General features: G+C 39.5%; 1 pseudogene; it reads left to right on the top strand.

Moving 5' to 3' along the window:
• The first annotated feature begins 45,544 nt into the window (after positions 1-45,544).
• On the top strand, positions 45,545-47,560 carry LOC123942119 (annotated as a pseudogene).
• The last annotated feature ends 24,529 nt before the right edge of the window (positions 47,561-72,089 follow it).

The raw sequence follows: 72,089 nt of genomic DNA, 5'->3' as shown, positions 1-72,089 counted from the left end.
AAACTTATCATCTAGCTGGTCATGTTCAACCTCTTCTTGGGTCTCTCTTACCCCTCAAAGGCTCCTCCCTCGTCCCCAGCCATGGTCTAGGCTTTGTCTTCCTGAAATGTCTGTCCGTGAATAGGCTTTATTATTTATGGCCCAATTGTACCTGTGTGTCAGAACAAGCACCTGACCCACTTTGGGTTGAGTTTGTAAGTGGGTCTGGAAGCTTGAGGAGCACTGCTTCCTACGATCCAACAACATGTAGTCAGTTCTGTGTTCCTTTGCTCTTATGAGTCCGATATAAATGGTATAGTCAGGGCACTAGGGGGCATGGCTGAAAAGGAGATTATAGGCCAACCGCACTGACAACTAACCTAAGAAAAAGCCTTGCCCAGAAGCAGGACTTAAAAAGAAGAAGACATCAGGCAACTCCCATAAAGCTGATCATTTCCTAAGGACCGGTATTTCCTCCTAGAAGTATGGCCAGAGAGAAGGCTCAGGACAGCCTATGGTTCATAACGACTTCCTGGTTCCCTTCCATTACACATGCTTAAGTGACTCTCATTTGAGAAAACATTTTTCTCAGTCATTCTCCTAAAATCCATGGGAATCAGGCTGAACAATTTCATGATGTGGCAGAGGAGAAAAATAGGTCTCTGACTAAAATGTCTGCTCTAGGGGCATCTGGGTGGCTCAGTTGGTTAAGTGTCTACCTTCAGGCCACGTAAGGATCCCAGGGTCCTGGGATGGAGCCTTAAATGGGCTCCCTGCTCAGTGGGAGTGTCCTTCTCCCTCTGGCTTTTGCTCTCCCTGCTTGTGCTCGTACACACTCTCTCTCTCAAATAAATAAAAAAAAATTTTTTTACCATTTTATTTATTTTTTCAGCGTAACAGTATTCATTGTTTTTGCACAACACCCAGTGCTCCATGCAAAACGTGCCCTCCCTAAATTTTTTAAAAAGAGAGAGAGAAAGAGAGACCAATTTTTTTTTATATATATATACAAATATATATATAATGTCTTCTCTAAGGCAGGCATGAGACAAATGTGTCAGTGACAGAATTGAAAAGAGAATGATATGATTCTAACACATCGTACGTACCTTGGCTTGCCCACCAATCCCTTCCACGGTCTCACGGCCAACTCCATGCTGCTGAATAATTTTAAAGAAAACACTGGGCCCTGACAGCCAGAGTAAGATGAGCTTTCACTCTCTCACAGTTTCTAACACCAGGGTTCCAGTTTTGATTGGCTTACATGGATCAGTAATTTCCTCCCTTCTTGACAGGGACTTCACTCCGAAGTCTACTAAATTGTATACGGTAAAGTGAACAATAAAATACAAGTGTGATAAGCTCCAAAGAGAAGATTGAAAATATAACCGATAAGCTGAAAGATCTCAAGATAAGGAACTGAAATACCACAAAGAAATGAGAATTACAAAAGGGCTGTGTTTAGAAGACAAACACAGTTTAAAGCCCAGTGATTCATTTTCCCAGTCCTAAAAGGACAATAGATCAGAAAATATTCAAAGCTGCCAAAGATGAGATGATAGTGAAGCAATTTTGCACTCTTAATTACAGTGAATTCTTTCTTTTTTTGCCTTACATCCCTCTGTGGATGAGTCAATGCTTTTTCTTCCTTTTACATTCAGTAGGAAATTTATGGTTGAGCTAGATAAGAAAAATATGCAATATTTGTCTGTTCTAGTTTGCTACTAGTGTTTGCCATTACTGAAGACAGTGCGTTTATGTCAGGAAATATTCCTGACAAAACTGTGAGGTAACTTTGTGTCGTACCCTCTAACCATCCTATTCAGAGCTTCTCCTAGTGAAATACCCAGATGTTCCCACCCCAGGGAACCAATTCTGTGTGCTCTTCGTGCTTTCCCCTCCCTATCATCCTTGACCTGCTGAGGTGTTAATTCTCCCAAGCTGTCAGAATAGAGCATGGCATTTTGGCCTCCAAACCTAGAATTCCCTCCCCACTCTTCTCCATCTGTTTAATTTCCGCCTTTTCTTAAAGGCACACAAATTGGCTAGGAATCTTTTGACTATAAGTAACTAAAATAAGACTCACCCCAGCTGAGGCCAAAAAGGCATTTTTTTTCTTGAACTCAGATACCCAAGCTACAGGTCACAAGATATCTGGAACCAGGCTCCCAAATGTCAAGACCTGCTAGCTCCATTTTTCCTCTCTGAAACTTTAAAGAGTTCATTGTCATTCTCTTAAATAAGCTTTTGTATAATGTTGGAAACAAGGTCTTCTTCAGCTCAACTTTCCCCAGCTTTGCAAAAGGAGAATAACGGCTCTCTTTCCTCAGGTCAAATTTTTCAAGTAAGAATACTAGGTCATGTAAGGTCACACACCTATTGTTATGCCCATAGGATCAGATCAATATTGCTTACAGCCTTATTTAGGGCTCTGCAGTTGGGGAAGATGAGAAAAATTCCCTAAAAGAATTTCCTAAAAAGATGGAGTTTTTCCCAGAAGAAAAATGTGGTGGGTAGACCAAAAACAAGTGTCCTCTTAGATCTAGGTTTAGTTCTGCCTCTGTTCAAAGTAGTATTTTCACGTATTGGATAAGTCACTTGGCCTTTCTTGGTCCCAGGGGCTTTGTCTATAAAATTAGAAAGTTGAGTTGAATTGTTTTAAGGATGCTTCAAGCTTTAGAATTTTTTAATTCTGTGTTTCTAAAACCATTTAGCATAAAGGCATTCTTGAGCATCTTGTATCACTCTATCCCGTCTCTGAATCTCAGCATTGTTGATATAATTTTTATGGATTATATAAAGAAAAGCATTTATGTTGGACTCTATAATTAGTCTGAGTTAACTATTTGGAATGTTAATTCAAGCTACTGAGTGTATCAAATGTATATGACTCCTGAAAAGAAGATCGAACCACAAGTCAATAAATTACTTGCTCAGAAAATCTACAGAGGCAATAGGGGTAAAATAAAAACAATTAAGATAAAGTTAGTTCCAAAAAGAGGAAGAAGGAGTAAGAAAGAAAAGAATTCCTCCTGCACTCACCAAGTAAGAAGGTAATTTTGAGCCCAGGCATTAAATCTCTCCCCAAATCATCACCATAGTCAAAATGGAATGAGTGGAATGTAGGATGTAGGAAGTTGAGAAAAACTTCACCTCAGCCATGGAAAAAGGAAATCAGACCATCTATGAGGAACAAACTCCAAGGAATTTTAGTTAGACATATTGCATGTAGAAATTCTGAAAGATATTAAGGTACCTTCCTGAGAAAGCAATACCAGATTGAATGAAAGAAAGAAGAGACATCTGAAAATCTTCCCACCCCTCAAAATGTTATAATGAGATTTTGGCTAAAACCAAGTGAAAAAGAAGGGAGAGATGCCAATTCTTTTGAAACCCACTTCAACAATTGGAGTCAACAATATTGAGTAGTACTACCTGAGTATCCGGAAAGGAGACTGAGACAAAATTGAAAACTCGATGCAATGTGCCAGTCCCTATGGCACTAGCATCACTAACACAGAGGAAGGAACAACAGAAAGAACAACAAAGAAGAAAAAATAAGTCCCTTTTTTCAAATTTCTTTTCTGTCACATAAAATGAAGGATATTTTGAAAAGTTGTGGCCCAGAATTCTATACGCAAATCTATATCCAAATAGAAATGTGGATTGTATAAAGAAAACAGAGAGACATTATCAAATATGTAAAGGTGAAAAAGTTATAATAGGAAATTGAAAAATTTCAAAAAAAGGGAAGAAATAGAATTTAAAAGAGTTGTGAAGCAAACCATGAAGTTCCAAATAACTGTTGTAAATATGTTAAGCAAGTGCAAATATCACAAGTAATTTTTTAAACACTTAAGATATAAACAATGTTAATTTAACAATATTAATTTAACTATGTTAATAATAATAATAATAATGACAACAACAACAATAATAATAATAAAATAGGCAAAAATCTTAAGATTTTTAAGCCAACCAAAATCAAGACGTGAGAATGGAAACAGAGGGATAAAGTCAAACTCATCAAATAATATACATAAAATTGGTGAATTTTTTTTTAAAGATTTTATTTATTTATTTGACAGACAGAGATCACAGGTAGGCAGAGAGAGAGAAAGGGAAGCAGGCTCCCCGTTGAGCAGAGAGCCTGATGCGGGGCTCGATCCCAGGACCCTGGGACCCATGACCTGAGCTGAAGGCAGAGGCTTCCCAGGTGCCCCATAGGCATGAGCCACCCAGGTGCCTCATAAAATTGGTGAATTTAATTACACATAAATTAAATCAATTATTAGAGCTAAATGCATATACACACACATACACATATATGCAGAGAATATTATGGACAACTTTATGCAAAACATTCAAATATTCAGATGTAAAAGACATTTTTTAGAAAAACACAACTTTGCAAATTTGAGAAAAGAAGAAATACAATAATTTGTCATGACTACTAAAGAAATGGAATCTGTAATTATAAAAACTTATGTTATTTCATAACAAAAACTTTTAGTAAGCTAGGGTAAAATGTGAACTTCTCTAATCTGATTAAAAGTATCTAAAAAAAACTCCGGGCGCCTGGGTGGCTCAGTGGGTTAAGCTGCTGCCTTTGGCTCAGGTCATGATCTTGGGGTCCTGGGATCGAGTCCCGCATCGGGCTCTCTGCTCAGAAGGGAGCCTGCTTCCCCCTCTCTCTCTCTCTCTCTGCCTGCCTCTCTATCTACTTGTGATCTCTCTCTGTCAAATAAATAAAAAAAAGTATCTAAACAAAACTCCAATGTCAAATTTAATGGTGAAAATTGAAAACTACTCCTGAGATCAAATAGTAGACAATGTTGCCCACAACCAACACTGCTAGTCAACACTGTACTGTAAAACCAAGCCAAAGCAACCAGACAAAAGTTTTAAGAATTGAAAAATAAAATATAAAATTAACAATATTTACAGACAATGTAATTTTGTAGATAAAAAATCCAGTCACCTACAGATACATTGGGTGAATTAAAAGTAAATTCAGCAAGATTGCTAGATACAAAGTCGATATATGAAACAGTTTTATTTATATATATCAACATAAAAATTTAATAATGATATTTGGAGAACAATAACATTTTATAATAACATCAAATAAAAAATTAAGTAACTAATGATATATTTTGCAACAGTTATGCAAGATCTCTATCAGAAAACCAAAAAACTTTATTAATACAAAATGAAAAAATCTAAATAAATTGTTACATAATGTCCATAGATTGGAAGATTCTAGTAAAGCTATGGTTCTTCTCAAAATTAAACTACAGGGGCGCCTGGGTGCCTCAGTGGGTTAAGCCTCCGCCTTCGGCTCAGGTCATGGTCCTGGTGTCCCGGGATCGAGCCCCGCATTGGGCTCTCTGCATAGCGGGGAGCCTGATTCCTCCTCTCTCTCTGCCTGCCTCTCTGCCTACTTCTGATCTCTGTCTGTCATATGGGTGAAATCTTTAAAAAAAAAAAAAAATTATTTTCAACATTTTGAGGAACCTCCATGCTGTTTTCCAGAGTGGTTGGACCAGCTTGCATTCCCACCAACAGTGGAGGAGGGTTCCCCTTTCTCCACATCCTCGCCAGCATCTGTCATTTCCTGACTTGTTAATTTTAGCCATTCTGACTGGTGTGAGGTGATATCTCATTGTGGTTTTGATTTGTATTTCCCTGATGCCGAGTGACGTGGAGCACTTTTTCATGTGTCTGTTGGCCATCTGGATGTCTTCTTTGCAGAAATGTCTGTTCATGTCCTCTGCCCATTTCTTGATTGGATTGTTTGTTCTTTGGGTATTGAGTTTGCTAAGTTCCTTATAGATTTTGGATACTAGCCCTTTATCTGATATGTCGTTTGCAAATATCTTCTCCCATTCTGTCAGCTGTCTTCTGGTTTTGTTAACTGTTTCCTTTGCTGTGCAAAAGCTTTTGATCTTGATGAAATCCCAATAGTTCATTTTCGTCCTTGCTTCCCTTGCCTTTGCCGTTGTTCCTAGGAAGATGTTGCTGCGGCTGAGGTCGAAGAGGTTGCTGCCTGCGTTCTCCTCAAGGATTTTGATGGATTCACTACAGATTCAGTTCAATACAAATAAAAATCCCAACCAGGCTTTTGTTGTTGTTGTTATTGTTTCTAATTGATAAAATAATTCTAAACAGTACATGGACACTTAAAGATCCAAGAATAGTAAAGGCATGCTCAAAGAACTAGTCTGGAGGACTTAGCATATATCCCATATCCAGGTTTATTATAAAGCTGAGTCATGACACAAGGATAAAATGGAAGCTGAGAAACCGAATAAAGACTACAGAAGCAGACCCACAATTATACGGTCACTTCATTTATGAGAAAAGTGATAGTGCATAAAAGAATGCCCTTTTCAATATAGAAAAAAATAAATGAATCATGATCTTACACCATACTTAAAATCAATTAAATATTAACCCTAGATAAAAGTTAGGTCTAAATGTGAAACTTAAATAAAGCCTTCAGTTTATTATACTGGAGTATAACTTTATGACTTGGAATAGGCAAAGCTTTTTGTAATGACACAAAAAAGCCATAACAATAAAGAAAATGATAATTGTGTATATTAAAATTAAGGACTTCTGTTCATCCAGAGATAGCACAAAAGAATAGAAAAAAAGCCAAGGCTTGGAAGAAAATATTAATGTGCATATATCTGGCAAGGAACTCCTACCTAAAGTATATAAAAATACCTAACAATAACTTTAAAAAATATGACTCAGTAGAAAAATGAGCAAAATTCTTGAACAAGAATCACAAAAGAAAATATTTAAATAGTCATAAATATGTAAAAAATTTAAGTGCTCTGCCTTTTCAATTTCATGAAATACCAATAACCACCATGAGATACTAATACACATCCAATATAATGGTTAAAATTACCAAGTGTTGACAAGTATGTGGAGCAACTGAAAATTTCATTCACTGTTTCAGGGCAGGGAGAACTTCCCAGGTATTATCTCCTAAAGCTGAATATATGCCTACCCTATGGCCCAGCATTCCCACTACCTGGTATGTAAGCAACCAAAATGCATATTATTGACTTCAAAGACATGTACAAAAATATTCATGGCAACATTATTTATAAGCCTCAACTGGAAATAAACCAAATGTTCATTAATAGCAGAAAAGAAAAATAAACAGTGGTCCGGTCATATAATGGAATACAATATACAATATTGTGTATTGTGTACTGTGTACAATAATAAAAATGAGTGAACTGTAAACAACAAGATAGACGACCCCACAAACAATGCTGCACTAAGGAAGCTGACACCAAAAAAGCATAGTGCATGGTTCATTCACATAAAGTTCAACAGTAGTCAAAACTAATGGATAGTAGAGAAGTCAGGATGGTGGTTAATTAGGGGAGAGAACTGGTAGTTCAGGGAGAAGCTACCTGGGAGGTCTCCAGAGGGCTGGGAATAATCTTTCTGCTCTGAAAGGTGGTTACCCAGATGGGTTTGCCTCTTGAAAAATTAATCAAATTGTATACTTACAATTGGTTTATATTGCTACATACATCAATTAAAATTTATTTAAATCAGCTTATATAACATAATAGGATGTCAATTTTTTTTTTTTTTTTTAAGAGAGAGAGTGCTCACAGCTGGGGTGGGCTGGTTGGGTTGCAGACTGAGAGGGAGAAAGAGAAAATCTTAGGCAGGTTCTACACCCAGCACAGAGCCCATTGCAAGGCTTGATCTCAAGACCCTGAGATTATGACCTGAGCCGACATCAAGAGTTGGCTGCTTAACTGACTGAACCACTCAGGTGCCCCTCATATAATTGCAGTTTTAAGGAGAAATGTATAAGATGTGTGTATAAGAAAAAAAGTCAAAATGTGTTTATTCCCGTGTATTAGAAATACTTCAGAATTAAATACCTCAGAATTAATTGCTTTAGAATTAATTTGAGTATTACTATTTTTTCTTTTTTTGTATGTGTTATCCTCAATTTTCAATTTTTGCTCAGTAACCAAGAATCACCTTTCTATTAAAAAACAAAACAAAACAATAAAAAGTATTTTAGACACACAAGAAAGCCTCTTCAGGCATGATCCATCAGATGGCTTGACCGGGAAGGCCGTAGTTAACAGAGAAATCTGGAAAAGAAGACCCTTTTTAAAGAGAATGCTGAGCTGAGCAGGAGTGATTGATGAGCAAACGAAAGATGAATCCATCCAAGACAAGTATAAAGCACTGCGCTTCATGTTAAACTCAGTGAGAAATGATAACATCAGTGGTCCCTTACGGTTTCAGTGTACTTTGCTCTCCATTTTCTGATTTTAGCCTCACAAATTCTGCGAGGTAACTGGGACAAGGGCTATTATCATCATTTTATGAGTAAATACTGAGTGCTAGAAAGATAAAGTAACATGCCAAAATCTAGAACTTGGTGAGTGACTATTTGAGTGAAAATAATAGCAACCTAGAGGGGTGCCTGGGTGGCTCACTGGATTAAAGCCTCTGCCTTCGGATCAGGTCATGATCTCAGGGTCCGGGGATTGAGCCCCACATCCAACTCTCTGCTCGCTGGGTAGTCTGTTTCCCCTTATCTCTTGCCTGCCTCTTTACTTACTTGTGATCTCTGTCCATGAAATAAACAATAAAATCTAAAAAAAAAGAAAGAAAGAAAACAATAGCAACCTAGAAATTCTTGTCTCAATTAGTTTGTCTTTGATGAAAATAGCAATAAATACTTTTAAATATTCAAAGATACCCAAAATGGGTCCCTCAAGTCACCGTCCTCCAAATTACGCAAAAACCAATTCTAGACCAAAAAAAAGCAGTACATGACCATTTAAAAAGCAGTAAATAGTAACTAACACTTTAGGCATTAAAAAGTATGTGAAAAGATATGCATCAGCCTTAAAACCAAATAAACTTATGGGGTGAAACATAAATAAATGTAACAAATACTACCAGACTGAATCTGGAAAATAAAAAAAAAAATCTTTATCAGTCTCATATTTCTAAGTATACTAGAGTCTGAGTCTATAGCCATTAATATAGTTAATATTGACATGTATTTGACATCTTAGGGAGTCAAAATTTGGGTTTTTTTTTTCTTAAACTCTGGAAATTAAAGATATGCTTAAGGTATTTTTTTTAAACTTTCAAATTTGAAACAAGATGTCCCCGTTATTATATCCTCTATAGAATAAAAGATAGAGGGGAACCTGTGTGGCTCAGTGGGTTAAAGGCTCTGCCTTCAGCTCAGGTCATGATCCCAGGATCCTGGGATTGAGCCTCGCATCAGGCTTTCTGCTTAGAAGGGAGGCTGCTCCCCCCCCGCCCCCGGTCTCTCTCTCTGCCTGCCTCTCTGCCTACTTGTGATCTCTGTCTATCAAATAAATAAATAAAATCTTAAAAAAAAAGAATAAAAGATAGAGAGGAAAGCAAATGCAAAAGGCACAAGTAAAACACCAAAAAAAATGACAGGCATAAGAACTAGTGGCTCCTTAAGATCAGTGGAAACAATTTGAATTTAAATGAAAACACAAGAACATAAGATTGGATTAGCAAATAAATTGTAACTGGATGATTCTTACCAAAAACACACACAAAATGATGCTGAAGCTTTTTTAAAAAAAATTTTTTAAATCTATTTGTTTATCTGACAGAGAAAGAGTGTGGGAGAGAGTGAGGGAGGGGTTTGAGATGGGGGCAGAGGGAGATGAAGAGAGAGAGTTTTGAACAGGCTCCATGCCCAGCATGGGGTCTGACTTGGGGCTCAGTCTCACGACCCTGAGATCATGATCTGAGCCAAAATCAAGAATTGGAGACTCAGCCGACTGAGCCCGCCAGGCACACCTAAAAAAATTTTTTTTTCTTAAAGATTTTACTTATTGGGGCGCCTGGGTGGCTCAGTGGGTTAAGACACTGCCTTCGGCTCAGGTCATGATCTCAGGATCCTGGGATCGAGTCCCGCATCGGGCTCTCTGCTCAGCGGAGAGCCTCCTTCCCTTCCTCTCTCTCTGCCTCTCTTGTGATTTCTCTCTGTCAAATAAATAAATAAAATCTTTAAAAAAAAAAAAAAAAAAAAAAAAAAAAAAGATTTTACTTATTTATTTGACAGACAGAGATCACAAGTAGGCAGAGAGGCAGGCAGAGAGAGAGGGGGAAGCAGCTCCCTGCTGAGCAGAGAGCCCGATGCAGGGCTCGATCCCAGGACCCTGAGATCATGACCTGAGCCGAAGGCAGAGGCTTAACCCACTGAGTCACCCAGGCACCCTTAAATTCTTTTTAAAATGGATTTGGATCAGGCAAAAAGAAAGAAAAGGCATGGGAAAAAATATTAATACCAAACAAAGTAGATTTCAAACCAAAGACATTGACTATGATAAAAGAGAATTATTTTATAATGAAGTGTCTCTGTAATGAATATACAGCAATTTAAAAACACAAAATGAGTGAAGAAATATATAAGATCTTTTTGAAAAACAGAGATTGTCAGAAAGGCAATCATAGTGAAAGGTTTAATCAGCGCTCTCAGGTTCTGAAAGGTTCAAGTAAATAATAAGGACATGAAGCTTTAAATAATTTTGATACTAACCCTGAATTAATAGACTTAATAGTATTTGTTCCCTACACCTTCTTTTGAATTCCTTGTGGGTCATTTGCAAAAATTGATTATAAATACAACTTTTGAATTAAAAGTAGGCATTCTGTGACCCACATACTTGTATAGTCAGACAGGGCAATATGTCAACAGCCAGTAACAAATGCTTAATCAAAAATCTCAAACAACTTGAATATTTGTTTCAAACTCTGTCCTAAATAAGTATTAGGTCAATGAGGATATCAAAATTAAAATCCCAGACTCTTTTTAAAATAGTAAAATTGAATTGAAAAGATTAGCTTTCAGAACTTTGGAAATGGGAACAGGAGTCATACCTACTATTTGAAAAATTAAATAACTTTTTCTCTATTTTCTTTATCCCTTCTTTTTTTTAATCTGCCTTTCTGATTATGTTCTCTTAGCTGATGAGATTTAAATTCAACCCTCTAACTGTCCCTAATGAAAACTGAAAAATGAGACTATATTCTCTCCGAGTCTCTGGACCAGCAACATTTTTGCAGCTGGGCTATAAAACAGGTGCTAGAGATGAACCTGCACAGAGTTCGTATCCAATAACTGGAATTACTGTCCCTAGTGACACCAGCCTCTGCTCCTTGCATGGGTCTCTTAGCTGCCTACAAAACTTGAGTGACACCTGCCTTTCTAGAAATGATGTTCTTGGAAGACACTGCTGGGGGGATGACAGGTAGGACAGGAGAAGGGAAGTACTGCCTAGCAAGTTTAATGTCAAGGGTGCCGGATGAACCTGAATAGCAGGTCTGCAGTAGGCCATGGAGTCCTGGGCTGGCCAGGCAGCGATAATGCTTGTAGGGCTGAGAGGAAGATGGCACATCCAGGTGGACAGCTCTGATAACTGAGGAAGTCGGCTGTGGAGTGTGGCCACCCGTTCACAGAAATAACAGTCCTGTAATGAAATTCACTAAGTACAATGATAAGCAAGTTTCATCCGCTCCATTTCAAAAGAGGAGTTAAGAAATCTGAATCTGAGGGACTCTTTTACACTCCATTGAAGGCAATAATCTCAGTATCAGTCAGGGCCAAATCTTCCCCATACAATTTGGAATGAGAAAATGCTCTGCTTCCGGAATATCTAATATCTCCATGCTAGCTTAAAGTCTATCGAGTGCAGGTCACTCGGTCCCATTTCCACAGTGATCACGGCAAGTGGGACCCTGAGTCCAAAAAGCTGCCAGCATCTACTTCTGGTTCTCTTCAACGGACAGCTCGGCATTATTTGCTGGTATGACTGAGAGTCATAGAGTAGAAGAAAGACTAAGCATGTCCCTTAAAATGTGACCTGCCTTGGAAACCCTGGGTCAAAAGTCAAAAACAAAAACAAGGTAATGGCCAAATTCCTTTGGAAACTTAACAAAGACAGGTGGTAAGTACAGTGATTACTACAGTCTCTAAAGTGCCTCCAAATATTAATGCGTGACTGGATATCCGTGCCCCTTCCCTGGGGAGGAAAGGGAAGAGCAGGTGTTTGCAGAACCCCTACTTTCCTGTCCAAATATTTCCAGTTTATTCAAGCCTCGTTGATCACCTGGTACTGATGAAAAACAAAACCTGGCTTCCTGCCAAATGCTCTTACTTCTTAACAAACTCTCCCCACTTACTCATTAAATATATAATTTGTCATAGATAAATAGTGTGACATTGTACCTTGGGCTTTCCTATCCTTTTTGTCCTTGCTTTCTCTAGTTAATATAAATTGTGAATTGTGCTATCCCTCATCTCCCTTGAAGGTAAGTGTTCTGAGTCACCCCATTATTTTTCTGAGCGAACCAGTACCAAAGGCCCACATTTTTTAGGTGATTGTCTAGAGTCAGGAGGTGGAGTTTGACTTGGGAGCCATTTCCCCTCCAAGGAAAGTTAGCTGGCTGGTGTGGGAACTGAATGTAAGGCTCGGAGTCCGTGGATTTATACCGTTGTCTTCCGACTTGTCATTCTTTTCCTTGTTTTCACCATTATAGTTGGAATCCCATAGAATGTGATTAAAGGCTCATTAAGCTGAAAATTATAAAATTTTATTTTAAGGTAAGGTAACTATGGCTGAATCAAAGTTTTAACACATCTTCATATACTCTCATGGTATTGAAAGAAAATATATTTGTGTCATGAAAAAGGATGGAGTTTTCAGAGATGTGCCCACTATCTAGTTCCCACCATATTGACCTCTGTAACTTGTGTGTGAAAAGTGGTGGACTCCTGGAGTGTATTTGCAAAAGCAACTTTATATTTGCCCTCCACTGTTTCTTCAAATTCTATAGCCAATTTTCCTTTCCTTTTCCCTTGGTGACCATGAAACAGGCCCTGTGATTTTTCTGTTTATTTATTTTTAAACAGCTTTATTAAGGTATAATTTACACACCATAAAAAGACCCATTGTGAATGTACAGTTCAATTATATTGTTAATAAATTTTAGTGAGTTGTACATCCATCATGACCATCCAGTTTGAGAACAGTTCTACAACTACTCCCAAATTCCTTCAAGCCCATCTGAAGTGAATCTCTTCTTCCTCCCAGCCCCAGGAACCACTGATCTACTTTCTGTCTCTAAATTTGCTTTTTTTGGACACTTGATGATAATTGAATCATACAATCTATTATCTTTTGTTTCTGGCTTGTTCCACTTACCACAATGCTTGTGAACTTCATCCTTGTTGTAGCATGTGTTCATATTCCATGCTTCTTATTACTAAATAATATTCTATTCTTTGGATATGCCACAGTATGGTTTATCCATTCACCCACCAATGGATATTTAGGTTGTTTCCATTCGGATCTATTATGAATAATGATGTTATGAGTATTCATGTTCAAGTCTTTTTGTGTAATGGATTTGTACCAATTGACCATAAATATAAAGGTTAGTTTGGGGACTCTCAATTATGTTATCATTGATATATATATATATACCTATCCTTAAATCAATACCAAACTCTCATTGTTACTGTAGCTATACATTAAGTTTTGAAATTGAGTAATGTTAAGTCCCTCAGCTGTGTTTGGTGCAAACATTTTTTTATCTAATCTAGACATTTTTTGTATCCATGTAAATTATTAACTGTGCCAGTCAGAGTTCAAGCAGAGAAGCAGAACCAGTAGAAGTGGTATATATTATGAAATTTATTATAAGAAATTGACTTAGGGTATCGAAGGGGTTGACTAAGCATATCTGAAACCCATATGCAGACAGGCAGGAAGGTCAGTCTAGAACTCAAAGGCATGGGAAAATCTGATGTCTGCAGAGAGAACTTTTTTTTCCCTCAGGGAAACCTCAGCCTTGATTTGAAGGTCTTTCAACCCATTGACTCAAACCCACAAAGATTATCCACCATAATCTTTCTCACTGAAAGTCAAATGAGTAAGATGTTAATGGCATCTGTAAACTTACTTCACAACAACACCTCAGTTGGTGTTTTCTTGAGTAGCTGGAGACGACAGATTAGCAGAACTGACACATCAAAAAAAATTATAATCAGGTTGTCAATTTCTACAATAAAAGCCTACTGTGATTTTGAAAGCAATTGTGCTCACTCTATAGATCAATTGGGAGAGCATGTCCATCTCAAAAATTTTGAGTTTACCAAAACATGAAATGTCTCTCCATTTATTTCTGTCTTTATAAATTTATCTTAACAATATTTTGTAGTTTTCCACATGGGACGATTTTTTATTACTAATTCAAGTTTCTTCACTTGTCATAGTTCCATTCAGATCTTTCACTTCTTGCAACAGTTTTGGTAATTTGTGTCTTTCTAAAGACTTGTCCATTTCATCTAAGTTGTTTATTGGCATAAATATTTCATATTTTCCTACAATCATTTGAATTTTAATTTAAATTACATAGCACCAGTACTGATGTCCCCTCTCTCATTCTTGATTCTGGTAATCTTTATCTTCTCTCTCTTATTCTCCCTTGTCATTCTAGCTAAGGATTTGTCAATTTTGTTTATCTTTTTAAGGAACTCAGTTTTTGGTTTCATTCATTTTTTTCCACTATTTTTTTGTTTTGTTTGTTTTCTGTTTCAATAATTTCTACTTCACTCTGTTACTGCTTCCTTTTGCTTGCTTTTAGTTTAGATTGTTCTTTTTCTGTTTTTTAAGATAGAATTTAAAGTTATCAGTTTTCTGCTCAGCACTATTTTAGATTCTTTCCCTACATATTTATAGGTTGTGTTTTTGTTTCATTGAGTTCAAATTATCTTTACTTTTCCTTTTGATTTCTTCTTCGATCCATAAGTTCTCCAGAAGTGTGTTATTTAATTTCCAAAGAAATTGGATTTTACCAGATATCTTTATGTTGCAAATCTCTAATTTAATTCTTTTTGTTGTTGTTGTAATTTATTATCATATAATGTATTATTAGCCCCAGGGGTACAGGTTTGTGAATCTCCAGGTTTACACACTTCACAGCACTCACCATGGACATACCCTCCCCAATGTCCATAACCCAACCACCCTCTCCCTACCCTCCTCCCCCCGGCAACCCTCAGTTTGTTTTGTGAGATTCAGAGTCTCTTATGGTTCGTCTCCCTCCCAATCCCCCTGTTCTGAATCAGCATATAGTCTAACCTTGAGACTGTTGCATGTGCACTTGAAAAGAATTTGTATTCTGAAGTCTTTGGATGGTGTGTCCCATAACTGTCAATTAGATCAAGTCGGTTGATAGTGTTGAATACTTACATATCCCTGTTGATTTTCTGTCTAGTTGTTCTATCTTTTATTGAAAGTGGCACACTAAAATCTCCAACTATTACTATTAAATGGTCTATTCCTCCTTTCAATCCTGTCAATTCTTATATCATGTATTTTGAGGCACTGTTGTGAGATTTTACATGTATTTGTAATTGTTATATCTTCTTGATATATTGATCCTTTTATTATTATGAGACATCCCTTTTTCCTCATGATATTTCTTATCTTAAAGTCTATTTTGTTTGATATTATTATGGCCATTCCAGTCCTCTTATACTCATTGTTTATGATATATCTATCATTTTCCATCTTTTAACCTCCAAACTATGTGTGCCTTTGAATCCATGTGTGTCTCTTGTAAAACAGATAGTCAGATCTTAACTTTTTTGTAACCTGACAATCTCTGCCTTTTGAGTAGGGTGTTTAGTTTACCCATATTTATATAATTGTTGATATCATTGGATCAAGTAGGAAATTTTGCTATTTCCTTTCTATTTGTCTGGGCTCTTTTGTTCCTTTGCCCTTCCTTTGCTGAGTTTTGTATTAAATATTTAAGTATCTTACCTTAAGAGGAAAATCTTCTGGACATAGAGCTAGGTTAAGAGCATTAGACATGAATCCAAAAACATAGTTTCCAAGGGAAAAAAAAAAAGATAAGTTGGACTTCATAGAAATTAAGATTTTTGCTGTGTGAAGTACCTTTTTAAAGGGATGTAAAGACAAATTACAGGGTTGAAGGAAGTATTTGCAAACTATTTATTTAATGAAACTTGCATCTGGAGTAAAAAAAAGGTATCTCAAAACTCAACAGTACAAAAACAATTAGAATATGGAAAAAATCATGAACAGACATTTCACCAAGGAGATACTGATGACAAAGAAGCACACAAAAAGACATTCCAACTCATTATAATGCCATTAAGGGAATGCAAAGTAAAAGCACAACAAGATAGCACTAATCACCAGATAGAATAGCTAAACCAAAAAGCCAAATGCTGGCAACGTTCAGAGAAATTGGATCTCCTATACAAAACTGGTAGGAATATGAAGTGGTACAGTCACTCTAGGAACAGTTTGGCACTTTCTTATAAAACTAAATATTCACATAGCACCCGGGTGGCTCAGTCGGTTAAGCGTCTGCCTTTGGCTCAGGTCATGATCCCGGGGTCCTGGGATCCAGCTCGAGTTAGAGTCCCCACTCTATATGAAGTCTGATTCTTCCTCTCCTTCTGCCCCCTCCCACTAGTTTGCATGCACACGTGCACTCTCTTTCTCTCTCTCATAAATAAATTTAAAAAAAACCCCACTAAATAATCACTTATCATACAGCCAACAACTTTTGGGCATTTATCCCAGAAAAATAGAAACTTCTATTCATACAATAACTTGTATACAATGTTTATTGCACACACAGATCTTTATTTGTAATAGCCCAATGCTGGAAACAACCCAAATATCTTTCAACAGGTGAGTGGTTAAGCAATCCCTAGAACAATCATAGAATGGAAAACGACTCAGTAATAAAAAGGAACAAGCCATTAATATATCCAAAAATTTGGGTGGCTCTTAATGACATTATGCTGAGTAAGGGGGAAAGGCAGTTTTGAAATAACATACTGTATGATGTCATTTATGTAACATCGTCGAAATGATAAAACCACAGAGATGGAGAACAGATTAGTGACTTCCAGGGAACAAGCATGGTATGGGGATTGGGTTTGACTACAAAGGTATAACACACAAGGGTTTCCCCAGATGTTAGAACAGTTCTTTATTCTGATGTACTCTGATTTTGATGGTAGTTACACAGATTTATACTTGAAATCAGATTGCACAGAATGACACACACACACACACACACACACAAGCATATGTAAAACCCTGTGAAAACTGAATACGGTCTATAGTCTAGTTAACAGTATGATGCCAGTGTCAATTTCCTGGTTTCTTATATTGTGCTAGTTGTATACAACGTCACCACTCCGGGCATCTGGCTGAAGGTATAAGAGACACTATGTACTATCTTCACACCTTCCTGGGAGTCTAAAATGTTCAAAATAAAAAGTTAAAAGCAAAACATATGCTCCCATGTATACAAAAAATGTCTAGTCTAATATAGTCATCTATACTTCAATTTTCATCTAATGATAAGTAGCACTTCCTCATGGAGTTTTTCTTCTTCTGGATTGCTCAACTGATCTCATCCTCCCTGAGAGTCAGAGTTGGGGGGTAGGCTGGATTGGAGCTACATAATGAGGAGGAAACCGAGACAGGAAGAGGATAGGCCATTTTTATTTGATTGGTATAGCATTAGGGTGCCCTCAGGTTCTGTATGCCTGGCAGGCATTTGGCAGTAGGTGCTTACCCATCAGTACCTTCAAGTTCTTCAGAGACTCCCCTGTTGGGCATTCAGACCATGACTCCCCTGGTAAAGGCAGGGCCTCTTCATTGGCTGACCAGCCCTGTCTCCTCTCTGTCTCCGCTCCCACTAGTATATTCCATGACTGCAGAATGCTGACCCCTGGCAGGTCACTCCCTGTGAAGGATCTCTCTTAAAGCAGCCCTATGCCAACATTCTCTGTGATTTCCACCTCTGGGAACTGGGACTCCCATACCTTTTATCTGCTGACAACAATGGGTGAAGTTAATGCCCAAAGGCAGTGTCAACTGTGTTCCCACAGGTCACTTATCTTTCTCACAAGTGAATTGGTCTGGGGCGCCTGGGTGGCTCCGCTAGTTAAGTGTCTGACTTCGGCTCAGGTCATGATCCCAGGATCCTGGGAATGGGCTCCTCATGCAGCCCCTCATCAGGCTTCTGGCTCAGCAGGGAGTCGGTTTGTCCCTCTCCTTCTGCCCCTCTCCCTCTTCCTGTTCATTCTCTCCCTCTCTCTGTCGTGTGTGTGTGTGTGTGTGCACACACACGCACACACACCACACTAATCTCAAGCGACAAACTTTTTACACAAACACAGATCTTTGCAGAGCCTGAAGACTGCATGGAACCCTGCAGCTTGAGCAACGCTCTGTAAAATGACACACTAATAAGACAAAAAAGGGGGGTGGTGGAGTTTAACAGCAAATGATCCAGCAGAGCTTGAAAGAACTAACAGGCAGAATCCTAAATTGGATATGTCACATTTTGGCAATAGCAGCCACTTGTGATTAGTGTGAAACAAGGCGCTAACAGGCTAAAGGGCCCACAAGAAGCCAAAATAAGTGGAAAACAAATGAACCTCCAACAAGGATGAAAATGAAGACAACTCAATCATTGCAGGCTTCCTTGTCTCGTCTGCCATTCCACTGCCCTCAGTAGTCAGAGTCGGACTCAGTTGTCGTTCTTCCCTTGCCTTCACACCGGGCCGTCTTTCTGTCCCCTCAAGCCCACCTCTTGCCCCTCTACTGGACTCGTCCTCACGAGCCCGGTCTCTCTGTGCTCTCGCCACCAGCACTTATTTCCCCCCAACAAAGCACCAAACATTCTTCAACTGCCATTCTTACCTCATCTCTCCTGGGGTCAAGAACTTACTGGTTGTGAGGTCACTACCCAACTCTTAGAAACACTTGAACTCAATTTCTCGAGCGACAGCAGATTCTTTCTACAAGAACGTACCTTTGTCTTAAGACACAGACTCGTGGAAAACACAAGACTACAAGCACATTTTCATGCTAGTCTGACATTTCCGAAGTCCCTATCAGGGGGTGATGTAAGATCCTTAGCCCAGGAGGGTGTGGGTCTCAGGTTCTCCCCACTCCAGGTGAGAAGCCGCTCATGCTAATGGCATAGAAGGGCACAGGTGTTGTTCTGACCATCTGAGTCCTCTTTGAAATTTTTAACAGGTAATCTCATCTTTAGGGCTACTTGAAATACAATGTAAACCATGCATGAGTTTACATTTTCTAGGGCCACATTTTTAAAAAGTAAAAAGAAACAGGTAAAATTAATTGTAATGCTGTTTTGTTTAACAAATCATCAGCCATTATTTAACCCAATATAGCCTAAATATTACTATTTCAGCATGTACCCAATATAAAACACTTATTAACAACCTACTTTATATTGGGTTTTTCTTTTTTTTTTTTTTGGTATAAGTGTATTTTAGATGTGCTACATCTCAAACACTCAGATGAGTGACCTATCAAGTGGTTGGTAGCCCCACTTGGCTAATGACTACTGTGCTGGACCGCACAGCCCTTGAGAACGTTCTCAGGCATGGCTGCACACTCTAGAATTGGATGACCACTCCCAAGGGCACCAGTGATTTGGGGACAAATTTCAAGTTGATACTCTTTGATTAAAATTTCCAAACATACTTACGTGTTTGAAAAAAAGTTGTTTTTTATAAGAAATTCTAAATGTTGCCATGAAAACAATTTTGGCTCATTCTTTCAACTTCAGTGCCACTTTTTAAATAAAACTGTTGTTTTCTAAAGAGAACTCAGTCCAAGCCAAATAATACCTAAATATATTTCATTGAAGGGAATTTATTTTAGGAATTATCAAAAGGTCATTGACTTTTTAAAAATTGTTTATTTATTTATTTATTAACCTATAGTAGTCAGGAAAAGGGGCCAAAACAGGGCTAGAAGAACTCCTTGGAAACAGAGAGAATCACAAGGACACCTGCCAAGTTCCCATCATCTTGTACTTGGTATCTGTTTTAACCCTAGTTTGTGTCATCTGGGCCTGAAATGGCTTTTGGCCCCCACCCAAATCTTTCCTCTGCTCTGGCTCCCCATATAAAGCCAGACTTCCTGGGTGTACAGAAATGGAAGATATTTTAGAGTAGGAAGCAAAAGGCCCAGTGGCTACTGACCGCTTTAAATCTGAGTCAGGTGTTATTGTTAAAAAAAATCAAGATTACTATTGCCTTTCCCCTTTTCTCCATTACTAGGGAATGTTATAACATAGATTTTCACTATTTCAAATATTCAGTAGGTAAGCAAGGGAAAGGGGGCACTGTTTATATTTCTTGACATGCTTTTGGTTTTGTGAATAGCTTTTTCTCCCTTTTAAAAGTCAGATGAAGGGAGGAGTCAAGATGGCAGAGAAGTAGCAGGCTGAGATGACATCAGGTAGCAGGAGATCAGCTAGATAGCTTATCAAACCATTCTGAACACCTACAAATCCAAAAGGAGATCAAAGAGAAGAAGAGCAACAATTCTAGAAACAGAAAATTGACCACTTTCTGAAAGGTAGGAGGCAGAGAAGTGAATCCCAACGACGGGAAGATAGACCGCGGAGGGAGGGGCTGGCTCCCAGCAAACAACGGAGCAGTGGAGCACAAAATCAGGACTTTTAAAAGTCTGCTCCACTGAGAAACATCACTCCAGAGGCTAAACCAGGGTGAAGCCCACGTGGGGACAGCATGGCCTCAGGTCCCACAGGGTCACAGAAGGATCGGAGGTGTCTGAGTGTCACAGAGCTTGCAGGTATTAGAGCAGGAAAGCCAGCTACAGAGACAGAGCCAAGCAGTGATCTCTCAACTCGGGGTTACCTTGAACCATAATCCGTGGCACAGGCCGGTGCTCTGTGAGTGGGGTCCCCACAAGATCCGGGGAGACCCCGACCTGGAAGAGCTCAGAGATCTGTGGGGTTTGGAGATTCCAGGTGGAGCTGTGTGCCAGAGACAGAGACACTTGGTCACAGGCTGGGTGATCTCAGAGCCCAGCCGGAGGCCAGGGAGATGGGAGTGACTGATCGCTTTTCTCTGAGGGCGCACTGAGGAGTGGGGCCCTGAGCTTTCGGCTCCTCCAGGCTAGAGATTGGGGGGCCACCATTTTCATTCTCGTCTTCCAGAACTCTACGGAAAGCATTCAGGGAATAAAAGCTCCCAAAAGTGAACCCAAGCAGATTACTTAGCCTGGCCCCTGGTAAGGGCGGTGCAATTCCACCTGGGGCAAAGACACTTGAGAATCACTACAATAGGCCTCTCCCCCAGAAGATCAACAAAAAATCCAGCCAAACCCAAGTTCACTTACCAAGGAGAACAGTGGAATTCCAGAGGAGGAGAAAGCAAAGCATGGAATTCATGGCTTTCTCCCCATGAATCTTTAGTCTTGCAAAATTAATTAATTTAAAATTTTTTTCTTCTGCTAAGTTTTTTAAACTTTTACCCTTTCCTCTTTTAATGCTTTTAAATAGTTTATCTTAATACCTTTCATTTTAAAAAATCTTTTTTGAACCTTCATTATTATAGTCATATTTTATCCTTCATTGTATCTAACTTTATTTTTTGTATACACATAGGGTTTTTTCTTCTAAAAAATTTGGGGTACAACTTCTTCTAATAGATCAAAATACACCCTAAATCTAGCACTGGGCTTAATCTAGTCTCCAGCCCAAGCAAATTCTCTCCACTTTCTTTTTCTTTATTCTCCCAACCAACTTACCTTATCAACTCCTTTGTTAGAAATTAAAAAAAAATTCTTTTCATCTTTATAGTCATATTACATCCCTTCATTGTGTTTACCCTTATATATGTTTTCATTCTTTAAAATTTGGGGAGGTAGTTTCTTCTAAGAGACCAAAATACTTCCAAAATCAAGTGGGTGACCCTGTTCTAGTCACCAGTCTAATATATATAAATTTTTTCTTTTTTATATTTTTTCTTTATTTGTTTTCTTTTTAAAATTTTTTTTCTGAACTTCTTTTTACCCCCTTTCTCCTCCCCATGATTTGGGGTCTCTTCTGATTTGGTTAAAGAACATTTTCCTGGGGTCTTTGCCACCCTTTAAGTATTTCATTTGCTCCTCCATATATTCTTATCTGGACAAAATGACAAGGTGGAAAAACTCACCACAAAAAAAAAGAACAAGAAGCAGTACTGAAGGCTAGGGACCTAATCAACACAGACATTGGTAATATGTCAGACCTAGAGTTCAGAATGATGATTCTCAAGGTTCTAGCCAAGCTTGAAAAAGGCATGGAAGATATTAGAGAAACCATGTCCGGAGAAATAAAAGCACTTTCTGGAGAAATAAAAAAACTAAAATCTAACCAAGTTGAAATCAAAAAACTATTAATGAGGTACAATAAAAAATGGAAGCTCTTACTGCTAGGATAAATGAGACAGAAGAAAAAATTAATGATATAGAAGACAAAATGACAGAGGATAAAGAAGCTAAGCAAACGAGAGACAAACAACTACTGGACCACGAGGGGAGAATTCCAGAGATAAGTGATACCATAAGATGAAACAACATTAGGATAATTGGGATTCCAGGAGAAGAAGAAAGAGAGAAGGGAGCAGAAGGTCTATTGGAGAGAAGTATTGGAGAGAATTTCCCTAATATGGCAAAGGGAAACAAGCATCAAAATCCAGGAGGTGCAATAAGAATAGGTCCACACCCCATCATCTAATAGTAAAGTTTACAAGTATTAGTGACAAAGAGAAAATCCTGAAAGCAGCCCGGGACAAGAAGTCTAACATCCAATGGTAAAAATATTAGATTGACAGCAGACTTATCCACAGAGACCTGGCAGGCCAGAAAGAACTGGCATGATATATTCAGAGCACTAAAAGAGAAAAACATGCAACCAAGAATACTATATCCAGCTAGGTTATCATTGAAAAGAGAAGGAGAGATAAAAACCTTCCACGACAAACAAACACTGAAAGAATTTGCAAACACCAAACCAGCTCTACAGGAAATATTAAAAGGAGTCCTCTAAACAAAGAGAGAGCTTAAAAGTAGGAGATCAGAAAGGAACAGAGACAATATACAGTAACAGTCACCTTACAGGTTATACAATGACACTAAATTCATATCTTCCAATAGTTACCCTGAATGTAAATGGGCTAAATGCCCCAATCAAAAGACACAGGGTATCAGAATGGATAAAAAACAAAATCCATCAAAATGCTGCCTGCAAGAAATTCACTTTAAACCCAAAGACACCTCCAGATTTAAAGTGAGGGGGTGGAAAACAATTTACCATGCTAATGGACATCAGAAGAAAGCTGGGGTGGCAATCCTTATATCAGATCAATTAGATTTTAAGCCAAAGACTATATTAAGAAATGAGGAAGGACACTATATCATACTCAAAGGGTCTGTTCAACAAGAAGATCTAACAATTTTAAATATCTATGCCCATAACATGGGAGCAGCCAACTATATAAACCAATTAATACCAAAATCAAAGAAACACATCGACAATAATACAATAATAGTAGGGGACTTTAACAATCCCCTCACTGAAATGGACAGATCATCCAAGCAAAAGGTCAACAAGGAAATAAAGGCCTTAAATGACACACTGGACCAGATGGACATCACAGATATATTCAGAACATTCCATCTCAAAGCAACAGAATACACATTCTTCTCTAGTGCACATGGAACATTCTCCAGAATAGATCCTGGGTCATAAATCAGGTCCCAACTGGTATCAAAAGATTGGGATCATTCCCTGCATATTTTCAGACCACAAAGCTCTGAAGCTAGAACTCAATCACAAGAGGAAAGCTGGTAAGAACCCAAATACATGGAGACTAAACAGCATCCTTCTAAAGAATGAATGGGTCAACCAGGAAATTAAAGAAGAATTGAAAAAATTCATGGAAACACATGATAATGAAAACACAATGGTTCAAAATCTGTGGGACACAGCAAAGGCAGTCCTGAGAGGAAAATATATAGCAATACAAGCCTTTCTCAAGAAACAAGAAAGGTCTCAAATACACAACCTAACCCTACACCTAAAGGAGCTGGAGAAAGAACAACAAAGAAAGCCTAAGCCCAGCAGGAGAAGAGAAATAATAAAGATCAGAGCAGAAATCAATGAAATAGAAACCAAAAAAAACAATAGAACAAAACAATGAAACTAGGAGCTCTTTCTTGGAAAGAATTAATAAGATTGATAAACCCCTGGTCAGACTTATCAAAAAGAAAAGAGAAAGGACCCAAATAAATAAAATCATGAATGAAAGAGGAGAGATTACAACCAACACCAAAGAAATACAAACAATTATAAGAACATATTATGAGCAACTAACCCTATGCCAACAAATTTGACAATCTGGAAGAAATGGATGCATTCCTAGAGACATATAAATTGCCAGAACTGAACCAGGAAGAAAGAGAAAACCTGAACAGACTCATAACCAGTAAGGAGATTGAAACAGTCATCAAAAATCTCCAAACAAACAAAAGCCCAGGGCCATACGGCTTCCCAGGGGAATTCTACCAAACATTTAAAGAAGAACTAATTCCTATTCATTCCTAGTCTCCTGAAACAGTTCCAAAAAATAGAAATGGAAGGAAAACTTCCAAACTCATTTTATGAGGCCAGCATCACCTTGATCCCAAAACCAGACAAGGATCCCATCAAAAAAGAGAATTACAGACCAATATCCTTGGTGAACACAGATGTGAAAATTCTCACCAAAGTACTAGCCAATAGGATCCAACAGTACATTAAAAGGATTATTCACCATGACCAAGTGGGATTTATTCCAGGGCTGCAAGGTTGGTTCAACATCCACAAATCAATCAATGTGATATAATACATTAATTAAAGAAAGAACAAGAATCATATGATACTCTCAATAGATGCTGAAAAAGCATTTGACAAAGTACAGCATCCCTTCCTGATCAAAACTCTTCAAAGTGTATGGATAGAGGGTACATACCTCAATATTATCAAAGCCATCTATGAAAAACCCACTGCAAATATCATTCTCAATGGAGAAAAACTGAAAGCTTTTCCTCTAAGGTCAGGAACACGGCAGGGATGTCCATTATCACCACTGCTATTCAACATAGTACTAGAAGTCCTAGCCTCAGCAATCCAGACAACAAAAATAAATTAAAGGTATCCAAATTGGCAAAGAAAAGTCAAACTATCACTCTCTGCAGATGATATGATACTATATGTGGAAAACCCAAAAGACTCTACTCCAAATCTGCTAGAACTTGTACAGGAATTCAGTAAAGTGTCAGGATATAAAATCAATGCACAGAAATCAGTTGCACGTCTGTACACCAGCAACAAGACAGAAGAAAGAGAAATTAAGGAGTCAATCCCATTTATAATTGCACCCAAAACCATAAGATACCTAGGAATAAACCTAACCAAAGAGACAAAGAATCTGTACTTGGAAAACTATAAAGTACTCATGAAAGAAATTGAGGAAGACACAAAGAAATGGAAAAATGTTACATGCTCATGGATTGGAAGAAAAAATATTGTGAAAATGTCTATGCTACCTAAAGCCATCTACACATTTAATGCAATCCCTATCAAAATCTCATCCATTTTTTGAAAGAAATGGAACAAACAATCCTAAAATTTATATGGAACCAGAAAAGACCTCGAATAGCCAAAGGACTATTGAAAAAGAAAGCCAAAGTTGGTGGCATCACAATTCCAGACTTCAAGCTCTATTACAAAGCTGTCATCATCAAGACAGTATGGTACTGACACAAAAACCGACACATAGATCAATGGAACAGAATAGAGAGCCCAGAAATAGACCCTCAACTCTATGGTCAACTAATCTTTGACAAAGCAGGAAGGAATGTCCAGTGGAAAAAAGATAGCCTCTTCAACAAATGGTGCTGGGAAAATTGGACAGCCACATGCAGAAAAATGAAATTGGACCATTTCCTTATACCACACATGAAAATAGACTCAAAATGGATGAAGGATCTCAGTGTGCAAAAGGAATCCATCGAAATCCTTGAGGAGAACACAGGCAGCAACCTCTTTGACCTCAGCCGCAGCAACTTCTTCCTAGGAACAACACCAAAGGCAAGGGAAGCAAGGGCAAAAATGAACTATTGGGATTTCATCAAGATCAAAAGCTTTTGCACAGCAAAGGAAACAGTTAACAAAACCAAAAGATAATTGACAGGATGGGAGAAGATATTCGCAAACGACATATCAGATAAAGGGCTAGTATCCAAAATCGATAAAGAGCTTAGCAAACTCAACACCCAAAGAACAAATAATCCAATCAAGAAATGGGCAGAGGACATGAATAGACATTTCTGCAAAGAAGACATCCGGATGGCCAACAGACACATGAAAAAAGTGCTCCACATCACTCGGCATCAGGGAAATACAAATCAAAACCACAATGAGATACCACCTCACACCAGTCAGAATGGCTAAAATTAACAAGTCAGGAAATGACAGATGTTGGTGAGGATGCGGGGAAAGGGGAACCCTCCTCCACTGTTGGTGGGAATGCAAGCTGGTGCAACCACTCTGGAAAACAGCGTGGAGGTTCCTCAAAAAGTTGAAAATAGAGCTACCTTACAACCCAGCAATTGCACTATTGGGTATTTACCCTAAAGATACAAACGTAGTGATCCAAAGGGGCACGTGCACCCAAATGTTTATAGCAGCAATGTCTACAATAGCGAAACTATGGAAAGAACCTAGATGTCCATCAACAGATGAATGGATAAAGAAGATGTGGTATATATATACAACAGAATACTATGCAGCCATCAAAAGAAATGAAATCTTGCCATTTGTGACAACGTGGATGGAACTAGAGGGTATTATGCTTAGCGAAATAAGTCAGTCAGAGAAAGACAACTATCATATGATCTCCCTGATATGAGGAAGTGGAGATGCAATGGGGGTGGGGAGGGTGGGGGGGGTTGGGTTGGTAGGAAAAGAATAAATGAAACAAGATGGGATCGGGAGGGAGACAAACCAAAAGAGACTCTTAATGTCACAAGACAAACTGAGGGTGGCCGGAGGGAGGAGTGTAGGGAGAGGGTGGTGGGGTTATGGACGTTGGGGAGGGTATGTGCTATGGTGAGTGCTGTGAAGTGTGTAAACCTGGCAATTCACAGACCTGTACCCCTGGGGTTAGTAATACATTATATGTTTATAAAAAAATTTTAAAAATTAATAAAAAAATAAAAGTAAGATGAAAGTAGATTCTCCCATACTAATGAAAGAGTAAGACAAAAACTCAGGGTGCCAGACCCATGGCTCTCTTTCCTGTAATCACTTGAAGAGGGTGGATTTCATTAGTACCCCCAGCAACCCTTGATCTATGGATGAGTGAACACAACGGGAAAAAAGACATACTCCCATCTTCTGCTTGTATTAAAACTTTTTATTTCACAAGCTATGATATTTTTATAATACTTGGAGGAGGGCACCTGGGTGGCTCAGTCAGTTAAGTGTCTGCCTTTGGCACAGATCATGACCACAGGGTCCTGGAATCCAGCCCCATGTAGGGCTCCCTGCTCAGTGGGGAGCCTCCTTCTCTCTCCTTCTGCAGCTCTCCTTGCTTGTGCTCTCTCTCTCCCTCTCTCTCTCTCTCTAATGAATAAATGAAATCTTAAAAAATAATAGTAATACTTGGAAGAAATAAAAATACTGATAAGCATAAAGAAGAAAACCACTCATAATCACAACCACCCAGATAGCTATTGTCAACATTTTGATGTATGATACTATTTTAGAAAGAAATAAACTAACACTCTGTTATGTTAAATGCTATAATTTCCTAATATTGAAAATTAAGGTAAAATTTGTATGCAAAGTGCATCAGTTGTTTACCATTGCACTAAAAAGTAATCCTAAGGGGTGCCTGCGTGGCTCAGTCAGTTAAGCGTCTGTCTTCAGCCCAGGTTGTGATCCTGGAGTCTAAGGATCAAGTCCCCATTGGGCTCCCTGCTCACTTGGGAGACTGCTTCTCCCCCTGACCCTCCCCACTGCTTGTCCTCTCTCTCTCTCAAATGAATAAAAAAAAAATCTTTAAAAAATAAAAGAGGTGTGCCTGGGTGGCTCAGTGGGTTAAAGCCTCTGCCTTCGTCTCGGGTCATGATCCCAAGGTCCTGGGATCAAGCCCCACACTGGGCTCTCTGCTCAGTGGGGAGTCTGCTTCCCCCTCTCTCTCTGCCTGCTTGTGATCTCTGTCAAATAAATAAATAAAATCTTTTTTAAAATTTTAAAAATAAAAAAATAAAAAGCGTACCCTCAAATTTTAGCAGCTTAAAAAATTATAATAAACATCCATTATTCTCACACAGTTCCTATGGGTCAAGAATCAGAGAGTTGCTTAGGTGGGTGATTTTGGCTCAGAGTCTCCAGTCTCCCATGAGGTTGCCATGAACATGGCAGGCAAGCTACAGCCATCTGAAGACCGGACCAACCTTTCCCAACTCCCTCTCTGGATGTTGGCGGACTCTGGCTAGGAAGTGGTAATTGAACTGGGGGTTGCTGGTCCTTTTCACACGGATACCTGAGTATCCTCAAAACATGGCAGCTGTCTTCCTTCGAGCAAATGATCCAAAAGAGAAAAAGGACAAAAGCAAGATCAAAATTGAAGCATCTTTTTATAGTGTGTTTTATAACTCAGTCCCAGAAGTGATGTGTATCACTTCCAGTGTATTCTAAGGGTCACACAGACCACCCCAGTTACCATGTGATGAGGTATGAGTGCTAAGATATGGGGATTATCAGGTTGTCTTCTTAGAAAATGACTTCCACAAATAAAATGCACAGATTTTAAGCACACGTTTGGTGAGTTTTGACAAATGGACACATTTATGTAATAGTTACTGATCAAGAAATATTCCTGTCTAGCAAGTTTTCTCATGTCCCTTTCCAACCAAGCCCTACCTATTTCACCAAAAAACAACCACTGTTTTGATTTTTTTTCACCATAGAATTGTTTTGTTCGTTCATATAGCTCATAGAAATGGAATCAAACAGTATGTACTCTTCTGTCTGGCTTCTTTCACTCAGTAGTAGCTCCTGGATTCATCAAGGTTTTTAATGTTAAAAGTAGTTCATGGGTATGAAACCAGGTGGGTATGAGACCACAAATAGCTCATTCCTTTACCTGTTAACCGACATTGGGTTGTCTCCAGTTTGGAGTTAATACAAATATTATGCAAGCCTTTTTGTAGGCATATGCTTTCATTTCTCTTGGGTAAAAACTGAGGAGTTTAATTGCAGGGTCACAAGGTAGATAAATGTTTAATTTTATTTTCAAAATTGCCAAACAATTTTCCAAAGTGATAGTACCATTTTACACTTCATCAACAACTTATGAGAGTTCCAGTTGCTACATATACTCACCAACATTTAACTTTCCGTTTTTAAATTTTAGCAATATGGTTGGTATAGAGTCGTATATCCTTGCGGTTTTAATTTGCATTTAATTTGCATCAATTTACATTGTGGTTTAGATTGTATATCTAATGTTATTGAGCACCTTTCCATGGATTTATTGGCCATTTATATGTCTTTTGTGAAGTATTTGCTCAGCTTTTGCTCATTTTTTAAAGATTGTTTTTTTTAATATTGACTTGTTGGCATTATTTATGACTCCAGATACAAGTATTTTGTCAGATATATGGATTGTAAATAATCCCAGTCTGTGGTGCATTTTTTCATTGTCTTAATGGTGTATTTTTATGATGACATTTTGATAAAACCAATTTATTGATTTTATGTTGTATGGTTAGTGCTTTCTGTGAGTTAACTAAGTAATCTTGACCCCTCCAGAAACTGCAAAGGATTTACCTATGTTTTCTTCTAGAAGCCCATCTCGTTTTTTTGTTTTGGTTTGGTTTTTTGGTGTGTGGTGTGAGGTAGGGGGAAGAGGTACATTTCTTTTTTCACATGGACATCTAGTTCTTCTAACATTATTTGCTGCAAGATTTTTCTTTTCCCTTTCAAATGTGTTGTGCCTTTGTTGAAAATCAATTGACTCGTGCATATTTTTGCCCCTGTTTCTGGTCTCTCTATTTCATTCCACCAATCTATTTATCTAAATTTATACCACAACCACACTCTCTTGATTACTGTAGCATGATAATACCTCATAATGTAACCTGCTTTTAACACAAAACAATAGGTCATGAACATCTTCCCAGGACAAGAATTTTATTATGACACCTTCAGCTTTGTGCTCGCTTCGGCAGCACATATATTATGACACCTTCAGCTTTTATGAATGCATAGTATTCTATTCTGTGGGTGAACTATAATTTATTAAACAAATTACCTATTGTTGGATTTTTTTTTTTTTTAGTATTTATATTTTCAAGAATCACTTAAAATTTCTTCAGTGAACATTTTTAGTCTTGTTCTAAATTATTTCCTAAGAATAAGTTCCTAGAAGTGGACATCCTCGATTTAAGCATGTGTTGATTTTTAGGGATTTTCATATGTATCACCAAACTACTCTATAAGGCTGTGTCCATTTGCAGCTTCCACCAGTAGGGTAGAAGAGAGCCAATGTTATGTATTATCTCAAACTAAACTAAAAAATTGCTGTGTAGTTTTAATTGATAGACAATACTAGTATATCACTAATATTTTATTTTTTAAGAAATTGTATTTATTTATTTGATAGAGAGAGAGAGAGATCACAAGTAGGCAGAGAGGCAAGCAGAGAGAGAGGGGGAAGCAGGCTCTCCACTGAGCAGAGAATCCGATGCAAGGATTCATCCCAGGACCCTGAGATCATGACCTGAGCCAAAGGCAGAGGTTTAATCTAATGAGCCACCCAGGTGCCCCATCACTGATGTTTTAACGTGTATTTGTGATTTATAATATTTATTTATTAGTAAAACTAAAAATACTTAATGCAGATTGACTATACAGGTGACCATAAGAATACAATTTCTTCTTTTTTGAATTGCCTGTTCATACCATTTGATCAACTTATCTGTTGCCTTTACTTCCTTCATAATGCACTAATGGTCAAAGCTAATCATAGCTTAAATGTAGAAGTCCTTTCAGGGAAATTACAGTATAATTAAATATATCACTTTTTCTAGAAATAGTATAAATGAAGTGAAATTGCAGAAGAGGGCCATTAAATGTTAAAATAATTTTATTCATTATAATTATATTATGACCTTGTCCCAACTGCAAGTTCATTTTCTTTATCTTTTGCTTAAAATTAAGACTCACTACTTCAGGGCTTTGGCACCGCACTTAATCTGTCCAGATGGCTTCTAACTTCCTATTTTGCCCTTTGTTTTGACCTAAAAACTTGTCATTTCTGTACTCTTGGCCTGTTCTTCTTAGATGTGAATTTGCCACTCCCTAGTTGTTCCTTTCAAATTCCCCCTAAAAATTATTTTTCACCTACCCAAGTTTTTGACCAATATTGCCTTACTATCAACTTCTTGTTATTGAAAAATAACATGGAGAAAGAAATACTTTAAAAAGAAAAGCCTAAAGAACATCAAAAGGGAGAATTTTTGCATCACTAATTTAACTCTTGTGCATGCCTCTCTTCATTACTTGAATGTCATTGTTTAGAACGGGAAATTTCCCTCTAATCTTAGTACTAGGAATAGTAATGCCTTTGAGCAGTTGGTTTGTTTTTACGTATGGACTTCATGAATCATTGAACTCATCATGGTCTTCTATCCGAGTTGGCTGCTAGAAATCTCATAGTCAGATTTGCAGTCCATCTGTAGCAGGTGGATTGCATCTCAAGATGCACTTTCTATTTATTGATTCCACTCTTATTTTTTATCATCTCATTTTTCCATTCTTCTTTTATTTTTCCTACTCTTATTGTCCATTTACCCTGGCATTTTTTACTTAAAAAACTAAAGTCGTATAGTATATATTTTGAACACTAATCTAAAACTCTTTTTTTAGAATAGGATGGATTATATATAAATAAACAGATAATCTCCTATTTACTAAGAGAGAGAGAAAAAGAAAATTTGTCTAGTCTAATGTCATAATTCATATCTCACCTTTCATGGGCTAAAAGCTTTTAAAAGCAGTACCTCTTGCACCCCAATCTTATCCCTATTTGCAAATAGAGAGGTGAATATCAGGAAGTTAAGCGAACCACCCACGATCACAGATGGAGTCATTAACAAATGTCCATAATGAGCCTTTGCTTCCTCACCTAGCACATTGTTTACGGGTCCTAGAGTCCACGTGCTCTTGGGTCATGACTATTTGGAGTATTAATTGCTTGGAAAAAATTCAGAGAACACCAGTCCATAGCTTTTAGATTTGTGAGTTTTAGATCTATGGGTAACTGGCCAAAGGTTATTACAAAGTTAATTGAGCATTTTGTTTTGTTTTGTTTTGTTTTGGGGGGGGAGATTTGTTTGTTTGGGGGGTTTCTCTGGAACAACTATGGTGGAACAAAAACCATTTTGTCTTGATTTTCCCAAAATCTATAACTCAGAATTAGGAAAATTACTGTAATTTTGTTGGTCCCCACTGCTCAAAGAAAAGTGCAAAGTACGGATATTCCAAACAAAAATTCTATAATATTAACGAAAGCATTAACCTGGTGTGTTAAAACATAGAGAGATGCTTAGGACATTCAAAGTTAGGCTAAAGATTATTTTAGTTAGTTGTCGGGGAGACAGAAGGGCATACTGGAGGGTTAGGATTCGAGAAAAGAGTAGGACTTGAATTATTTTAGTCAGGTGGGAGTCTTCTAGGAGACAGGGAACATACAGCAGCAGGGATGAAGAAGGTATTTCAGAGACAAAGTAAGGACATCATTTGGCCAAAGTGGAAGGACCATTCTGTTAATTGTATGAAATGTATTTCTTACCTTCATAGGGCAAAAATGAAAGCCAAGGGAAACTTTTAGTTTTACTCTAGGAGTGACTGGACGTCACCATAGGATCCTAATAAGGTAACAATGGCTGGCCTTTTCATTGTTCAAAAACACAGCTGAGAGCAGAATGGGAAATCACATGGAGAAGGGCTGTGTTCATTAAGACTGGTTCACAGTGACCCTGGGAATGGAAAAGAAGTTTTCAATTTAAGACTCATTGTGCAAAAGAAATAGAGAGGACTTAACAATTGCTTATATAAGAAGAAAGTGGAAAGAAGATAATGGTAAGGCCTTAAACGCTGGCAATGAGAGAGTTTTGAGATATTCAGAAAACATTTGGAGACATGGCCTGGGCACTTGAGTCATTCAATTTGGCATCTCAACTACTGAGTTTCCACTTTTTAATCCTATGCTAGATTGTATAGAAGGCAAAGACAAAGGGAAAGACATGGCAAGGCAAGGCTTAAGTACAAAGAGATGTGTAAGCAAGAGTGAGAAGCACAGATATAAATCAGGAGCAAAGTGAAGTACGAAGAAGTCTTAAATAGAAGAAATCTCTGGGTAACAAAGGAAACAGCCAACAGAATGAACAGGCATTCTACAGAAAGGGAGAAAATATTTGTAAGCCACATATTTGATAAGAGATTAATATCCAGAATATATAAAGAACATAAAATATAATGTTTTTTTTAAAACAACATATTGCAACTTTATTAGATTTTTCTATTTTACTCAACAAAGGCCTTAGTAACCTGTCCCTTCCACACCTTCAGGTGTCACAGCACAGAACACAAAATCTGATTAGATGGCACCAGTCAACCTGTCCAACAGAACCACCGCTAACACCGCAGTCATGGAAGGCTTTTATAATAATTCAACCACAAACACAAAAAGATACTCAGCATTCTGTGCAGGTTCACCGCCGCTGCTGTGCAAGACCTCACCCCGGAACAGTTTACCAGACCAGGCCTACTTAACGACAGCTCCCCACGGGCGCCTTGTGCAGGTACGGCAGAACTCTGCCTCACATCTAGGATGAGCAAAGTAGTAAGTCTATGGAAAATTACTCTGAGCCCCTATATATAATAACAAAAACACAAATAAATCTATTTAAAAATGGCCAAGGACTTGAATAGATATTTCTTCAAAGAAGACATACCAATGACCAATAAGCATATCAGAAGATGCTCAACATCACTAACCACCAGGAAAATTAGAACCAATTAAATTAGAACCACAGTAAGATATCACCTTATGCTAATTAGGATGGCCACTGGGTTTTTTTTTAATATTTTATTTACTTATATGAGAGAGAGACAGAGAGAGCAGAAGCAGGGGGAGAGACAGAAGCGGAGGAAGAAGGATAAGCAGACACCCAGCGGAGTGGAGAGCCTAACAGGGTTTTTTTCCTCAGGATGCTGAGAGCCTGACCTGAGCTAAAGTCAGATGCTTAACTGACTGAACCACCAAGCCACACCAGGATGACCACTATTAAAAAAACAAACAAACAAACAAAATAACAAGTATTTGATGAGGATGTGCAGAAATTGGAACCCCTGTGCATTGTTGGTGGGAATATAAAATAATGCAGCTGCATGGAAAATAGTATGGACATGCCTTGAAAATTTACCATATGATCTAGCAAACACACTTCTGGGTATATCCAAAAGAACTGAAAACCGGACCTCAAAGAGATATTTACACACCCACGTTCATTACAGAATTATCCACAATGGCCAGGAGATGGAAGCAACTTAAATGTTCATTGGCAGATGAATGGATAAAGAAAATGCGGTGCATATGTACAATGGAAAACTAGTTAGCCTTAAAAAAGAAGGAAATTCTTTCACATGCTATAACATGGCTGAAACTTCAGGATATTATGCTAAGTGAAATAAGCCAGTTACAAAAAAGACAAATACTACGTGATCCCATTTCTATGAGGTACCTAAAGCCGTCAAACTCATAGAAACAGAAAGTACAATAGTGGTTACCAGAAGTTGGGGAAAGGGGTAAAGGGAAGTCATTGTTCAATGAATATAGAGTGTCAGTTTTGTAAGAAGAAAAAGTACTAAAGATTTGTTACACAAGAAGTTATGTATAGTTAATATTACCGAACCATGCTCTTAAAGATGGGTACAATGATGAATTTATGTTATGTGGGGTTTTTTTTTAATCACAATAAAAAGAAGACAAAGAATGGAAGAAATCTCTGAGGATATGAGCACTGAAAAAGAAATATTTAGGGCCCAGAACTAAACCTTGGAGGAAGCTATAACTTGAAAGGACTCTTGAAGAAGACAAAAGAGCAGGGAGAGGTTAAATAAAGGTATGACATCTCAGAAACTGAGAGAAGGGATGTGTTTTAAGAACCAAATGCTGCACACAGATGAACAGGACATCAAGGAAACAGAAGAATCATTACAGTTCTGAGATGAAGCACTTTGAATATTCATTAATTGATTCAATCCGTAGATATTTCTTAAGCTCTAACTACACACCAGGCATTGTTCTAAAGTTTTTCTTTTACCTGTGTCTGCAAACAACCAATAAATATTTGCCAGCTAGAGGTAAGTACTATGAAGGAAAATAAACTATCGAAGAGGCTGGGGTAGGGGTATTTTGCCATTTTGGTCTTTTAAAATAGAGTGACGAAGAAGTCATCTGAGCAGAGATGTGAAGGGAGTCCTGTGACTATATGGGAGAGAACAGCATGGGGCAGAGGGAAAAGAAAATGCTAAGGTCTGAAATGGGAGGGCACTTTGAAGAGCGGTAAGGGGGCCACTGGGCTTGCAAGACAATGTGAGAAAAGACAGAGATAAGCTCTGAGAGGTGGCCGGGTTGGCTGTGGCACTGAGGATCAAGAAGGGAGACATATGAAGTTTACAATAATTCAAAGAGCTTGCTAATGAAAGAAGAGAGGGATGAAAGGAACTGGCATTGACTATCTCATTGGTGTCACAGGAAGTTCTTATGGTTTGTTTTAAAAAATGATATATAAACATTTGGGGGAAGAAGAGGAAGACATGAGGGAGTTATGAAATGGGAATTTTTAAAAAATTGTATTGTTTTCTATTTTAATTCCAGTACAGTTCACATACAGCATTGTCTTAGTTTCAGGTGTATGACATAGTAATTTAATAATCCTATACATTGCTCTGCACCCATCACGCTAAGTGTACTCTTTAATCCAATCACCTGTTTTACCCATCCCCCCACCCACCTCCCCTATGGTAACCATCATGAAATGGGAATCATTGTAAAAGAAAAATTTCTTCCAGAAGAAGAAAAAAATAAAATCAAATCAAAGAAAGAATTCAAGATATTAGATTATGGAAAAGGACGAAACTTCTTTTTTCCTCCAGAGACCCTGAGGAAAGATAGAAAAATAAACCTTATAGCCATTGGGGCCTGCTCTCAGTGCTTGCTTCTATATAGCTAACCCCCTAAAATATATAAAAGTCAGACAGTATAAATTCAACTCGAATAGGAGACAGATGGTCCCAGAAGTCTGTAGGCATAGATAGATATTTTAGGTGATTCATTAGAGCCAAGTAGAGGAAGCCTTTAGTTGTTGACTTAATGAATTACTACAAGATCTTCACAGACCCTTAGGTTTGACTAGCTATGGATTTAACAAGTTTGGTAATCATCACAAGAAAAAAAGCACTAGTTTTATCTTCATTTTCCTGAAGATTTCCAAAAACCTTGAGATCATCTTAAAAGAAATTTAAAACCAATACTTGATAATAATTTAAACAGTTCATAAATACATCGAAATACCCTAACAGCATGATTTTATAGGAAAAAATCAAGCCAGATAAAAGTAAAAAGCTCTTTAAAAAAAAAAATCACAACCTGACTAAAGTAAACATTTGAGAGATTTAAATAATTTTAGACCTGAATATTCAACATTAGGAACGTTAATTTAAAAAATCTTAAACATTACCATTTTTCCTTGTTCACGGGCCCTCTTAGAAAGGTCTGCAGTCAAAAAGGTACTTTGGATGTGTGATAAATATGCAACATGTCTTGAAATTAATATACTGGAAACCGTTAGAAAAAGCACGAACAAACAAGATGAAAGACAAATTAACAGCATAGGGCCTTCCTGTTAACCACAACATAATACCTACCGAGAATTGAAATAACTTTTAGTATTGGCTGATCCCAGCCTTTAACTTCATTAAAATCTTTTTAAATTGTGAAATGTGGCATATCCCTACAAAAAATGTATAAAACACACACGTATAGTTTATTATGTAATAATCCTCATCTTCCCTTTGCTTTCCCTCGGGGATAAGGGCCACCTTGAATTTTGTGTTACTCATTCCTGTGCCTTCTTCATAGTGTTTCCACCGCTCTAGGCGTTCCCAGACAGGATCCTGAACCGCCAGCGGGTGGATGGATCCCGTTTGACCTACATCTGGCACTGGTACTGAGCAACTTTTAGATTTTTACCCTTCTGATGGGTGCAAAATTACACCTCATTGTGGTTTTAATTTACCTTTCCTGATTACTGAGTTTGCGCATTTGTTCATGTGTTTGTGGGACAGCTAGAATGGCTCTCCTGAGAATAGTTTTTCTCACTTCTGTATTAAGCGGCTCACTCTTTCTCCTGTTGATTTCTAGGCGTTCTTTGTATAATCCTTTGAGTCATACATCTTGCAAATATCTTCTAGTTTTTTTACCTGCTTCTTCACTTTTTGGTATATATCTGTGAACAGCCAATCTTAATATGAAAATAGCCAACATTCACCAATTTCCCCCTGTGGTTTTAGCTTTTTCTTTAAGTAACTCAATACATCATGATCAAAGAATGATTACAGATGAGTTGGGCTAGCTTTTATCCTAGCAAGAATTCAGTTTTTATAAATGTTTGATATGGGGTGGTGCCTGGGTGACTCAGTCAGTAAAGTGTCTGCCTTCAGCTAGGTAGTGATCCCAGGGTCCTGGGATCAAGCCCTGTGTCAGGCTTCCTCTCCCTCTGCCTGCTGCTCTGCCTACTTGAACTCTCTATTTCTCTGTCATAAATAAATAAAATCTTCTAGAAAAATGTTTGATATGGGCTATATATTAGTATGTAGAATGTGTATTTTCAAATGTATATTAAATGTTCTGTTTTTTAAATGTCCATTAGATCAAGCTTATTCAGTTAATATGGTCAATATTTTTACTAATGTTTGTCTCTGCCCAAAGATTATTCATGTTTTAGGGAGTACTATAGTAGTAGATTTGTTGATTTTTCTTTGTATTTCTGTCAACTTTTTTAAAAATTTTATTTTATTTCTTTTCAGTGTTCCAGAATTCATTGTTTATGCATCACACCCAGTGCTGCCCTCCTTAATACCTACCACCAGGCTCACCAAAACCCTCAGTTTGTTTCTCAGAGTCCACAGTCTCTCATGGTTTGTCTTTCCCTCTGATTTCCCCCAACTCACTTCTCCTCTTCTTCACCCAATGTCCTCCGTGTTATTCCTTATGCTCCACAAGTAAGTGAAACCATATGATAATTGACTCTCTCTATTTGAGTTCTGTCAACTTTTGATTTACATATTTTGGAACTCTTATTTTATGCATAAGGCTTAGATTTGGTATATTTATAAGGTGAACTAAATTTCTTAATGTTATCTTATGGCTCTCTTTACCTCTTATTCTCTTATAGGTGTTTTTATCTAATATTAAGATAACTGCCCCAGGTTTCCTTTATTTATCTAGTATGCCATTTTTCCATCCTTTGGTTCTAATGTGTAGACATTTTTGTGATGCATATGGTTTATTTTAAATAGCATATGGATGGATTTTTTTATATTATATTTTACTTAGATTGTTCAGTCCACTTAGATTTATTGTGATTGATAACGTAAAGAATCTATCATTTATCTGTCTAAAGAAATTTATTATGAGGAATTGGCTCACACAGTTATGGAGTCTGAGAAATCCCACAATCTGCCGTCTGTGAGCTGGAGATCGAGTAAAGCAGGTGGTGTAATTCAGTCTAAATCCAAAGGCCTGGAAACCAGAATAAGTCTCAGCCCAATGGCAGAAGACAATGGCCAGCCCCAATAGTCAGGCTCAAAAGGCAAAATCTGTCTTTCTCCAGCTTGTGGTTCTATTCAGACCTTCCACTGATTTTGTGAAGTCCACCTTCATAAGAGAGGGCAATCTGCTTTACTCAGCCTACCTATTCAAATGCTAATCCCATGCAGCAACACTCACAGACCAACTGAGAAATTATGTTTAGCCAAATCCCTAGGACTCTATGATCAGGTCAAGTTGACACATAAAATTAACTATCACACCTTCTAAAATCAATAATACATTCCTAAAACATCAGATATTTTGCATGAAAACACAGAGACTTTACTTCATGTTATTTTATTTCATTTATTTATTTTTTTAAAGATTTTATTTATTTATTTGACAGAGATCACAAGTAGGCAGAGAGGCAGGCAGAGAGAGAGGTGGGGAAGCAGGCTCCCCACTGAGCAGAGAGCCCGATGCGGGGCTTGATCCAGGACCCTGGGATCATGACCTGACCAAAGGCAGAGGCTTTAACCCACTGAGCCACCCAGGCGCCCCTATTTCTTGTTATTTTAAATAAGAAGACTGTATAAGTGTGTTATACTTTAACCCTACCTCCCCACTAATTTTCATAAGTAAAATACTTAAATATAAACAACAGACTATCATATTAGGATGTAAAATGCTTGAAACACATTTAATGGCCACGGAACGTTAAAGCCCATGTGCATATCATGAATATTACATTGACAATATTCCAGAGCAAATACAAGCAATCAATAAATCTGTTAGGGAAAAAATGCAGTGAAAAATTTCCAATAAAAGCAAGACATTTACTTGCAATAAACTGTAACTCACCAAGTGAGGAGAAAACTTGGTATTTGAAGAGAACGGAGAAGGGAGCAGGACCAAAGCAGTAATCATCCCTGGTTGTAGAAAGTGCTGATGTGCGTGAGTGAGTTGATAAGAGGCAATTTCAAGCAAACTATCCAGCTCAGAAGCTGACAGAAATTCTCTATCATCTGGCGCTGCTGAAGAGGCTCCTGAACAACGAAACTGCGAGACATTTTCAAAGGAGACCACAAACATGCAACCATGAAAACATCTGTAAGACGGAGCTTTGTTTAAACTCCCATTATTTACATTTGTTTTCTCTTTTCCACATTTTCCTTCAAAGATTCTTAGATTGTGGGGGGAGCAGGGAGAGACTTCTTCATTACTAGTCAAAAATGAGGGCTAAATATGAAAGGCCCTTTGGAAATGTGCTCAGGACAAGCAGACAGTGGCAAAGGTTGGGTCCCACTGAGTGCAATGCTAGAACGTTTTGCTCAGGGCCAGTAGCCCCTTTGTCAGAACTCTATGTGCTTTTCAAAAAATCTTCATGTGAGGGGCGCCCAGGTGGCTCAGTGGGTTAAGCCTCTGCCTTCAGCTCAGGTCATGATCTCAGGGTCCTGGGATCGAGCCCCACATCGGGATCTCTGCTCAGCAGGGAGCCTGCTTCCCCCTCTCTCTCTGCCTGTCTCTCTGCCTACTCGTGATCTCTTTCTGTCAGAGAAATAAATAAAATCTTTAAAAAAAACCTTCATGTGATTCTGATGATTTATCCATTGTATTTAGAATGTAACCTGATACCCCTTCAGCACAACATTTTGCTAAAAATACATCGAATATTTGGCATATAACTAGACACTGCTCCTATATAACCAATGACTGATTAAAAAAAGATGTATTCACAGATAAGTTCTCCGATACTTGGTTATTAAAAATCAAGAGGCATCCTACTGAAAAGATATTAGCTGAGGAAAATTATACAATATAGGCTTGTATTTTAATCTACTTTTACAATCTTATTCCTTTTTCCATTGTATCCCTATTCTCTGTTCTCCCTCCCCACATTTTTCTTGCCACCAAGCCCAAACGTGGGCTGGTGTGTGGTTATGAATTATCGAGGGAGACACCAGACATTGTTTCTCTCATTCTTAACACCAAATTCGAGTCAGGCAAATTGCCTTGCTGCTCTCTTCTATACGGTAAGCTTCATTTCTCATTTTCCACTGCACTGAAGGTGTAGCTTTTCAAAGTCCCGGCTTATTTGGAGATCACCTCTAAAATCTCCCTGGCCATGGCTCTCAGGCCCTACATCCATGCCTCTACCAAAGCAGAAGGAGGAGACCCTGTAGGGAAACCGGCCCCAGCACTCCTGTGCACCCATACTGGCATTTACTTCCATTTGCACCTCTGAGAAGAATATACTTTCATGCCAGCTCTGCAATGTATTAAAATAAATTCTTTTTAATTATTTAGTATTTAATTTGTGTCCACCAAGAGGGCTGTTCAGGGCATCTCCTCAGCCTACACTGTTGGAAAAAGAAATCGCCACTCCTTTTTTTAAACATCTTTACTATTGTCCAAACCCAGGGAGTCAGAGGGCTGTCAGTTAGCTTTTCAATTCATGCTAAATGAATCCAGAAAATAAAGCAAACAGGTTAAAAACGCCATAATGTTTTAATATGGCAAAATGTGACAAATCATACAAGTACAATGAAGGTGAATCACGTAGCCAGCAGTCAAGGAGGGTTGTGTGCTTAGTGGGGCAAGCTGCCCACCAAATTCTGCAGGTGGACTGCTATGAAGAGTCAGAATAGGGAGAGCTATAAAGAAATGTTATCCTGGGGCGCCTGGGTGGCTCAGTTGTTAAGTGTCTGCCTTCTGCACAGGTCACGATCCCAAGGTCCTGGGTTCCAGCCCCACACTGGGCTCTCTGCTCAGTGGGAAGGCTGCTTCTCCCTCTCCTTCTCTCTGCCACTCCCCCTGCTTGTGCGTTCTCTCTTTCTCTCTCTCACTCACTCTGTCAAGTAAATAAATAAAATCTTAAAGTAAAAATAAATGCCATCCTGCTTTTGTTTAAAATAATCCTATGGGCATAGAAAGAAAAGGCTGACTATCTCTGAGTGATGGGGACTATGACTTATTAGTTATTTTATTTTTGCTTATCTTTTTGTCTTAACATTTATCAAGTAAGTCTATTTTATTTTGTTTAAAAAAATGGCAATAAGTTTCTTTAAGGCAAAGATATCCAGTATTTTGGGGACTGGGCAAGCAGGAGGTCTACACAGAAACTTCAGAAGGTCAGAGCTTTGCTGAAGATTCCAGAGTGGACCGGCACCTTTGGTCAGAAGGAGCAGAAAAAAATGATAAAATGACTCATGGGAGTAAATGCTGTGGAAAAATTCAAGTAGGCAAACATGGCAGAGAATGGTTTCTAAATGTTACAGGTCTAAGAACTTAGGGGATGTATTCCTTTAACTCAGAAGAAAATGCTAGAACTAGAAAATGTAAAATGAAAGCAGTTCTTTTGAAGGCTGACAATGGGAAAAAAACACTTCCTGAAAACGCCTAAGATTAGAAAATACATTTAAATTTTAATTAGGATGATTAATCGGCTCAATATTCCACACACACACAGGAAGGTACAAAAAAGAAAAGCGGGCTTCCTCCAGAGGTTTTCCATGCTGATGTCAGCAAAGAATTTTCCTTATACAGTCCATCCATTCGTTCTATTAGCAGACTTTACTAAGTACCTAGTATGTGTCCAGATTCTATGGTGGATTCTGGAACCACAGACAACCAGGGCATCATTCATGCCCTCAAGGCTCTGAAGATGGTTTCAGGAAGACGGGTTTCTACACAGGCTAGGTATAGCAAAACAGAAGCAAGTTCATTGGCAACAGCACAATGATCTCTCCTATCTCTTCACTAGGCTCGTTAAGGGGCCAGTTTCCAGTCTTTGTATCTGACCTATATTCTCCCATGCAGGGACTGTGGGTTTAATTTGACTCAGGTTGCATCTGCTGAAAACAAAAGAAATCATCTTAATCGCCTAACATTTGGGTAGGAGGCTTTACTAAATTTACATTAGGGATATACCGTCCCATTGGTGGTAGATTTGCCAGGACCAAGTCCTCCTCGAGGCTACCTACACTGCACAGTCATTGATAGTTAGGCTATTTGATCCCCAAATGCAGCCAAGAAGGAGAACTCAGATACTGGTGTTTTGACAGGAAGAACATTTAGATTGATAACCCTTGATTTAGAAACTTCCAGAAATTGTTTCAATTTTATAGTGCTGTGGAATGGAAAAGCTGTAACTCAAATGCCACTGTGTGTCTATTCAAGAGTATAGGCATAGGATAAATTGCTCCTATCACCCATGCAGCTTGAAGAAGTTAACTGCAATACAGTAGAGTAAAGAAAGTCAGGCATGATGGAATCTTGTCAGTGCTTATGGCTTAGGCTTCTTAGGGCCCCTTCTAGAGAACATGCCCTATCCATTGGCCTTGGAAGGACCATTCCAAAGGTAACCTCCCCATGGATAAAACAGGCTAATCAGTTTCTCAGGAGAAGAGTTTGAACTTGGTAATGGAGGCCGGACTGTAGTGATGCAGAAGCCATGGTAAAGCATTGGAGCCATGGTCTAACTGGGTCATGGACAAAAGGAGTAAGAGAAGAAACTGACCGGAAGATCAAGAGTAGACAGATGAAAGGAAATCAGAGAGAGCCAGAGAGAAGAGAAAATGCATGGCCCTGAGATATTGGAAAAGCCTTGGTTCCTCACTTCAGGACCTGAATCCATACATAGTCATTAAGCAACCTGTGTCTCTACATCAGAGCTCCTTCTTAACTTGGGCTACCTTAAGTGGATTTGTTTTCTTTAGATTCTAAAGAGCCCGGACTAAGACAAATCAGAGCACAGTTGAGCAGAACCATTTTATTACTTGATATAAATAACATTCAAATGCTTCAGTGGGTAAACAAGCTCTATTAGTGAAAATCAACAGAATACTGCAAAGCAAATGGTGAAAAATGCACCACTGCCTACCGCGCTACCTAACCAGGACAGGGTGAAATGGATTGTGCATTCAACTTGAGATTCACTGGGAAACCAAGAGACATGCCACCGGGGACATTTTAAGCCCTCATCTCTGATGGAAATAACAGCTTGAGTGCCTTGATCGACTACCGGGCTCAAAAATGCTGTGAAATCAGGCGCTCCCAATAGCAGCAGTAGGGATATTAATTTAAGAGTAATTCATAACTCAAGACAACAAGCTGAGGCTTCATGACAGGCCCCTGGACTTTCCACATCATGGTAGCGTCTGATGGACTGCGTGCATCAGCTTTTGTTTTCTCCGTGGCAATATCAGAACAGTGTTTATGTTCCTGAGTCACAGACACATTTACACAATCCTTTCCAATACTTACAATTCATTTATTAGATGGTAATGGACTCTTCCTCCAATAAAGACAGATCAGTCTTTCGCTTAGGAGCTAAACCTATAAACCGGTCTCTTGTCTACAGCACTCATCCATTATAGATCTTGGGCCTTCTGAAAGATGAATAATTATAGTCCCTGAGGAGATTTGCTATATATATTGCTGGGTAGTCATCAAATTTGAGGGAGGGTTGATAGGTGTGGGCAACAATGATAAAACGAACAGCCTTCTTGTCTGTCAGGCAGCAAAGTAAATCGTCGAGAACAGCCCTCATTACCACAAGTTGAGTGGGTATGTGTGGCATCCAATTTCTGGGCATGTACTCTTTCTCTGTGTGACAAAATAAATACTATACCACAAAGACTTACTTATCATAAATAAATACATCGAATGAGTGAGTAGAAGAAAGCTCATAGATGACTTATGGATGGGTTCATTTGTGGCCCTGTTTTATATAAATAGTCTGCCCTTTAAAATAAAATAGCCATATTATTTTTTGCCACACTGGAAGTCTATATTCCTTGGGGAAAAATGGCAGATCAGAAATCAGAATCTAACAAGCTGTGCATAATAAATGTGTAGCATATGTTACGGCTGAATTCATTCCTACTGTTTGCAGCATATACATCCTACCTAGAATTGCAGAAGTGCTTGTTATCTTGATGACACTGAGGCAAGGAGAAAAGATGACAAGAAAAATGCCATATATAGCCCAAGATATTCCCTCCTGGGACCGTGTCAGGATTCCTAGCAATAAATCCATGGGAATAAATTCAGGAATCACTAGAGTTTAAAATTGCCATATCCTAATTATAAACCGTTCTCAGCAGTGCCATATCCCATAGGTTCTGTGGATTCATTTTACATATTATGTGGTTTCATTATAACATACAGCCTTTAGAAAATGCAGGTTATAAGTGACTTGGACATCCTGTTAATTCAGTATATTCCTTGAAAGATTCTGTCCTACCAGTTCATACTGGTATAGCAAATTCTTCTCTCTCCAGCTTCAAAATCCCCAGTTTCTTCTCTTTAAAACTGTCTACATGATTTATTATCTTATCTTTCGTTCAGCAAATATTTATTGACTGCCAACTATGTGTAAGGCATTATGCAAGACGCTAGGAAAGATGTAAAGATGTATAATGCACACTGTCTAGAAAATTCATCTTTTTCAGACAATAAGGCATGCACACATGAAAAGTGAAATATCAATACAGAAGTGAGAATAATGCAAGCTAATAAAAGAGATATCTCAAAGTGGGACATTTGGAAATGCCAAATAACTGGTATAGACAAAAAAATAAGAGACTAGAAAAAGCAATCATCTTTTAGTGCTCAGAAAAGGCTTTTTTGAAAGGGAGCAGAGAATATGTGAACCATTTTACAAGAGGCAGTCTGAGCATGGACAAGGCCCGGGTTCATATGCAGAGGTAAGGAAGGCATAGCACGTTGGGAGAAATGGACCACTCCTCAGGCTGGGGGAAGATTTCACTGGAGTGAGGGAGAACCATCAGGAAGTGATTTGAGGAGCGTCTGTAGAGCACCTTGACTACCCGTCTGTGCTTTTTCTTAAAAGTAATGGGTATCCATAAAAGATTTTATTGTTAAATCAACCTTAAAGCATAACTTATGTACAATCAATTGTATACACTGTGAATATACTATTGGATGAGTTTTAATAAATGGATACCACTACGTAACCATCACAGCCAACAAGATATAAAACATCCTTATTACTTGGGAAAGTTCTCTCCTGACTTCTTCCAGTCAATTTCTCCCAAACCCCTTCTTTTTCACTAACAAAACACAGTCCACTACTTACCTATTATGGGACATTTTGAATAGTTTCAGTTTGGAGCTTTAAGATTTTCAAGATTCTCTATTTCACACAGCTGTAACACTTTCAAACAAAAGGGTTTTTTAAAAGTTTCATGAATTCTCTTAAGCCTAGGCCTCCCGAATGGTATTACTGGGTTAAACTAGATGTACTCCTTTCACCCACTAGATTTTTAAGTGTGGTGTGGCATCTAATGCCCTATTTCTGCTTTCCTCTGACTCCTAGCCCCCAAGGGGATATGCTAGGTTTCTTCATTGGTTTTGTGATCAATATCAATAAGCCCATTTAAGACTTCAGATTAAGCATGGCAAATTGATCATATACATATGCTTCCACTCACTCTCAAAATCCTGATAACATGAAAGAAATGAGATAGAGATACATATTATATATTTATCCACAAGATAAAGAGAGAAAGATAAGATATTGGCAGACAAGGGTTACTGTCATTTGAGGAAAACTTGCAACATGAGAGGGAGAGAAAAAACAAAAAGTATAAAGGACCCTGGAGGAAGGAAACAGTGCAAGAAATGGAAGAAATTTTTCTCCAAAAAAAAGAAATACCCTTAGAGTGATAAGAGAATGGGTTGCACTCACGAAATAAGAATAGAAAGTTTTCAAAAAGGAATAGTTAAGAATCAGAAGGTGCTCTTGAAAATTAAAAATTAGAGAGAATCAAGGAATTCTCTCAGAAAATAAAGCAAACAACGAGGTCATCTATGACATCTGTCGTAGAAACCTCAATATGGAACGCCCAACCTACACTAACCTTAACCACCTTGTTAGCCAGATTGTGTCCTCCATCACCACTTCCCTTAGATTCAATGGAGCCCTGAACACTGATCTGACAGAATTCCAGACCAACCTGGTGCCCTATCCCCTTCCCTCTGGCCACCTATGCCCCTGTCATCTTTGCTGAGAAAGCCTACCATCAACAGCTTTCTGTAGCAGAAATCACCAACGCATGCTTTGAGCCAGCCAACCAGATGGTGAAATGTGACCCTCGCCATGGTAAATACATGGCTTGTTGCCTGTTGTACTGTGGTGATGTGGTTCCCAAAGATGTCAATGCCGCCATTGCCACCATCAAGACCAAGCGCAGCATCCAGTTTGTGGACTGGTGCCCCACTGGCTTCAAAGTGGGCATAAATTACCAGCCTCCCACTGTGGTGCCTGGTGGAGACCTGGCCAAGTCCAGCGAGCTGTGTGCATGCTGAACAACACCACAGCCATCGCTGAGGCCTGGGCTCGCCTGGACCACAAGTTTGACCTGCTGTATGCCAAGTGTGCCTTTGTTCACTGCTATGTGGAGGAGGGCATGGAGGAAGGAGAGTTTTCTGAGGCCCGTGAGGACATGGCTGCCCTTGAGAAGGATTATGAGGAGGTTGGTGTGGATTCTGTTGAAGGAGAGGGTGAAGAAGAAGAAGAAGAAAACTAATTACCATTCCTTTCAGCCCTGTAGCATGTCACACTCAGAACTTAAGCTTCAACATCAGCTGACAGGCATTAAAGCTTTCTAGCTAGATTGTCTTCACTTTTAACTGTGATCATGTCTTTTCCATGTGTACCTGTTGCATTTCTCCATCCTCTCAAAGTAAAGGCTTTAAGAAAGAAAGAAAAAAAAATAGTAGAAAAAAGGATATTAAAGTTTCAACCTAAGAAGTACTTATAAGTTCTAGAGGAAGAAAACAACCAATATGTAAGGAAGAAAATTACCAAAGGTTTTGTGAAAATTGTATGAATACGTAGATAGAAAGGGCCACTCAGCAAAGTGCAAACAGACTCATATTTGGACATATTATTGGGGCACCTAGGTGGCTCAGTTGGGTAAATGTCTGACTTAATTTTGGCTCAGGTCATGTTCTCACCATTGTGCAATAGAGCCCCACAGAGGGATCCACGCCCAGCGTGGAGTCTGCTTGGGATTCTCTCTCTCCCTCTCCCCTCTACCCTGCCCGAAAAAAAAAAAAATTAAAAGACCTATTATTGTGAAATTCCAGAACCCAAGAGATAACCAAATGATAAATAATAATTTTTAAAGCTTTCAGAAATTAAAAGCAAAGGAACTGAAAATAGAACAGAATGCATTGTATTTTTTTAATACCTACAATGGATACCAGAAAGCAATAGAGCAGTATCTTAAATGTTCTGAAGGAAAATTCTTTAAAACCTTGAATTGTATACCCAGCCAAACTATCAATCAAGAGTCAGAGTAAATGGAAGATCATTTCAAAAGAGTGAATCTCATATGATAGTTGTCTTGATAGAAGAACTTCGTCCTGGCTGGATATTTTGTTGATCTTCTGGGGGAGGGGCCTGTTGTAGTGACTCTTAAGTGTCTTTGCCCGAGGCGGGATTGCACCGCCCTTACCGGCGGCCGGACTAAGTAATCGGCTCGGGTTCGCTTTTGGGAGCTTCTGTTCCCTGAACACTTTCCGTAGAGTTCCGGAGGATGGGAATGAAAATGGCGGCCTCCTAGTCTCCGGCCCGGAGGAGCCGAGAGCCTGGGGCCCCACTCCTCAGTGCGCCCCCAGAGGACGGCACCCAATCACTCCCGTATCCCCAGCCCTGATATGAGGACATGGAGAAGCAACATGGGGGGTTAGGGAGATAGGAGAAGAATAAATGAAACAAGATGGGATTGGGAGGGAGACAAACCATAAATGACTCTTAATCTCACAAAACAAACTGGGGGTTGCTGGGGGGAGGTGGGATTGGGAGAGGGGGAGGGGGCTATGGACATTGGGGAGGGTATGTGCTATCGTGAGTGCTGTGAAGTGTGTAAACCTGGCGAGTCACAGACCTGTACCCCTGGGGATAAAAATACATTATATGTTTATTAAAAAAAAAAAAAATTTTGGAAGGGGAGGCGAACCATAAGAGACTATGAACTCTGGAAAACAACCTGAGGGTTTTGAAGGGTCAGGGGTGGGAGGTTGGGGGAACAGGTGGTGGGTAATGGGGAGGGCACGTTTTGCATGGAGCACTGGGTGTTGTGCAAAAACAATGAATACTGTTAACGCTGAAAAAATAAATAAAATGGGAAAAAAAAAAAAGAGTGAATCTCAAAAACTAACCTCTCATGCACCTTTTCTTAAGAAACAACTGAAGGATTTTTTCCATAGAAATAAAAATATATATATCAAAATAGTGGAAGACATATGTGAGAATTCAACAGGAAAGTTGTGAATGAAATTCCCAACAGGATGTTGAACAGAAGCTCCTGTTGATGGCTGTGCAGGAAGCCTAGAGATCAGCAAGTCCAGGGTGGGGCAGGAGCACCAATGGTTCTGGGAATGAGGGGTCTCCGGGAAAACAAAATGGAATTGACAGACTATCTGAAATGTTGAAATGTCTTACAGAAAATTACATAAGGAAAAAAAGGAAGTGGTTAATAAATTCAGATCTAAAATGAGCAGGGAGTGGGAGTAATGTGGGACACAGGTGTGCAAATGCATGTGTGTGCAGGACGTGGGTACATGTGCGTGTTACATATGTAGATGAAGAAGGACACAGGTGCAGATGTGCCTATGCGTCACTGGGTCACAGGAGAGAAAAGCGAGGACAGAGGAAGAAGGAAGAGATCATGGTGTATTCAGAGGTCCTGGTAAAAATCTCAGGCTTCTTTATGGAAACGTCCCTCAGGTGATTTGTTTGTTTTTCAGTTTGTTGTAAAGTTAGAGGTCACTGCTAATTCTGTACAGTGGACTGTGTCGTGTTGTGTCTTCTTGGGAGCTGGTATTTCTCAAAAGTGGCTGTCCTCACAGCACAGCCCCTGACTGAGGGCTGGAGTTGGATGGCCATCAGAAGTCTGTTGCTAGAAAGGGGTGTGCTGGGGTCCATATTATAGCCTTGGAGCAGAAGTCCGCTGTCACATCCCAGAGCAGAGTTGTATAAAGTAGACTAACTCGAGTCTGTCTCAAATGCTACCTTTTAAAGCCTCCATGTGGTGCTTCCACTGGTTGAAAGGATTTCAGCAAAGAGTACAGGAGACAGGGAGACTTCCTGCTGATTTTGAGAAAATAGATGACTCTGCTTTTCAAAAGTCTGGGTGGAAGTCACAGTGGGAATGCTGTTTTACTATGTTTGCTTTCTTTTTCTTTCCTACTCTACTCCCTTGTATTATTACTGGTTGCTGTCATTAAGATCTGGGACACAAACACACACACACACACACACATACATACAATCTTAAAAATATTCTTTATCTCACACAACATAATCTTACAAGAATGACAGAGATGCCACCAGGATGGAGGTGGAACAGCTGCCCAGCCAAAAAGAACAGCAAGCATGTCAAGGGCATGCTTGCCCACAGAAAAGGGTCCTAAAAGGGTGTAACTATTGGGCACGAGTCCCTGGGGCCTGGGATCAGAGACCTGAGTTCAGGTCCTGGTTATGAATGCAGGCAAGCAATTTCACATGCGTATGCCTCAGTTTTCTTATCTGTAAAACAGAAATAATTGCCCTTCTTGTGGAATTGTTTCAAAGAGCATACGTGAAAGATTTTTAAAAGTAGGGATTATAAACATATAATTGATTATTATTAACATTCATAACAACCTTTTATAACACATGATATGTAATATATAATGATGATGATATATTTTATGACATAAAGTGTTTGAATATACATTAAATATCATTCCATTTTTCAGAATTAATTTGACATGTTGTTCCCAACATGTAGGCAATTAAACTGTGGCTGATATATAATCACTATATATCACTAAGGTGACAATCATCACATTATGCTTTTGGTGCAAAGACCAATTTCTAGCTGAAGTAGCTGCTGAGTAGTGAAGAGAGCCCTGGGTGTCCTTAGTGTCCCAAACCGGTCACCTTGATTCTGTCACTCCTCGATGTGCATCCTGGTCAGGTCATACTCCTTCTCCGGGCCTGAGTCTTTGTATCTGCACAATGGAGTTAGATCCATGATCTCCCAGGTTCCCTCCCTGGTTGGCAATTCCATTTCTCATGTGAGGCATCTGAGTTAGGCTTGGTGGAAGTCAGCAACCGTGTTATCTATTACCGAATAACAAATCACCCCAACACTTAGCAGCTTCAGCAGCATTTATTATCTCACCGTTTCTGTGGATCAGGAATCGGCTCGGCTCAGCGAGAGGCCTTCAGTCAAGCTCTTGGCCAGACTAGCAGTCACTGTAGTGTTCAGTGGTGGGGAACATCCACTTCCAAACTCATTCTTGTAACTGTTGACAGAATTCAATCCCCCCATGGTTATCCTCCAGGGACTGAAGGCCTGAGGTCTTTGCTGGATGCTGGCCAGAGACAACTGTTCCTTGCCAGGTGGGCTCCATGGGGCTACTCAAAACAAGGCAGCTGGCTTTCCCCAGAGTGAGAGCCCTGAGAAAGAGTCAGAGGGAAGGAGAGAGAGAGATGCCCAAAATAGAACCCACAGTCTTTTTGTAACCTGATCTTGGAAGTGGCATTACATAGCTTCTGCTGAATTCTACTCATCGGAGGCAAGTCAGCAAATCTAGCTCACATTCAAGGGGCGGGGATTACACAAGGGCATGTATAGTGGGAAACAGGGATCTGTGGGACATTTAAGAGCTGGCCAACCATAGCAACTAAGGGAGAATTATCAGGGAACTGCCTCATCGTTGAAATCATAGGATTCTAATTATCCATTGGTTCATTCTTACAACAAACATTATTCATTGTCTTCCATGACAATGCCTCATATTACATGCTCTGAAACAGCAAAGATAACCACTAAGAAAGTCCTTGTCCCTGTCTGTTCTCAGTGAAGCGGGGATGCGAGGCTATCAGAATCACCTGGCACTGTTTCCCAATTATGTGTACCCACAAAGATTCTCCACCCACATTGATCCTAATATGCTTTCTTGTTAAGAACTATTAATAAGAGAAAGGCTAAAACTGGTACTTGAAGGACTAACTATAGGATAATATAGAAATAGGGAAGGACTGTAAGAGGGTTCTCTTGCTGCCAGACCCAGAAGCATTATTAGAAGAAGCAAATGTTACACGATGCTAAGTTCCCATAAAGAACCAGAGGGTGACTGCCTCCTAAGGAAACACTTCCAGTGCCTTCCTTATTTCACTTAATTCTCTCATTTTCTGTGCCCATTTTCCCCACCAATTAGCCAACTCCACTGAGGACAATGTCCTATCCGTTTATATCCTCCATCCTAGTCTTCGGGACCCCATCCCATAAAGTCTTTTTCCTGTCAATCTCTCCTTTTAGTTTATTTAGTTAATATTTTCAATTTTGCCTGTGGTACATATTCACTAGGTTGATGTTAACTTTAAATAAAATAAAATGAGGTACAAAGTACTACAGGAGTTTAGAGGGGGTAATAAACTTAACCAAGAATATCATTTGAAATCTTCCTAAGAAAGAGATGGAATTTATATTTGGTTTCCTTTGAAATTCATATTTGCTGGTAAAGTTTTTGTCACATATCGCTGCTTGGAGGTGAGCGCCTTGTGCAGAGCACAATCAGGTCAGAAGGAGGCTGCTTATGCCTTCAATTTTAATCATCCATGACCTTTAGAGTTTTCTGCCTCCCTATATCTTTCTTGATGGCAACACTCATGGGGAAATGTTCTTATCTTCACCAAATGCTGTTACTGTGCACTGTGGGCATGTGTTAGTAGTCACATGTGAAGGCTCCACATGGTACAAATGCTCCCAAATGGGTTAAATAGTATCCCTCTGAAATTCATGTCCACCCAGAACCTCAGCATGTAACCTTTTTTGTAAATACGGTCTTTACCAATGTAATTAGTTAAGGATCTAGAGCTATAATCACTCAGGATTTAGGTCCATCAAATGATGTCCTTATAAGAATATGAGGGGACACAGACATAAAGAAGGGCCTGTTGGAGACAGAGTCGATGACTGGAGTTATGCCGTCATAAGCCAAAGAATGCCAGGAGCCACCGGAAGCTGGAAGATGCAAGGAGGGTTTCTCCGCTAGAGTGTTAGCAGGGAGTACAGCCCTGCCAACATCTTGATTTCAGTCTTCTGGCCTCCAGATCTGTGAGGGAAAAAATTTCTATTATTTTAAGCTACCAAGCTGGTAATTTGTTTCAGTAGCCTCAGGAAACAAATGCAGACTCCAAACACCCACAGAACTATGGGTAACTCAGACACAAATGCATCAGTAATTATTCCCCTAAGATTAGTGCTAAGTATTCAAGTCCTCCTGTACCCAAGGTGGGATGTTTTCTGCTTTGGGGACATTGCGGAAGAGGGAAAAAAGGAGGAAAGAGAAATGAAGTGTTGGAAGTGCTTTGGTTTTCTGGCCAAGGGTGTGCCTTGGTTGAAGTCTGACCACCATTCCTCGGAAAGTGTCACTGTGGAAAGTGTGCATGGATCTGTAGACAGTATCTTCCAGAGCGAGGCAGGTTAGTGAGACCATGAGGCCACTACGTTCCAGTTAGAACTATAGAGGTTTATAGGAATTGTGAGAGTTATTCCTTCACAGAAACTGCAAAAGTAGCATAATCAACGAGGCACTGACTATGAGTGTGATCTCACAGGTTGAGAGAAGGAGGCTAACTGGGAAAGTTTTAGTGGAGTTAAGGATGACACGAGATGGGGAGCCAAGGGGCATGACAGGAGGCAGGCAGTGTCTGTTGGAGTTAGGCATGCAGACCTTGGTGCTAGATCAGCTCTGGTTTTGCATCCCTGCTTTGTTTCTTACCACCTATATAATCTGAAGTGACTCTAAACCTTTCTAATCACCAAAATCAGACAGAAGTAGAACCCATCTTTTGTTATGTGAGAGCTAATGCAATAATGTTCAGAGAACATAGGATTATGTGCTTAAAACATAGCTTAACAAATGTTAATCATCATCATCATGACTATTATTATGGGCTAGGACACCGTTTTAGCGAATTGAAACTGTCATTCCAATAGACACAAGCAAGGAGCAAAACTCATCGATTAGGTTTAATGATGCTTGGCTTACGGCCCTTTCAGGCTCAGAAAGGAGACTTTCTTCGGAACTTATACTATTCCCTTGAAATTCAATCAGTTGAAGTACGACTGTGTATTTATTCTTCTAAGACTGGAATTCCACAATAATTGATGCTTTACAAAACTACTCGTTTATATATAAAACAACTATTAAGAACTTTCAAAGAGCGAAGTAGAGAACTAGAGACAGTCATTTTATTTAAGGAAAGAATGAGTTAGCTAGCTCACTTTAGAAAGAACAAAATTTGACTTTTGAGCCAACATGTCATAAAAATTAAAATATAAATACAGGCAGACCACAGCGTTGCACTGTCCACACAGTAGCCGCTAGCAACATGTGGGCTGTTGAAAATTTGAAATGCGTCTAGTCTGAACTGCCGCACTCAGATCTGTGCTCACAGGACCACACACCCAGAACTCACCTTCCTCCGTCTCTAAACCTCTCCCAAAGAGCCAGCTTCCAAAGACGCTAGACCTGTGTGTCTGGGTTCTTTACTAACAATTAGCAGAGTTCTTTGTTTGGGAGTTTGGTTTTGGGGGGGAAAAAAACATCCCAGACAAATACAGACATGAATATTTCTCTCTTCTCCTCGTCCCCTCCAACTCTTTAGACAATTCTATAATCTCCATCTGAAAACATCAGTATCTAATAACATAGCATCACTCAAGGAAATGACTTTTCTGCACCCAACTCTTCCCTGCTCCAATTCAGTCCCCATCCTGCAGGTCTTCTCATGGTGGAGGGAAAACAGCCTACTCCACCCAGCTATGGGCCCTCCCCCGTGTTTGCAAATAGTTAATAAATTAACCTTGCTTCTTTTTCATATTGAATAAATTTGAAATTTTTCAGTGTTTCGTGGTTTGGGGCTTGTTTGATTTTGATTTCTTAACCCTCACCTGATTCTACTTGAGTTTTGAAGCATTCAATTCTTTCATGTACTTTCAGAGTCATTTTTTAAACTTGTTTCCATTGGTCTTTTTAGAGCCGTGCCCTTCTTCTGCAAAGGACTTGGTATTCCACTATAGCAATGAGAACACTGTTTTAAAGCATGGCATATAGAATGAAAAAAAGAACCCTCGGTTTCCGTGCTTTATACGTCTCTTTATCCTCACTCAGTACCTATGTCCCATCACAGTACCAGAGTCACACTGATTCACGCTCAATGTCTTTACCACTCTTCCCTGTCATTCTTGTACTACCTCCAATTCCGAACAAGATATTTGTTTCCCTGTCTTTCCTGTTACCCTGCAGTTTTCATCTTAGGTTCCATTCTACTTGCTTTAAAATTGGCAAAGAAAAACTATTAAGAATGGCTGTTTTTAGGTTGTAAGTGAAATTGTGTAAAATGGGAGCTCAAGTCTCTTTTATTTCTTTAGCTTATCTTATTCCCCAAAGTGAAAAATGCACCTGCTACTCAAACCATAATTCTTTGGTCAGCAGTTTCTTGGTCAGAATGAAATTCCTTCCCCCCTTCAAAAATAGCAAATATATCAAGAGCATTGTTGCACCCTACATATTGAATTATGGAATACCCATAATATTTCCTGGCCCTGAAGATTTCTTAATGTTTGCAGGATGTAGTTCCAGAACACTATTAACTCAGCTAAAGATACATAAAGGGCAAATGAATTTGGAATCAGAAAAAGATGCTGATACACATTGCATTGTTTTATTTTTAGCATTTTTTTTTTGCATTGTAAGTAGCCTACAGTGTTTTCCCGTGACTAAAAATGAAATTGACGATTAAAATAACTTTGGCTAGTTGGTAAAAGTTTGATGATCAAAAACTAAGTTACAAAAATATTAAAACCGTATGTAAAATAAAAAATAAATTTTAAAAAATAAAATGAAAAAGAAATGAAACTCAAGGCTTTAAATCTTTTAGTAACCTTCATTGAAATGAATAAAAAATAGTTCATTTCCATTATGGAAAGCAGGACCATTGAATAAAGGCATAAAGAAGAAATAAAATTATTTTAATGAGTTTTAATTTTTAATTTTTGAATTTTTTAAATGTCTGAGACGCCTTCTTGTTCATATTTCTCTTACTGCCTGGTAACCTGTTCTTTTTTTTATAGCCTCAGTACTCAATGAGGATGCAGCTTGGACTTCTTTTCAACCTCTTAATGTCCACCATGAATCTTCTGCCCCAGGAACAATTACTCCAATTGTCCAGGTAAATCTCTTTCCATTCTAAGTCCTGATTCTCTTCAAATGCTTACTGCTTTTTCTAATGCTGGTGCATATGCTTGTCTCACTATCAGTAGCTGGTATGGAGTGGATCCATCTGGTAACTGCGTAAGTCAGACTGGTTAACTTCACAGGAATATAGGCCCTCCCTCACGTCTCCCACTGCCTTGCAAAACAGATAAGATCTGCTATCAGATCACACATCCCAAACTACCCCAGTGGCTCTGCTCCCACTGTCATCCACGTAACTCTGGTATGAAATCAGGGAATTCACAACTTGCTGCACAAGGTAGGAAAAGGCTTATCCAATCTAACAAGCTCTGAGTCTACCTCCATCCCCTTCCCCTACACTGTGAACTTGTGAGAGAGTCCCAGAAAAGCTGGCATTCTGCCAGGGTACCATGAATGCAAATGTATCAGTACTTTTAAAGAGAAACTAGAAACCCAGTTGCTAAGTAGAGATAGTAGAGTCTTTGAATTCAACCCTACATTCTACAGTCAGGCCACTCACTGTGCAGCACAGTTAATTGGCACCAGAAACTCAAAAGAAAAATGTATATGTATCAGGAAGTCCTTCACACCTTGGCCTCCAGTGAGGTTAGACCAAGAATTCAGGTAAAGCCAGGTACTGCCAAGGATAAATTTAAGATGATGTCAACATGTAGCCCTCTATCACAAGGGGAAGAAAAATCGAAATTGTAGTTACATGGACAAATAATTTTATCAAAATTGCAGCAAACACCCAGGAGACTATATTATCCACTTTTCAACTGCATTTTTGTCAAATGCACAAAGACCTTATGTCCCAAAGCTTTGTTTTTTTCCCCCACGTCTGTCCTCTCTCTGAAAATATCGTGCATTATCTTTTACTGAATTGTTAGCTGGACTCTGTTTCCCCTTGATCTCTGTTCCCATTCTGATCCTAGCTTTTGAAAAAACTTACAGCAAAGCTTGCTTTGGCCTGACAGACACAGGGCATGGGGCAGGAGTTTGACATGTTTGGATTTCCATAGCAGCTCCATCCCTTACTAACTTCATGACCTTGGAAAACTACCTGGTGTCTGTTGCCCTCAGCTTCCTCATCTGTTAATGACGATGCCCAAGGTAGGAGCAATATGTTACCCAAGCACCAAGAGTAGGGGCCCAATTAGAGATAAGATAAGTACGAATCCTCCAGGTTTAAATGGAGGCTTTAGAAATTTAAGAATTCCAGAAGTTCCTTTCATGTACAATACCTTGCATGTGGGCTCGGAAGAACATAAAACCTCCAGGGTAACCACACACCTTCTCTCTAGGCAGGCACATAAGCCCAGCCTGATCAAACTGGAGCTCTGAACAGAATTGGAACAAAAGTTCCTTTTGCAGAGATGGCTCTCCTGGATACAATGCAAAAGCTTAATCCCAAATCTTTTCTGTATTCCCCTGCCAAAGGCAAGGACAGGTGGCAATTTCGCTAAGCTCTGAAAGCCATTTAATCCCTTCTGGAAATTATTTAAGGTCCTCTCACTCCATTACCCAGCCTCCCCTCTTGGGGCATGAACATCCAAGGATATCTCCTAGTTTTGAAAATTCCTGATTCTGGAACACACTGAGGCCTCCTTTGCCATGGAGGAATGTTCCAGTGATCTGTTCCTAAAATTAGAGTCCAATTCACCATGCCTGGATTTCTTACCATTACTAATAAGAAAATTTCCATGCCGAAGTAGTTCAGGTAATATAGGGCAGGGGCTAGTGAAGAGATTACAGTTTTCTTTTTATTTTAATAAATAATTGTGCTAAGATCAAATACACGTGCATGTATCAGAACATGAGATCAATAAAACTCATATATAAGGTAAAGATGAATATTGACTTCTACTAATTACTTTTCCTCTACTTCTTTGACTCCAAGAAAGACTTTTCTTCAGCACCCTATCAGACTGGGAGCCTCCCACCAAGTTGAAGTCTGAGCTGAAAAAATAGGGTCCAAATTCTTCCAGGGCTGCCATTTGGGAGACTTTTGCCTGCACCCACCTTTTGTGGAAGGATGGGCAATTCCAGGGAAGAGTATTTCTGCTCCTACACGGTTGACCTGACTTGACAAGCTATCCGGGAAAGCACACAAGAGAACCTGAGACAGCCACTGTCCCTCCAGCTGCCTCAAGGCCTGATGGCTGTCCCTGTCCAGTGGAATCCAGGGCACTTATATTTCATTGTCTGTGACAAAGTCAGCAACTCTCTACTGTAATAGAGTCAGATGCCCATTGCACTCCTCTACAGTTCCCAGCCATTTCTAGTGGGGTGTGACCATGTCTCCAGCTATGCCAGTGAGCTGTGAAGGAAAGATGGTGTGAGTCACTTGGGGGAGGAGACAGTGAAAAACCCGTGAGTGCTGCGCCTTTCTCTCTTTCCTTGCTTCAGGGACCAGTGCCATTCCAACATTCCAGATGGCAGCATGTCTTCAACCAGAGACTCCAAATGACAACTGCCAGCAGAGTCCTCCAATGACCACCCTGACCCTCAGTTCACAATGGATTTGTCATGTGTACAGCCTTAAACCTTCAGGATTTCATGTTATTTGGGTACCACGGCATAACCTAGCTCATCCCGTCTAGTACATCCTAAAACCCAAACCCTTTTTCCTACTCCAGACTGGAAGGAGTTACCTTCCTTATACCCAGAAGTCTAAGCCACCCACCCATAAATGTGAGATGACAGTCACAACAATGCAGAAGTAACATCTGAGCAAAATGCCTATTGTGTGTACGTGCATTAATAACATAATAATGTTCACAGTATCATCTCTGGACAGTAGGATTATGTACAAATTTAATTTCTGCTCTTTATATCATTCTGAATTTTTTCCAGTTTCCTTCAATGTGTATGTATTCCTTTTATAATCAGAAAATAATATTAACATTATTTTTTAAAAAATAAATTTGTTGCGTTGATATCAGTAAAACATCTCGGGCGTATGGGCATTCAAAACAAAATGGTTCTTCTGCACTGCAGGCACAGTTTGCTTCTAGCTTTTGCCTCAGCCATCTCTGGGCTCACCAGTCTCACCCGTGGCTTCTGTGGAGGCCTGCAATCTCATCGTTCTGACCGTAAGCCACACGTTTGTGGCCCTAGACCTGCACTAGATCACAGACTCCAGGAGGGAAGGTCAACATCCCACTGAGACATAGTGCGAGCACTATGCCCCCTCCCAGCCTCTGGGGACAAGCCTGCCCCATGCCCCAGTCTGAGCCTCCAGCATTCTCTGGTTTGTGGGTGCATTACTCCAGTCCCTGCCTCCTCTTCCTTGTCACCTCTTCTTCTAGGGATACACATGATTGTATTTAGGGCCCACCCAGATAATCTAGGATAAACTCCTCTCTAGATCCTTAACTTAACATCTTTTGCCTTAGAAGGTAATATTCACAGGTTCCAGGGATTAACATATGGACATACAATTTGAAGGGCTGTCATTCAGCCCACGACACCTAGCATACGATGAAATTAGCCTTCCATAATATTTGTTAAATGGTCAATAAATTGTGAAAAGGGAATGAGTCCTACAAGTTCCACCTCCTTCCAGAAACCTGACTTACCCTTCCTTCCCCAGGCCTGACTAAAGACGCCTTATCTACTCCAAACTGCCTATGCTTAATCTTATTACCACACGCTATAACAGCATGTCTGGGGGAAAAAGTGCATTAGGACCTGAACGTGTGGCCCTTGACCGGATAATACATTTTTGGCAGAGCTCCTTTGGAAGAGGAAGGCCTTGTTTCCCTTTGTCCTGTTGGCTGTTTAATAAAGGCAGTAGCGTGCTGAGCGGATCCACATGCGATCTGCGGGCCCTTTCTCTCCAGGCTGATGGGAGGATTAATCTCCATTGGTGATACTTCTTTCTTTTGCAGTGGAGTCAGCAGGAGCTCCCAGAGTGAATCTCACCAGATGGAAGGCTGGAGGTCCAGGCAGTGCCTAACATAGAATCAACACTGTAATTATTAGTCACATTAAAGAATCAAAGTCATTGAGTAGAGAGGCCTGCTATGGCAAGCAGTGTGAGGATAACTAATGGGGGAAAGAATGCATAGCTCTTACCTGGCATTAAAGCTGTTTTTCTCTTCTTAGGTGAATCAGAAATAATCCAGTACAGTGATATCTTGACTTCTTCAGAGACCTTGGATCCCCTCAGGCATTGTCTAAAATTGGCATTTCTGGTCAAGCTCATTCCCGGAGCCATGTCATTGTGATAGACTCAAACCACGGACCGGATTTAAGACACATCTCTCCTTGTATTGAGTCTTAAATTTTGTATTAGTGTGAATTCCCAACACCTTTGAAGCGTCGGAAGGCCATAAATTATGAAGGACTGGTTTCACACGTGCGTGGGCTGGGTAGCCGGCGCCCCCTACCCCCCACCGTAACCTCTAGTTGTGAGCAGGAATGTTGAATTCAGAGAGCTGACATTTGATGACCTTACCTGCACCCTCCTTGTCCAGACAGGTAGAACACGAGTATATATTTGCTACTGACACGAGTGTCCCCAAGGAGTCCCGTGTTTAGGGATCAAAGGGAAAACGAGCTGCAGTTCTCCTGGAAGAGGTACGCCGGGACTGTGAGGAGGTCGAGGGGACACAGGGCTATGAGGACAGGGCCCATGGGTGGAGACGAGGGGCACTCCCCAGTGAATGTGCCTGTCACTGCTGACTCCAGGCTGGCCCCGAATTCCTTTGCTGAGAGGGATGGCCATGGAAGCTCCCACACCATCAGACGGAGGAAGGGCACCCATGTCCCCGCGTCCCTTTCACTTCCATTTTATTTGTTTAGCTCTTGTCTTCCCTGCACAGGCTCACTCTAACATTTCAGCCCTAGCTGCTTTGTGGCTGCCTGTCTCTTGCTTCCCTGCTCACAGCAGTAAAGCCTTGAGCAGCCAAGAGAGTTAGCCCCACTAATCCATTTCTTCAAAACTGCTCATTAATTAGGGTAGCCCTCACCTGAGCTTTTACAAATTAAAATACATATTCTTTTGCCTATAAACAGAAAGAAAAAAAAAAACCCAGAAAGAATGTACACCAAAATGTAAACAGTGGTGCTAAAGGGATTCTATATTACTTTTGGAGTTAAAACAAATCAATAAAGATATTTTCTAGTTTAAAAAAAAAAAGAAGAAGTTTGGTTTTGCTCCTTACTTTACCAAGGAAAAGTAAGAAGATCATTCTGAATCTCAGTTTGTGAAGAGACGAGGGTGTTTGGGCATGTGTGCGTGCATTTGCCCTTCTCACGATGCATGCACTTGAAGAGCTCAGGGACATCAGAGCCATGAGCACTTTTGCCTTCCATCTGTAAGACCCGGAAGTGTGAATGTTTCATCTCCACTCCCCTGCTTGGGCAGAAGAAGCAGTTAACACCTCCTCTCCAAATCACAACCCTGTAGCAAAGAGAAGCGGGGCTCCTCTTGGTGAATGCCAGGGACCTTCATGGAGAAGGGGGTGCACGGTGCCTAGCTAACAACCATCCGTAACAAGACAAAATAAAGACGTAATGAAAATGACTGGTAGGGACGTGCACAAAAACATTCAACCAACCAAGCCAACAGATACTATACATCCAAACAAAGAAATGGGGAAAAAAATGAAGAGATAGTGGAATTACTAAAGTGACTGAAAACAGAAGAAGCTGACCTAAAGATGCCCTTGTGTTGAGGGGGAGGAGAAAGAGAAGCAGAAGGGAGGGCAGAATTCCCTCTTCTTGATTTCTTGTCCTAAAGTCATGCTTTGGAAATCTAACAACTCTCAAAAAGCAGTTGGCACTTCCAGTTTCACCTTGGAAGTAGAAAGAGCTGGAAAGAGCATTGAGGCCACACTTAATACGAGAAATACTGGCACCAAAAAAAAACCCAAAACCAAAACAAACAAACAAAAAATCTGACAACTTTTCTTGAATCCATGAAAGAACTGAGGTCACAGAACCAACATTCAACCTCAAATCTCAAATCTGGGAAGAGACAGGCATCTGCAGGGAGAGACCAAGCCAAGTATTTGTTTACCTAGAGCAAACACTGCCAACTTCCAAATAAGCTGATAAGAAGATTTAGTGAAATTTTACAGAAGCACTAAAGGCTAAGGGTGGATGAGCGAACACGCGCAGTCCCTGGGAGCCACAGACCTAGGGGAGCTCATAACCTCTTGCAGGATTTTCTCCACAATCCTCCCGGAGATACTTATAGGGAAAACTTGCGGCCACAGTGCTGGGGAGACAGCAATCACTGCTAAGACTCCACGTAGACTCAAATTTCCCATCTTCCCTGTGGAACAAAAGCTTTAACCTACAGAGCGAACAGCAACAAAATCCAACACTTTGGAGCAGTAGTCAGTACAGCCTCCTGCAGCTGTAAGAAGGGAACAGATTTTTTTTAAAGCTCTACCCATTGGGGAATGACAGGATCAGGTGCTAAGATAGTACTCAGCTAGAAGAAAGGCAGGGACCCTCGTGAAGGCCTCCTGCTGAGACTTGGGTCACAGTGCCTGCAGAAGACAGGGGCTGAGTCAGAACATCAGAGTACAAGCCCCTTCCCCTGACCACAGTAAAAGACATCAAAAAAGGTACAGAAGGTTACATCTGGAAGAAGTCTAAGTAACAGACTCCCTCTGGTTAGCAGACACTGAGAAAACTCCTCTGGCAAAGTGGCCCACACTCTAAAAACAAGGTATGGCTACAGAAATTTGAAGCCTGTGGTATACTAAGGGGAACCCAGCACAAAAAGAATCTTCAAACTCTGCCTGAATCCTGACTGGATTAACACAAACTTCCACAGTAAAGGCATTGAAGAAAAACAGACATGTTCATCTTCAAGCATAATAAATACTTACTTGTATATCTTCTGGTATTTTCTATCCTACAAAACATGGACAGTTCTCTACAAAAAAAGAAAAAAAGGAAGGAAGGAAGGAAGGAAGGAAGGAAGGAATGAAGGAAAAGAGAGAAAGAAAGAAAGAAGAAAAGAAAGAAAGAGAAAAGAAAAGAAAGAGGGAGGAAGGAGGTAAGGAAGAGGCATACTAAAAGGTAAGGAAGACTGAATCTGAAAAGATAAATAATCAATACAAACAGACTCATATATGATACAGATATTGGAAATCAACCAGGGAATTTAAAACAACAATGACTAATCTGTTAAAGGTGCTAATGGAAAACGTAGACAACGTGCAAGATAGGTAATTTCAGCAGAGAGAGAAAAACCATGCAGAAGAACGAAAAGATCAGATCAAGACCATAGTAACAGAGACAAAGAATGTCTTCAATAGAGCATCCAGGAACTATGCAGTATCAAATTGTTTGTTACATGTAAAACTGGAATCCCAAAGGTAGAAAATAGAAAAGAAATGCTTGAATAAATAATGGTGGAGAATTTTCTAAAAGTCATGGCATATACTAATCACAGATCAAAAAACTCAGAGAGCACCCAGCAGATCAAACACACACACAGACACACCACACACTCAGCTACGCTTATCATACCAAAACATCTGGAAATCAAAGACCAAAAAGGCAGCCAGAGGGAAAAAAACACATTGCTGACTAAGGAACAAATGAAAACCACATGAGATGTGGGTTATTATGAGATATAATAAACACTTATTATAATGACTAATAAACCGACTATATTGAGTGCCGGTGAGGATAGAGGAAACTGGGACTTGTATTGCTGGTGGAATATAAAATGGCACAGTGACTCTGGAAAGCAGTTTTCCAGTTAGTTATGAAGACAAATACACATTTATCATACATCTCCCTACCCTTTGCTATTTCTCTTAAACAAATGAAAAGGGATACTCACACAAATGTTGTGCACAGTTGTGAATGGTGGCTCTATTCGCAATCACCAAAGAACTAGAAACAAATCAAATGTCCTTCAGTGGGTAAATGAACTTGAAAAAATACATTATGTGCGTGCAATAAGATTACCCAGCAATGAAAAGGAAAGCACCACTGATACAGCTTGAATGAATATCTAAGGCCCTACGCCGAATGAAGAACTTGGTCTCAAAAGCTGACATATGATCCCATTTACATTAAAACTCTGGAAAAGGCAAAGCTACGGGGATGGAGATGTTTGCCAGTGGTTAGTGGCAAGGGGAGGGTGTCACCATCAAGGGGCAGCATGAAGATTGTTTTGGGGTGATGGAACTGTTCTGTATATACATTATTGCTTTCACATATGAGCATTTAAACTTATAGAACATTTCCCCCTAAAAAGTTAATTCTGCTGTATATTAATTTCTAATATAATGACCAAAAAAAAAGAGATGAAAAATAGGTTGAGACAAAGAGACACTGAAATTTTATAACTCATGCCTGGGCAATGACAATTATTCTGCCATGATTGTTGGATGACTTGATCCAGGTTGTAACAGGATAGGGTTTCCTTGGTTGCTGGTAAGATTCTAGTTAAATGCTACAACACCCCCTCCCGCCTTGCCACCAGGGATCATGGAGTTCTGCACTGGTCAGAGAAAGATTCCTTGGCAGAAGGGTAACATTGCACTCACACACTAGAGAACCACCAACATCATGATAAAAAGACACATTAAAGAGCTGCAATTTTCTGGCTCATTCTATTTAACTATAGCAGAATAATGGTGATTTATTACTTATGTTTTCTTCTTTCCATATTTTTCTCTCTTGCTTCCAATCTGAGCAGGTAGACCGACTTTTGTTTGCTGCTGCCTCAGAGAAGGTTGGAGCCATAGACTGCAGAAGTGGCCTGCCATCCGCCAGCCTTCCTTACTTGGGTTTGCTGTGGCCTGAGCCTAGTGAGAGACTGCTGCTCAGAACCAAGGGTAGACAGAGAGCTGTTAGAATTCCTTTGAAGGATAGCAGCATCAGAGGAGAGGAGCAGTTGGAAACTTTCAGGTTCCAACAAAGAAGGAAGATCCATAGTTGACTGCCTTGCAGTGTCCTCAGTGAACTTGGGGTCGAGGGAAAAACAAAATGTACCGGAGGAGGCAAATCCCCAGTCCAGCGCCGGAGCTCCTAATCTTAGCAAAGCTTTCCAAGCCCAAGGGAGCAACAAAGCTTCCAGACGTATATAGAAACCATTCTGATCTAAACAAAGGTAGAGTGAAAACCAGGGCTTCCCACATAGTTTGCTTTGTATGAGTTTTCCGGAAACTGCCCAACCTGAAAAGAGCCAGGAAGAACTCCATTAATGGATAACCTTGTATGTTCTGACAGCTAGCTAGATGGGAGCTTGGAATTGGGTTACATCTCATTTAAGTAAAATGAAATAGTGTAACGTTCCTTGAATACCATCAGTGCTACCAGGTCCCCGCCATTGTATCTTTAGCACCCATGCTTGCTGGTCCAGTTTCCAAATGCCCAAACCCCCAAGACCATGCCTAAGATCTCTCCGTGCCAGCAGTAAGTTCTGCCCGCACGAGGCACAGGCTTTAACTTCCAGAAAATTAATGCCTCCCCACCTCTACCCCAAGAGCAACCTTCAACCTATGACTAGTGGATAAAGACCCCAGCTCCCCTGGCTCTAGTGGGAGATAAGACATGTGCTTTCTATGGTTTTATACTGTTTAACCTGCCAGTGGAATTAAGTGTCAGTTGCCCACAGTGGTAAATTTCTTGATAAAATCCTCATGATGTCTTCCTTCCTTTCTCCGTCTCATTTCCCCATTGACTTACTAGTATTTCCTGACATCACTTCCTATATGCTCTATATGCTAACGTTACTATGTCATATGCTAAAGTTTGTATCCACCCCCCACAAAAATTTTATGTAGAAACCTAATCCCCAGTGTGATGGTGTTTGGAGATGGGGTCTTTGGGAGATAATTACATAGTGAGGGAGGAGCCCCTTGAGTGGGAATACTGCCCTTGGAAAAAGGACCCCAGAGTGCTCCCTAGCTCTTTCTGCCATGTGGGACACAGCAAGACTTAAGACTCCAGCCTGTGAGAAATGTGTCTGCTGTTTATAGGCCACATAGTTGACAGTGCTTTTGTCACAGCAGTCCGAATAAATTAGAACACAATGGAAACCACTTCCACTCAAATCCTTAGTGCACAGTCTGCTTCTGTGCAGCAGAAATGAAGACTCCCAGGGTCTTGACTACAAATGTATACATCTACGTTATTTTTAAAATTTATGTTTTTCCAGATTATTGTTGGGGAGAACATTTACTCCCCCATAAGGGGAAGGATGGTCAAAACATCCCCACATTCTTACTGCCTACCCGCTCGCTCCCCTACGTGGGAGGAGCAAGTCATCTGGCTGGTGAGTTCAAGGAGAGGAATGGAGCATGTCTGGCCCTTCCCAGCCGGGATCTGCCTGCTCTCTGAGAGGGCGCCTTCTGGTCCATCCAGCCCTGCGGCACTTTCCAGGTCAGCATAAGCACGTGTCTCATTCCTAGGTTAAGAATTAATATTTAACCCTTTTTTTGTTTGTTTGTTTATTTACAGCATAACAGTGTTCATTGTTTTGGCATCACACCCAGTGCTCCATGCAGTACGTGCCCTCCCTATTACCCACCACCTTGGTCCTCAACCTCCCATCCCCCGCCCCTTCAAAACCCTCTGGTTGTTTTTCAGAGTCCATAGTCTCTCATGGTTCATCTCCCCTTCCAGTTTTCCTCAACTCCCTCTCCTCTCCATCTCCCCATGTCCTCCATGTTATTTGTTATGCTCCACAAATAAGTGAGACCATATGATACTTGACTCTCTCTGCTTGACTTATTTCGCTCAGCATAATTTCTTCCAGTCCCGTCCATGTTGCTACAAAAGTTGGGTATTCATCCTTTCTGATGGAGGCATAATACTTCATAGTGTATATGGACCACATCTTCCTTATCCATTCATCCGTTGAAGGGCATCTTGGTTCTTTCCACAGTTTGGCGACCGTAGCCATTGCTGCAATAAACATTGGGGTACAGATGGCCCTTCTTTTCACTACACCTGTATCTTTGGGGTAAATACCCAGTAGTGCAATTGCAGGGTCATAGGGAAGCTCTATTCTTAATTTCTTGAGGAATCTCCACACTGTTCTCCAAAGTGGCTGCACTAACTTGCATTCCCACCAACAGTGTAAGAGGGTTCCCCTTTCTCCACATCCTCTCCAACACACGTTGTTTCCTGTCTTGCTAATTTTGGCCATTCTAACTGGTGTCAGGTGGTATCTCAATGTGGTTTTAATTTGAATCTCCCTGATGGCTAGTGATGATGAACATTTTTTCATGTGTCTGATAGCCATTTGTATGTCTTCCTTGGAGAAGTGTCTGTTCATATCTTCTGCCCATTTTTTGATATGATTATCTGTTTTGTGTGTGTTGAGTTTGAGGAGTTCTTTATAGATCCTGGATATCAACCTTTTGTCTGTACTGTCATTCGTAAATATCTTCTCCCATTCCGTGGGTTGCCTCTCTGTTTTGTTGACTGTTTCCTTTGCTGTGCAGAAGCTTTTGATCTTGATGAAGTCCCAAAAGTTCATTTTTGCTTTTGTTTCCTTGGCCTTTGGAGACATATCTTGAAAGAAGTTGCTGTGGCTGATATCGAAGAGGTTACTGCCTATGTTCTCCTCTAGGATTCTGATAGATTCCTGTCTCACGTTGAGGTCTTTTATCCATTTCGAGTTTATCTTTGTGTACGGTGTAAGAGAATGGTCAAGTTTCATTCTTCTACATTTCGCTGTCCAGTTTTCCCAGCACCATTTATTGAAGAGACTGTCTTTTTTCCATTGAATATTTTTTCCTGTTTTGTCGAAGATTATTTCACCATAGAGTTGAGGGTCCATATCTGGGCTCTCCACTCTGTTCCACTGGTCTATGTGTCTGTTTTTATGCCAGTACCACGCTGTCTTGGTGATCACAGCTTTGTAGTAAAGCTTGAAATCGGGTAACATGATACCGCCAGTTTTGTTTTTGTTTTTCAACATTTCCTTAGCAATTCGGGGTCTCTTCTGATTCCATACAAATTTTAGGATTATTTGCTCCAGCTCTTTGAAAAATATCGGTGGAATTTTGATCGGAATGGCATTAAAAGTATAGATTGCTCTAGGCAGTATAGACATTTTAACAATGTTTATTCTTCCAATCCAAGAGCATGGAACAGTCTTCCATCTTTTTGTGTCTTCTTCAGTTTCTTTCATGAGTGTTCTGTAGTTCCTCGAGTACAGGTCCTTTACCTCTTTGGTTAGGTTTATTCCCAGATATCTTATGGTTCTTGGTGCTATAGTAAATGGAATCGATTCTCTAATTTCCCTTTCTGTATTTTCATTGTTAGTGTATAAGAAAGCCACTGATTTCTGTACATTGACTTTGTATCCTGCCACGTTACTGAATTGTTGTATGAGTTCTAGTAGTTTGGGGTGAAGTCTTTGGGGTTTTCCATATAAAGAATCATGTCATCTGCGAAGAGAGAGAGTTTGACTTCTTCCTTGCCAATTTGGATACCTTTTATTCCTCTTTGTTGTCTGATTGCCGTTGCTAGAACTTCTAATACTATGTTGAACAAGAGTGGTGAGAGTGGGCATCCTTGTCGTGTTCCTGATCTCAACGGGAAGGCTGCAAGCTTTTTCCCATTCAGGATGATATTTGCTGTGGGACAGAAAAAGCATTTGACAAAATCCAGCATCCGTTCCTGATGAAAACGCTTCAAAATATAGGGATAGAGGGAACATTCCTGAACTTCATAAAATCTATCTATGAAAGACCCACAGCAAATATTTAACCCATTTTTTAAAAAGATTTTATTTATTTGACAGAGAGAGACACAGTGAGAGAAGGAACACAAGCAGGGGGAATAGCAGAGGGAGAAGCAGGCTTCAAGCTGAGCAGGGAGCCCGATGTGGGACTGGATCCCAGGACCCCCGCCGGGATCATGACCTGACCCAAAGGCAGAAGCTTAACAACTGGGCCACCAAGGGGCCCCAGTATTTAACCCAATTTGATTAATAAACTAAGCCATTCTCTAATTTTCTGATCAATTTCTCAGTGATAAATCTCAATCTTGATCTTCCTCTATCTCCTGTGTTTTATTTCTCAACTGATTCCCAAGAGAGTGAGAAGGCAAAAAAAATGGTATTTAGTTGTTGTTTTAAATGTTCTCCCAACTATTCTTGAAATTAAGCATACATTTCATTTGTTTATAGGTTATTTGTATGAGTTTAGAATTCTACGTTGATAGAATTTCATTCCTACAGTTCTTTAAAAATGTTGGTTTTTTGTCTTTTTTGTGTGTGTGAGAAAACTACTGTCATCCTCAACTTTTTGTTCCTTTGTTTACGGCATGTCTTCTTTTCTGGCTGCTTTTAAATTTTTCTATCACTGGATTTGAGCAATTAGAATACTGTGTGCCTTGGTTAGATTCGTTTTCCTTATGTTCCTCTTCTTGGAGCTTTCTGACCTTCTTAGATCTACGGGTTTTTAGTTTTCACAACTTTGGAAATTTTTCAGCCATTACTGTTCAAATTATTTTTCTTTTCTCCTCCCTCCTTCAGGGCTCTAATTACATATGTATTAGGTTGTTTAATATATTCTAATGTTTTTTAATTTTTTTTTCTCTGTGGTTCATTTTGAGCTGTTTCTATTACTATGTTTGCAAGTTCACTAATATTTTCTTCTGCAATGTCTGATCTAACATTAATTCCATCCAGAGTATGTTTCATCTCAAATACTGTAGTTTTCATCTCCATGAATTTAACTTGGGTCTCTTTTATATCTCCCATGACTCTACTTGATGTTTTGAACATCTGGATTACAGTTACAAGTATTTTAATTTCCTCGTGTGCTAAATTTAACATCTGCATCAGTTCTTGGTTTTGCTTGGCTGGGTTTTTTTTTTTTTTTCTCTTAATTATGGGTTGTGTTTTCCTGAATCTTTTTGGCATGCCTAGTAATCTTTGATTGGGCACCAGAGATTATGAGTTGTACCTTGTTGGGTGCTGGATATTTTTTTTTTATTCCTATAAATATTCTTGGGTAGCTTTGTTCTAAGATGCCTTTGGAAACTGATCCTTCTCACCCAACCCCAGTTTTTTGAGGTATAATTGACAAATAAAAATGTAGATATTTAAAGCTTACAATGTGATAATTTCATAAACACATATACTGTGAAAGGATTCCCCCATCAACTTAAATTAACTCATACTTCACTACACATATTTAACAACCCCCCCCCTTTTCTTTCTTGGTGAGAATATTGAGGTTCTCCTCTCTTAGCAAATTTAATTATACAATATGGTATAATCAGCTATAGTTACCATGTTTTACATTTGGTCCTCAGGCCTTATTCACCTTACAGGTGAAAAACTGAATATTTGTATGCTTTAACAACCTCTTCCCATCCCCACCCCACCCCCACCCCCAGTCGCCTTTCGACTGTTTCTATGAGTTCAACTTTTTGTTTCTTGGTTTTTGTTTTTTGGGTTTGCTTACTTTGTTTCCACGTATAAGTGATACCAGGGGAAACTGATTGTTTTGACTCTTTCTTTTCAGACTTGTTAAGCAGGTCCAGAGCAGAGGTCCATCTAGAGCTAATCAATTCCCACAGCTGCAGCAAGACCCCTTTGAGTCCTCTATCCTGTGACTTATGAGGTTTGCCAATCTGGTTTGAAGGAACAGGCACAGTGGGAGTGATGACCACTATTCCCCTGGTCTTTCTGGGTGCTTTTTCTCGGGTCTTTGGTTATTTTCTCTTCTGTTTGTGCCCATTATTACTCTGCTAAAGACTCAGGGACCTCCATGTATCTCTAGAGTTCTCTCTCTGCACAGCTCTCCTCCCTCCCAGGCTTTATTCCCTGCTCAGCCACTTTGGTCTCCATGGACCTCAACTCAGAGACCTTTCCAGCCTCTCCCTGTGCTCTCAGCCATAAGCTGCTGCAATTTTAACTTTCACCTGGTTTGGTTCCCATCTGTCAGGGATTACCGTCCTACTCTGCAAAAAGGAAGATAAAATAAAGTCTTTGTCACGCAGAAAAGCTGAGAGCACTCACGACCAACACATCTTTAACAAACATGTTAGAGGAAGTTCCTCTGGCAGGAGAAAAAGGATGCCAGATGGAAATTTGGATCTACACAAAGGAATGAAGAATGTCATAAGTGTAAACATCTGGATAAATATAAAATCCTTTTATTCAAATGCATAGCCAGTTCCAGTCCACTTATGGAATAGTCCATTATCTTCCCACTGAAATGAAATGCCTCCTTTCGATCAAATTTCTTAAGTACACTTGGATCTGTTTCTCTGTTCTCTATTCTATTTCAGTGACCTACTTGTCTATAATTATATACTAGTACAATTCTGGTTTTATTTCAATCACTATATAATTTGTTTAATATTTGTTAGGACAAGTTCACCTTGTTCTCCATTTTCAAAATTTCCTTGATAATTTCCCCATGTTTATTCTGTGACATAAACTCTTAAAAAGCACTATATTCACTCCTCCTGCCAAAAATAGAATTTTTATATGTTTATATATTTCATATATATTTATATTTATTATATATTTGTATATGTAATATATATATAAATTTCTGTTGGAATTCTGACTAAAATTATCATAAATCCATACATCAATTTGTAATGCAACAGTTAGTGGTGAACAAGTTTTCCTTAGGTGAAAGAGATCACAAGATGCTGGACCTGGCTAGAACCATGAGATACTACATCTCATGCTGAAGCAGCAGCAGCTCATAAGAGAGTCAGGAAACGCTGTGTGGAATACCAACCGGGCAGGGGACTTCGCTGAGAGAGAGTGTCCTGCCTAGCCAGGGCAGTGGGAGAGAAGACCGTGCACATGTGATGGTCATTCAGATTTATCCAGCTCAGTGGCCTGTCTCAGAAACATAGTCAGCTTTTCTCCCAGAGGTAACTTTATTGCTGAGTGATTCATCTCAGGAAGAAATGGGGAGGGAGATTCCCATAAACTTAATGAAGTATACAGACCCAACTGGAAACAAAAGCTTCCAATCCTTGG

Source organism: Meles meles, chromosome 5, assembly GCF_922984935.1.
Source record: "Meles meles chromosome 5, mMelMel3.1 paternal haplotype, whole genome shotgun sequence".
Taxonomy (NCBI): Eukaryota; Metazoa; Chordata; class Mammalia; order Carnivora; family Mustelidae; genus Meles; species Meles meles.
Note: the sequence above shows the minus strand (reverse complement) of the source record. Positions and strands in the feature narration are given on the sequence as shown.